Source organism: Silene latifolia, chromosome 6 (assembly GCF_048544455.1).
Source record: "Silene latifolia isolate original U9 population chromosome 6, ASM4854445v1, whole genome shotgun sequence".
In the NCBI taxonomy this organism is placed as follows: Eukaryota; Viridiplantae; Streptophyta; class Magnoliopsida; order Caryophyllales; family Caryophyllaceae; genus Silene; species Silene latifolia.
Window position 1 is genome coordinate 123,185,646 of NC_133531.1, and position 72,089 is coordinate 123,257,734.

At 36.5% G+C, this 72,089-nt stretch overlaps 5 protein-coding genes across 6 annotated transcripts; 3 read left to right on the top strand and 2 right to left on the bottom strand.

Moving 5' to 3' along the window:
• The first annotated feature begins 16,498 nt into the window (after window positions 1–16,498).
• On the top strand, window positions 16,499–23,386 carry LOC141587200 (uncharacterized). Of its 2 annotated transcripts, none has more exons than XM_074408647.1 (7): window positions 16,499–16,720; window positions 18,514–18,602; window positions 18,715–18,790; window positions 21,404–21,453; window positions 21,760–22,092; window positions 22,955–22,993; window positions 23,147–23,386. In XM_074408647.1, the coding sequence occupies exons 1-7, from the start codon at window positions 16,537–16,539 to the stop codon at window positions 23,321–23,323; spliced, it is 948 nt and encodes a 315-aa protein (XP_074264748.1). In that variant the 5' UTR covers window positions 16,499–16,536; the 3' UTR covers window positions 23,324–23,386. The 2 variants fall into 2 exon arrangements, with proteins under 2 accessions (XP_074264748.1, XP_074264749.1); XM_074408648.1 differs by lacking the exon at window positions 16,499–16,720 and adding an exon at window positions 16,780–16,882.
• Window positions 23,387–26,316: 2,930 nt separating this feature from the next.
• LOC141587202 (kinesin-like protein KIN-14S) lies at window positions 26,317–31,344 on the top strand. The gene is made up of 12 exons (XM_074408649.1): window positions 26,317–26,562; window positions 26,646–26,732; window positions 27,460–27,587; window positions 27,670–27,769; window positions 27,854–28,117; window positions 28,224–28,503; window positions 28,660–28,821; window positions 28,952–29,167; window positions 29,266–29,303; window positions 29,466–29,629; window positions 29,717–29,830; window positions 30,181–31,344. The coding sequence occupies exons 1-12, from the start codon at window positions 26,556–26,558 to the stop codon at window positions 31,120–31,122; spliced, it is 2,502 nt and encodes an 833-aa protein (XP_074264750.1). The 5' UTR covers window positions 26,317–26,555; the 3' UTR covers window positions 31,123–31,344.
• Window positions 31,345–32,916: 1,572 nt separating this feature from the next.
• On the top strand, window positions 32,917–35,518 carry LOC141587203 (monooxygenase 2-like). Its single transcript, XM_074408650.1, has 6 exons — window positions 32,917–33,232; window positions 33,327–33,473; window positions 33,623–33,688; window positions 33,900–34,065; window positions 34,433–34,661; window positions 34,866–35,518. Exons 1-6 carry the CDS (start codon window positions 33,030–33,032, stop codon window positions 35,366–35,368), a joined length of 1,314 nt encoding a protein of 437 aa, XP_074264751.1. The 5' UTR covers window positions 32,917–33,029; the 3' UTR covers window positions 35,369–35,518.
• Window positions 35,519–35,826: 308 nt separating this feature from the next.
• Window positions 35,827–38,182, bottom strand: LOC141587204 (uncharacterized). Its single transcript, XM_074408652.1, has 2 exons — window positions 37,696–38,182; window positions 35,827–36,280 (listed from the first exon to the last, which is right to left on the bottom strand). The coding sequence occupies exons 1-2, from the start codon at window positions 37,952–37,954 to the stop codon at window positions 36,099–36,101; spliced, it is 441 nt and encodes a 146-aa protein (XP_074264753.1). The 5' UTR covers window positions 37,955–38,182; the 3' UTR covers window positions 35,827–36,098.
• Window positions 38,183–39,091: 909 nt separating this feature from the next.
• On the bottom strand, window positions 39,092–42,764 carry LOC141587205 (RGG repeats nuclear RNA binding protein A-like). Its single transcript, XM_074408653.1, has 7 exons — window positions 42,420–42,764; window positions 41,422–41,680; window positions 41,248–41,313; window positions 41,027–41,156; window positions 40,045–40,212; window positions 39,902–39,958; window positions 39,092–39,488 (listed from the first exon to the last, which is right to left on the bottom strand). Exons 1-7 carry the CDS (start codon window positions 42,610–42,612, stop codon window positions 39,297–39,299), a joined length of 1,065 nt encoding a protein of 354 aa, XP_074264754.1. The 5' UTR covers window positions 42,613–42,764; the 3' UTR covers window positions 39,092–39,296.
• Between the last annotated feature and the right edge of the window lie 29,325 nt (window positions 42,765–72,089).

Sequence of the window (72,089 nt, forward strand, 5' to 3'; positions counted from 1 at the left end):
TGGGTGCCCAGATTCGCTGTGGCCTACCCAGGTCTTGTGATAGTCCTTCACCTTTACGGCTCGGTCGGCCATTTTTCTGTCGGTGTCTAGGTTGAGGTCCTCGCACTTGATCAGCTCGTTTTTGAACTCGCCTTTTGGGAGGCCTTTCATCAGTGCGAAGGCCGCCAGTTCGGTGTTCAGCTCACGGATCTGCTGAACTTTTGCGTCGAACCTCTTCACATAGCTTCGGAGGGACTCGTCCTCCCCTTGTCGGATAGTTAGGAGATCCGAGGTTTCCACGGCCCTTCTCTTGTTGCAAGCGTACTGGGCTATGAAATTGTCTCTCAGGTCGGCATAACAGTATACCGAGCCATTAGGTAGCCCCTTGTACCAACTTTGAGCCATCCATGCGGCGTCGTTGGGAAGACTCAAAGACCATACCTCATCAGGCTGCTCCCATACCGACATGTACGACTCGAAAGACTCGGCATAGTCGGTTGGGTCGCTATCCCCTTTGTATGATAGGGGCGGCAGCTTCAGTTTAGTCGGCACAGAGACTTCGAGGACATAGGCACTGAGGGGCTGTCTGACCACGTGTCGAATGACATGCGGCGATCGGCTCCTCGCGACCTTAGTCCGGCTTCTCTTCGTCTGGCGGGAATGGCTTCTTGTTGTCCGACTTTGGAGAGTCGGACTTCTTTCATTTCTTCGGGGCGGGCCTCGTTGTTGCCGCGGCGACGCTATCCTCCCGCGAGTGGGGGAAGGACTTTGGTCTGCCACTGGTACCACGGGCTCCGCCGGCGTCCTAGCATGCCCAGCTCCTTGTAATACTCCGGTCAAGTTGTTCGGAGTCACTTTATGGGCCCTGGTCACTGTGGAGGCGGCGCCGCCCGTCGTCGTGACGGGGGTAACAGCGTACCACCCATCGGGTCCAGGAATAGCTTCAATTTGGCCGCATCGACCACATGTCCCATGACGGTGACTTGGCCGGTCGGCGGCGGTGTTCGGCTCTCTTGGCATCCCGTACTTCACCAAGCTCAATGACTCGGCCGGTGGGGGACTGCCCGATCTCAGAATTAGGGAACGCGTCATCCTGGTAGAATGCAGTTTCGTCACTCACAATTATTTCTTGTTGTTTTGACATCTTCTTAGCTCTTTGAATGGCTTTGTTTTGTTTTGTTTTGTTTTTTTGTAAGGGAGGTGACTAGCTTTTAGTATCTATCCCCACAGACGGCGCCAATTGTTCCGGGTGTAATTCCGGAGCAGGATTTGTGACTACGTAAGCTCATAGAATGACGTCTTTTGCTTGTCTCTTCCTTTCGCTCTCTCCTGTAAAGATGAACAAACTGAGGGCTCGGCTTGGTACCGAGCGTACTCACTCCGACGCTCAAGTCAGTAAACTTAAAGAGGTTAAGTTGTGTGTTAACTTGGCAAAGTATATTGTAGAGAGATAAGGGAGTTTATACCAGATTTTCGGTTAGTTTTTGGGATCCTTTTCTCAATGAGAGAAGTGGAGTATTTATAGACTTTCACCTTTTGTCACGTAGTGGCCAAGTGGCTAGCAGGTGGAAAGACTGTTCTACCCTCGGCCGAGGGACCCATGGCGAGGTGGCCTGGTTGACTCCATGCCGAGGGACCGGATGTGAGTACGCGGATATGCCTCTCGGCCAGGCTAGTTCGAGACCGAGACCCAGTGACAGCCGGATGTGCTATGTCGGTTAGGCTGTCTAATACGTTGACTTGCTGTCTTTTGGCTTTGACCTTGCTCAATATGTTGACTCGGTCAGCGGGTGCAGAATATGCCCCATCAATACTATTTACGACTAAAGTTATACCCTTAAAACATTAAAGTTATACTATTTAAGACTAAAGTTATATCCTTCAAATATTAAAGTTACACTATTTACGACTAAAGTTATACCCTTCAAACATTAAAGTTATACTCTTTACGACAAAAGTTATATTCTTCAAAAATTAAAGATACAATTTATATTATTTTGTTGTGTGTTGTTATTTACTTATTATGTTGTTATTTACTTAGTTTATATTTTTTTAAAATTTTGATATTTAGATAATGGCTTTTTTTTTCAGATCTAGTATTGTTGGTTTAAAGTTAGTATTGGTGGTTTTTAGGAATTCGGTTATATATTGAACTAAAGTTATACGATTTTGGACTAAAGTTACACGCTTTTGGACTAAAGTTATACAAAAAATTGGACTAAAATTACATAAAATTATATAAATTCCAACTAATTTATCGAAAATGACTAAAAGTTATATAAAAATAGACTAAAGTTATACAAATAAGGACTAAAGTTGTACAAAAATGGACTAAAGTTGTACAAAAATTGACTAAAATTATACAAAAATTGACTAAAGTTATACAAAAATAGACTAAAGTTATACAAATATGGACTAAAGTTATACAAATAAGGACTAAAGTTATACAAAAATTGACTAAAATTATAACAAATAAGGACTAAAGTTATACAAAATTTGCCTAAAGTTATACAAAATTTTTTGTATAACTTTAGTCCATATTTGTATAACTTTAGTCCTTATTTGTATAACTTTAGTCCATATTTGTATAACTTTAGTCAGTTTTTGTATAACTTTAGTCCTTATTTGTATAACTTTAGTCCATATTTGTATAACTTTAGGTAAATTTTGTATAACTTTAGTCCATTTTTGTATAACTTTAGTCCATATTTGTATAATTTTAGTCCATATTTGTATAACTTTAGGCAAATTTTGTATAACTTTAGTCCTTATTTGTATAACTTTAGTCCATATTTGTATAACTTTAGGCAAATTTTGTATAACTTTAGTCCGTTTTTGTATAACTTTAGTCCATAACAGTATAACTTTTGCCCATAACTGTGTAACTTTAGTCATTTTATATCATTTTTATATAAAAATGTGAAATATAAGCTTAAAATCAACAAATTATAAGAATTTTTATGTAGCTAAGATTAAAATAACAAATTTTATGAAAAATATTTTAGTAAATCTTAGATGAAAAAAAAAGTATCTCACAAAAAAAAACGAGTTTTAAAACCCGAAATCTTAAAAAAAACGTATAACAAGAAGAGATTTAAGATTAATAAAAAACAAGCCGATTTTTGAATTGTCAAAGTATGAATTATAGTAACTTTAATATATTTAAGATTAATATTAACAAATAGAAATAAAACAACTCCAAACAACCAATTTAATACAAAATCGGGAAAAAAAAAACGATAAAAAAAAGACACACAATCTGGAAAAAAAAAAAAACGTTAACTTACTCGTTGTGCGGTGGTGGTGGTGAGTGGTGGTGTCGGGTGGGGTGGTGGAGTGGTGGTGTTGGGTGGGGTGGTGGTGTATGAGGAAGAAGGGTTTTGATTTTTTTTGGATTTTTGATTTTTTTGGGTTTTTTATTTATTTGGGTTTTTTTTATTTATTTGGATTTTTTGGGTTTTTTTTATTGAGGTTTTGAGAGAAGAGAAGAGTGAAATGTGTAAGATGAGAGAGAAATGGGTGGGTTGAAAACAAATATATAGTAAATTAGTGATTAATTAGGTGGATTAGTGAATAGTGTTTATTAGGCTTTTAATCACCTTTGGGTGAGTTCATCTCATCCCTCCATTTCCCTCAATCCAATGGCTCTCTCTATAAGACGTATGGACTTAATATATATATGGGACTTACATGATCCCTTCTCTCTCTCTCTCTCTCTCTCTCTCTCTCTCTCTCTCTCTCTCTCTCTCTCTCTCTCTCTCTCTCTATATATATATATATATATATATATATATATATATAACTGGGTTGAAGCACCGTGGATGCGACACGTATCCTATACAGCCTTAATGACAAGCATTAATTACAGCTAATCATTTAATATGAGCATAATAAATGTTGTATAAATCTCAGCAAAATATTAATTATAGTTTAATAAATTTATTATAAAATTACATAAAAAAATTACGGTAATTTGATTCTAAATTTAGTAAAAAAATATTTTGATAAAAATTATAAAATGTAAATAATTATGTTCACTGTGAAAAATGCTTTCAATTGAGTATAATTTTGATTATATTTATTGAAATATTTTGATATGCAGAGATGATTAAAGTGAGTGTCTCATAATATTTTACATTTATATACAAAAAATATTTTGAGAAAGTTATAAAACTTAAACCATTAAATCCGGTAAGAAAAATATATGTGGGAGAGTCATTGTATTTATTAAAAATAGAACTTAAAGAAAACTACTAAGAGATAAGTTTTTATAGTATGAGAATGAAAAAAATTAATTATATTGCGAGAAATTTAATACGTATAAGATTTTGATAGGTTTAAATAGTGTGATAAGGAGTATGTATTTACACAGTAACACATTGATCGCGAGTACATTTAAATAATCAAAACAAAAGTAATGATTATTAAGTAATATATATAGTATTATAAACGACATGAAAAAGTAGAAAACACGTTACAATTTTCTTTAATATCTTCAATTAAATCTGTATGCGTCAAGTATAAAATATTGATTATGACTAACTAAATATTACTTTAAGATAAATATTTTATATGTTATCTTTTAAATACTTTTAAGTTAAACCTCAAAAAAAAAAATTGAGAAAGTTCAACCTATTTTATTCACAGGTAGTTTATTAAACATCATTATAGAAAAATAATACAATTGATAGTTGTTTAAAAAAACAAAAGGTGAAAATTTCTTATAGATATGTTTGACACATAGCAATTGCAACACACAATCAAAAGAATTGAATAAGTTGAGTTTGGACGCTATATGTTTGATACATAATTATCATACCGTTATACATAAAAAATTATAAATTACATAAAATTATATTCACATCATTTTGAAAAAATATTAACTGATTCGGGACATAATGTATCGTTAAATAATATAATTTGAGAACTCAATGTTGAACGTTGCATTATTCAAATAAATTTTATTTTAATTAATATGGTATTAGAGAAGTCACGAATTTATTTATAAAACGTTGATCATGCATAATTAATTACCACATATTAGTTTAATAATTAAAATTGTATGTATTTTATTTTAAAACATTAAAGTTAAACCTAAAAAAATTTTATTTATTTTTATATATAAGTAAAAATATTAAAAATCATATATGAACTATATTATCTTTCTTCAATTATAATAATAAAATATTAAAACATGCTGTGCGAAGCGCGGGATACTACCTAGTTTTATACATATAACTATACAAAATTTAGAATTAAAGGGAATATTGAGGCTTACCATCACCAAATTTGGAAGATGATAGCCCCGAAATTAATGATTGAGGGTATGAGTTTGACTGAAGATGATTAAGTGGTTGTTTGGTTACTTTTGGAAAAATACAAGAAATGGATTTTTTTATGAATTAGAAAAAGTGAAGTTGTTTGGTTATCATTTTTTTTATAAAAATGGGGCAAATTAATGAATTATACGGAGTACTTCTTATGGAATTGACTTCCTACAAAAATGTAGGAAAATGCTTACGAACACCCTCTTGGTAAGTTGAAGTTCCGGTTGAAGTAAGTTTTTACATTGGCAACCAAACAATTTTGGGAAATTCTCATAAATTGGATGAGGGAGTTTATTTCCCGTAATATTGTATTTCACGTGATCTTGCAATTCCCGCATTAACCAAACGACCCCTAAATTTAACTTTTTTTAACCACCCTAACACTACAAAAAAAAACGCGGCTTAGTGACGGGCATACCGACGGAAAAAAGAGGCCGTCTGAAAACACGGGTTACTGACGGATTTTTGACGGAATTTCCGTCGGTACCCTTTCCTGACGGAAATTCCGTCAGTTGTAATTGGCATGTTGACAAAGTCAATGACGCTAAAAAACATGTGACGGAATATCCGTCAGTATTTCCAAAAAACTGACGGAATTTTCGTCATTGGCTTTCACACCCAACAGTGCATGACAGCTGTGAGGCATTTGGCAAAACTGACGGAATTTCCATCAGTAAAACACAAAAACTGACGGATTTTCGGCATATTTTTTATTTTTTTGAAATACAATGCATAACAGCCTGTCAAAATAATTGACACAGTGACGGAAAATCCGTCAGGAATTTGAAAAAACTGACGGAAATTCCGTCAGTTGTCCAAATTATTTGACGTGTACAAGTTATACATTATTGGTCTGATAAAGTTAACCAGTGACGGAATTTCCGTCAGTTTTTTTAGAAATAGTGACGGATTGTCCGTCAGGATTCCTATTTAACAGACGGGATTTCCGTCAGTCTTTCCTTTTATCTCAAACACGGGATCATTCCCTTCATCACTTTACCAATTTTCCCCCAAATTAAAAATCGCCAAACCCTAACACCACCATCTTAAAACCCGACACCACCACCACCCTCCTCCACTTCCGGCGCCACCACCAACAACAACAACACCACCACGCCGTTGCCGTCACTATAAGGTAATTTTATTTGTTTTTCTTCTTTTCTCCTTTCTCTTTTTCCTTTTCCTTTTATTGTTTTTAATTTATTTATTTTCTCCATAGCCTTCTGCCGCCGCCTCCTCCTACCGCCCCTGCCACCGCCGTCACCTTTCCTCTTTCTCATCCTTCCTTTTCATTTTTTTTCTTTGTAGAGCTAATTAGGTATTTCTCCTTTTAATTTTTTTTGTTTAATTATCTTAATTGAATTAGAATATTAGTTATTGTTTTAATTATTGTTGATGTTGATGCATGTTGACTTAGGATAGAAGCCAATTTGTTTAAATGTATGTTGTTATATTTTAATTTATGCATCTAATTTTTTTGTTAATTAGATTATTGTTAAATTTTGTGAAATGTTAATGTTTTTAAAATGATAATTAGACTAGATATGTAAAATGAAAAATTATTCATGTTAGTTTTTAAAATGATAATTAGACTAAATATGTAAAATGAAAAATTATTCATGTTAGTTTTTGTTAATTGAAAATAAAAGTAGTCATTGTTGTATGTTTTTTTTAATATTGTTAAAATTATTGTTCATATTGACCTAGTACCCGTTCAAAAATTACTCACAAGGAGTAATTTTTGAATAGTCCCCGTTTTGGGACTGTCTTTGTACGTTTTAAGTCACTTAGGTAGTAAACATGTGCTTGTGATTTGTTAATGGGAAAAGAGTTTGGTGACAAATCCTTTAATGTTCTCTAAATGCATATGTAGAGTAATTGTTTATTATACATTGTGTATTTGGAGAACGGATGGGAATTGCTGCCGAATTTTTTTCCTCATTAATAAATCACAAGTACATGTTTGCTAGTGACTTGAAACGTACATTGATGGGTTTAAGTTGGAGTGATAAGGACCCAATTCAAAGAAATACAATATTTATATTGGTTAAAATGTTAAATTATTGTGTAATATTCTTGATTTTGATTGTTGTTAGGTTATTATCTTTTTAATGACATATATAAATGTGTAGATACATAATAACATGAAAAGATTAGAACGGCAGTGGATGTATGAAAGATTAGACGAAAAAAAAGAAATCCAAGAAAGCATTTGCAGAGGGGGTGAAAGAGTTTATTAAATTCATGGAAGGAAGTAGTGAGTACAAGATCCTACTTTTGCCAAACATTCGAAAATCAACACGGCAAATAGGAAGTCGGGTGGTAAAGATGGGAAAGCATTGGGCACCCACACTCTTGGTCGGAAGAGTTGCTCCGATGCTTTTAAGGAATTGGTAAGTATTGTTTATATTGCTTTTAAAAAGTGGTTAATATATATGATTGACAAATATATACTTGATTTTACTTGTTTCCATACTAATTTCAGGGTCAAGAGGTCACTCTCTACAAGTTGTTTACGAAGACGAAGAAAAATAAGAAGGACGAGTGGGTTAATCCTCGAGTTGCTGAGATTGACGTAAGTTTTTGTATTCAATTTAATATTTATTTTATTACAAAGAACGGTAATATCTTTCTTAGAAACAACGACATATATATATATATATATATATATATATATATATATATATATATATATATATATATATATATATATATCATTTCTGACGATTTTGTCTCTTTTTTTAGCATGATTACCATGAGGAGATGAGTCAACCATTGCCACCTGGACAGTCTCCCGACGAGATACGGGCGTACTACAAGGCTGTAGGAGGCTTTGATGAGAAGAACAGGATGTTTGGGACCGGAGATAAAGGGGCCGAAATATGGTATGATCTTCCTACTAACAAAGCTCGCCGGCGGTCTTTCTCTTATACTCCTAGCATGATTTCACAGCTTTCCACTCAAATGAATGATGAGCGAGCCGCTCGAATTGCTCTTGAAAGAACCATTCGTGAACAGGCTGAACAAATGGCGGCAATGCAAAAGGCTTGGGCTGATATGCAAGCATCTCAACCCCCAAACACGTGTTCACAATTTACTCCACATAGGCGGGATGACTTTGCGGATGATGGACACGGGTTTGAAGGTGGTAGTTTTATTGAGCCTATAGCTTAGAGCCTTTAGTTAGGTTAGTATTGTCGTCTAGTATGGAGCATGAAAAGGCATTGGTGATTTGTGTTTAATTAGTAAGACAATGTATGAATTTGACCGACTTTTTATATAAAAAATTTGCGTTCAATTCTCTTTTGTTGTCTCTTGATTCCCGCAATAGCGGTCAACGTGAAAATGGATTCCCGCTTGGCGGTCGACGATTTTATGTGTTTTACAGGTTTTGGTTGTATTTGAAACGATGCAAATAGGCATCGTGGCTGTATTTGAAACGATGCAAAAAACGCATCGTGGCTGGGCAGCAGGCTGCTGTTTTCAGTCCTAATTTATAATAGAACTGACGGAAATTCCGCCAGTAATTCCAAAAAACTGACGGAATTTCCGTCACGACTTTCCCTCCCTATATTTCCCAGAAATAACCAGAACATGCCACGTGGCCTAACAACTGACGGAAATTTCGTCAGTAATTCCAAAAAACTGACGGAATTTCCGTCACTTCCATCTTTTTTATGTGTTTCAAATGGGTGTGAAAAAAGTGCCACGTGTCTTTTTGTGACGGATATTCCGTCAGTAATTCCAAAAAACTGACGGAATTTCCGTCACTTCCATTTGTAACACATAAAAAAAGGGAAAATGGCTCAAAGGGCATTCAAAACCCAACACGTGGACATAACTCCTTCAAGCACTTAGGCAAAAAGGACAGCAAGTTTATTGAATTTGCTAAACAACAAGATGAATATGACTTGGTAGACAAAAAACTTAGGTGCCCTTGTGCCAAATGCAAAAACCTGAAATACCAGCTTGACATTGTAGTAGAAGAACATCTCATTATAAACGGGTTTAAGCCAAATTATTACAATTGGATTTCACATGGAGAAGCATATTCTCCAATTCATGAACAAACTCACACCCAACAAATACAAAATGATGAGAACCCATATAGAGAGATGGTTGTTGATGCTATGGATTCCACTATTTTTAATAGTGATGACCATACAACTATTTCTGAAGAACAACCGCCACACCCACAAGCAAAAGCCTTTCTTGACATGTTAAAAGCCTCAGAAAAACCCTTGTATGAAAGAAGCAGAATGACATTGTTACAAGCCGCTTCTAGGTTAATTACCTTGAAATGTGAGTTCAATATGCCATTTGTTTCTTTGTTGATGGCATTGCCTCGTTCCTTGAGGAATCTTTCCCGGATGATAATATCATGACCCGAAGTTTCTACACTACCAAAAAAGTAGTTAAAGGTCTTGATTACCGCATGAAAAGATTGATGCATGTCTGAAGGATGTATGCTATTTTGGAAAGATGATGCTTTGCTTGACAAATGTAAAGATTGTGGGGCGGATAGATATGAGACAAGTGAAGGAGATACAATTTTGGTGTTGAAAAAAGGCAACGGTAGTAAGAGGGCCAAAAAGAGTAAGAAACCAATAGCATGTAACCAATTGTTTTACTTTCCTCTCGCACCAAGACTTCAAAGAATCTATGCCACCAAAAACATTGCCGAACAAATGAGATGGCACAAAGAAAACCCACGTGCTCCGGGGAAGATGAGTCATCCTAGTGATGGGGAAGAATGGAAACGATTTGATCAGATGTATCCCGATTTTGCCAAGGAACCCCGCAATGTACGACTTGGCTTGTGTACGGATGGATTTGATCCTTTCGGTAATTTTGGGAGGAAGTATTCTTGTTGGCCCGTTATGGTCACACCATACAATTTACCACCTTGGTTATGTATGAAAAGACCATTTATCTTCTTGTCACTTATTGTTCCTGGACCAAAAAGCCCAAAACGTAATTTGGATGTTTATTTACAACCATTGGTGGAGGAGTTGAAATATTTGTGGGAAGTTGGGGTGGAAACTTATGATGTGTCTAAAAAACAAAATTTTCAACTTAAAGCTTCCCTTTTGTAGACAATAAATGATTTTCCCGCCTATGGTATGCTATCTGGGTGGTCTACACAAGGACAAAAAGCATGTCCTTGTTGCATGGAGGAAAGTAAAGCATTTTGGCTTCCCAATAGCAAGAAAATAAGCTGGTTTGATTGTCATAGATGCTTCTTACGAGAGGGAAATCCACATAGGAAGAACAAGAAAGCTTTCACAAAAGGTAAAGAGGTGCTTGATGCCCCTCCGAAACGAGTGCCCGGGGATGAGATATGGAAGACGGTATGTGATTTACCATCCCCTATTGATGGTACCGAGAAAGAATTTAAAGAATTGAAAAAGCAGAAAAACGGTTGGTTTAAAAGAAGCATTCTTTGGGACCTTCCTTATTGGAAGACAATGTTGATAAGACATAATTAGGATGTAATGCACATAGAAAAGAATTTCTTTGAGCAACTAATTGACATGATCATGGATGTAGAAGGTGAAAAATGTGATAGCATTGCTTCTAGAAAAGATTTGCAGAAATTTTGTCATCGTCCCAAATTACACATTCGCGGCGACGGGTCTAAGCCAACATCCATTTTCACTCTCGACAAAGCTAAGAGAAAAGTATTGTGTGAGTGGTTACAAAATTTGAAGTTTCCTGATGGGTATGCATCAGATTTTAGTCGATGTGTTGATCTTAAGAAGCTGAAGTTGCAAGGCTTGAAAAGTCATGATTGTCATGTATTCATGGAGCGATTATTACTCGTTGCTTTGAAACACCTCGTGCCGACAAACGTTTGGAATGCAGTTGTTGAGATTAGTCAATTCTTCCGAGATTTATGTGCCTCTTCAATATGTGTTGATGACATGATTCGTCTAGAAGAGCAAATACCACAGATATTGTGTAAGCTTGAAATGATCTTTTCTCCCGCATTTTTAACTCCATGGAGCATCTAGGTTCATTTGCCATATGAAGCCAAAGTTGGGGGACCGTCAATATAGGTGGATGTATCCATTTGAAAGGTAATTAAGATAATCTAGCTACTTTTAAATTAAAATTAATAATAATAACTAATCTATTTATTATATGTTAACTTTATTATTAATAAAACTCATCATTAACTTTTATAGGTTTCTTAATCATTTGAAGAAAAAATTGGTAATAAAGCTAGGGTGGAAGGTTCTATATGCAATGCTTATTTAACGGAAGAGATTGCAAACTTTTGTTCTCTTTACTTTGAAAAACATATAGAAACCAAAGCAAAAAACTTGAATGTTGAGAAACCGGATGAAGTAGACGGAAGTTTACCCGAATTTTTTCAAACTCAAGATGATGAAGGGTGTTCATCAAAGGGGCAAACAAGATATTTGGATGATAAGGAGTATAATCGTGCCCACCTTTACGTGCTATCTAATTGTGACCTCTTGGAGTCATACGAAACACAGTTTGTTAATGATTTCATTCAGAGGAATCCTAATATAAGTAAGGATGATGTTTGGGACAAACATGAGGACCAATTTCCATCATGGTTTCAGAAACATGTAATTGAGTTGAATATTCAAGATGATTTGATAAGAAGTTTGGCTTTTGGTCCTTCAAAAATGGTAAGAACGTGGAATCGATACTCGGTTAATGGGTTTAATTTTCAAACATTCAACCACGGTAAAGGTAAGGCTAGGTGCAATTGGGGGGTTACTATTTCTTCTCTTGATGACAACGAATACTATGGTATAGTTGAAGATATATTTGAAATTAGTTATAGTGGACGTGACCGAGCTTATAAAACTGTCTTATTCAAGGTTGGCTGGAAGGATAATTACGTGGGTGGAATGAGAGTACATGAACAATACAAGCTTGTAGAAGTGAATCGTACTAGAACATACTCTAAGTATGATCCATTTATACTTGCACATCAGGCTCATCAAGTGTATTTTACTACTTATCCAAGCACAACAAATGATAGAAATCAAAATGCGTGGTGTGCAATCTTTAAGACAAAGGCACGGTCACAAGTTGATACAACTTTTTTCCAAGAAGAAAACGTTTTAAATGAAACGCTTTTGTCTCCACCCGATGAAATCAACTATGAGCATGAGAATAAAGATGGTGAAGACATGGAAGAGGAAGAATATTATGATGTGGAAGAGAGCTCACGGGGAGGATGAGGCGGAGGAGGAGGAGGAGGAGAGAAGGGAAGAAGAGGAGGAGAGGAGGGGGGAAGATGAGGTGAGGAGGAGAAGGGAGGAGGAGAAAAGGAGGAAGGACGAGGGGTTTGGAGATGAAGATGAAGATGATTATGATGATGATGATGACGACGATGATGAGGATGAGGATGAGGATGAGGATGAGGATGAGGACGAGGGGTTTGAAGATGAAGATGATTAAATTGGTATAATTTTGTATTCCTCAAGAGTAAATTATTAAAATTTAGAAGTCTGTATAATTTTCATTTATCATTATTTGTGTTAATTTTTATTTGTATTACAGATGAGATGGTGGAGCAGTCGAGGTAGGAAGCGTGAAGGCGGCTCAAGTTCGGGACAGAGTACGCGTCCGGGAGCGAGGAGGAGGAGTTTGTGCGGGAGGATCCGATGCATGACAGGACGGTGACGGTGAGGAGACTAACGCTACCGACGAGCCAAAGACGGTGCCGATCGGTACACGCCGGATCATCGGATGATTCTTGAGCCGTCGGGATTATGGTAAGTTTTATTCTTTATTAGTCTACTATTTTTATTTCTTTTTTTTTTTAAAATAATAATTGTTTGTAATTTTACATGTTCAAAATAAATGCAGATTTATGGACGATTGCGTGATACGAGGTGTCACGAAAAGCACGAAGACTAATTTCGTGGGTCCAATTCCTACATCGTTGACACAAGCTTCTCATGCACAAAGAGAGGCGTGGTTCAATAACTTTCGGGTATATTTTTTCCGTAATTCTTTGTTTTAGAAACCAAATAATTAATTTTGATAAATTTTTTAAGAACCAAGGTTATACTTTTATTTTATACTAATATGAAATTTTGTCGCTTTTTTTTGTAGCTATCATTTGCTTGGTCACCGTCTCAAGAACAGAATGTCCGTAACAGGTACAATGACGTCGGTACTCGACGATATCGGGACGTGATTTGGAAGGTAGTTAGGCGCCCAAAAGAACCAGACCACATGAAAGGTATTTAATTAACTTGTTTTGTTATTTGTATTAATTAGCATATACTCTCTTATATTATAAATAATATCAGTAACTTATTAGTTATGATTTCATATGTGTAATTGCAGGTGACAAGTATGAAGGCTTAATAAAGCATACCAAAACTCAAGCTTTTCGGAAGAAGTCTAAGCAAGCATCCCTCAACAAAAGAGGAGGAAAGGAAGACGCCGTGAACGAGCCTACTCATTACGCGGGTTCACGATCGTTATGGAATCGTATGTTGGGTGTAAGTTTGTCTATTATTTCACACTTTTTTTGTTTTCAATGCAACATGTTTATTTTATGTTAGATTTTTTGTTGATTTTCTAACATGTATGTTTTTTTTTTCATTCGGAGAGGAAAGAAGAAGTCACGGCCGATTGCGCAGTACGGAACTGTTTCTGGACACGCATTCCAGGGTTGACCATAAAGGGGTTAGAACTTGGACTAAGCCAAAAGACAAGCAATTATATGTAAGTTTTCCGTAACACTTAATTTTTGTTAATTTATTCTCTTTTAAAATGTCGTATATAAGGTGGTTACCATATTAACTTACAACCATTTGTTTAATATTGTAGGAAGCATTTGAACGAGAAAAAGCCGCCAATCCAGAAAAACCGGATAATGACATATGGTATGAGTTGGTGGATGGCTTCAAGAAAGGGCACGTGTATGGTACCGGAAGTTCAACACCGGCTTTCTATGAGAAAACGCGTAGAAGATCGACTTCAACAATTCCCAGCAACACGTATCAACCGGGAATTATTAGTCAACTTCAAAGTCAAATAAGAGAGCGTGATGAACGTGATGCCAAACGTGATGAAGAACTTGCCAAACGTGATGAAGAATTCCGCCAAATGAAGGAAAGAATGGAAATGTTTGAGAATTGGTGGAAAGGTTGTAACCGGGACCTAGACACAACTACGATCCAAATGATCCGCATGGTCCACATGGGGGGAGTGGAGCCGGTGTTGGCTTCCAAGTAAGATGATTTTAGCATGTAAGCTTGTAAAACTTGAACTTTAGACTTGAACATTAGAATAGCTTAGCTTGTAAAACTTTCATTTTCAATATATGAAATGAAGTTTGAGAAAATGGAGGTGTTGGGTTGAAATGTATGGTGTTGTGTGTGTTGAAATTTGGGATGTATGGTGTTGTGGAACATCGGTTTGTATGCAAGTTGTAAATATTTGGCTAGCAATGAAAACGAAAAAAACCACCAAAACATACAAAGTGGCTTTAGCGATCGAATTGAGATTTGGCGATCGAAATTGATCGCCAATTTGGCGATCGAAATTGATCGCCAATTTGGCGATCGATTTATGGTAGTCGCCATTTTGGCGATCAATTGCGTCGCAAATCCCAATTCGCCGCTAAATTTCTCACCAAATCAAGCTCACGTCACCCAAATTTGGCGATCGAATTGGCATTTGGCGATCGCTATTCGATCGCCAATTTGGCGACTTTTGAATCGATCGCCAATTTGCGACTACCCTATCGATCGCCATTTTAGTCATTTGGCGATCGATTTTTCAATCGCTAAATTTGGCATCGACTTTAGTCGCCAAAGCTAGAAAAGGCGACTAAGGTCCGCGACTGACGTTTGGCGACTGATTTCAATCGCCAAATTGATTTTGGCGACTGATTTCAGTCGCCAAAATCAGTCGCCTATTTTAATTCTTTTTGTAGTGATGCTCTTAAATAATATTTTAATCTAATATTTCAGATTTATTTAAATATATAACTCTAATACAACTAGATAATCAACTAATATAATAGTAATCACCCATGTGAGTAGTAAAAGTAACAATAATAGCAACGGGAGTAGTGAAAGTCATACTAGCAACAATGAGAATATTGAAATTAACAATAATAAATGCAGGAGTAGTGAAAGAAAAAATAATTACGGGGGGAGAAGTGAAAGTAATAGTTCTTACAACACATGTAATGAAAGTAACAATAGAAACAAAGGTGTGAGTATGAAAAATTAACTAACAATTCGATTTTAGGAAAATATTAATTTATTTAAATATATGAGAGTGACAAAACTAACAGGTTAACCATAAAAATAGCAGGAGTAGTCAAAGAAACAACAGTAACCGAATAAGTAGTGAACGTAATAGTATTAACATGTGATGTATTGAAAGTATAATATTAACAGCGGGAGTGGTAAACGTGTCTCATAATTTGTTGATTAATTTTACATCTCATCATAATTTCAAGAAAATGTATGTGTTAACCCAAATTTAGCGAATCATATTTCATATAAAATAATATTTAAATGGTAAATAAAGGTAGCCCGGGCGTAGCCGGGTATCAAACCTAGTTATCTCTAAATAATAACACCAACGAACACGAATAACCTGTTCCAACTTCAGACCCAAATTCTTCCAAAACCGAAATAACACCCAAACTAACCTGACTCGATTAAGCTGTTTCCAAATTAGCAGGTTATACATGGAGTGGTGTATATTATGCGTAGACGTGCGCAAAATCCGGTCCGGACTGGAAAAATGAATTGGACCGGACTGGAATTGGAACTAAAAAAAATTCCTATCCGGTCCCTGGACTAAAATTTTTTAATTTTCCGATTTTCGGTTCGGTCAAGTCTTAGATCAGAAAAATCGGAATTATTGTTATTTGATTTTTTTTAAACATTGTCGGCCTACTTAATCCGGTCCGGATTTTTGGACCAGAAATTGAAAAAGTGGAATGTAAAAATAATTCCGGTCCAACCGGTGCGCTCCGGTCTTAGACCGGAATTTTGACGGTCTGGTTCCGCCCCGGTTCAGTTCCGGTCCGGTTTTAGACGGGTGCACAGCCCTTTAATGCGTGTGGCCAAGTTGTTGGACACAAAGGGTGAGCCCAATACTTGGTTGTGTATCAGCCCATCTAAAGAGAGACCATTACAGTACTAGTATATGGCAATTAAAAACCTTGCTCCACCTCTTTCTTTCTTTTGAGTTGACAACAACAAAGATGGAGACAACAACGACTTCTGCAACAAGTATCATAAAGAGCAATGGAGGAGGAGGAAGCATAATAATAAAGCAAAATAGAATGAAATTAGAGAATCCCTTTACTCTTAAAGTACTTCAAGTTTTCACTGGTTTTGGCTTTGGTTGTGGTCTTGGTATCGGTGTTGGCCGCCCTTTAAATCTAGGTACTAATTCTTTCTATTTTTTTTTTGTTTATTTCACTTGTGTATTTTTCCCCATTTTATATTATCAGCTCTTTTTTGTGGATTTTGTTAGTATGGACCTTGGAAATTTACTCAAGCACAAATTTAAGGGATGCCCACAAAAATTACACCCTCAAAAACCATGTAAAGATTTTTTTTTTTTTTTTTAAATATCTATTTGAAATTTGTTTGAGTTGGTATGTTTATTGCTTTGGGATTTTGATTTATATTGTTGTTGTGTGTGCGTGTGCTTTGAATTTGGCGAATTCATTTTTATCCAGCAATGGAGCTAGGATTTTAAATTAGTGGGGCGAAAAATTTCAGCGGTGGCAAACAAATAATGCCATAGGCAAAACTTGAATTTTTTTTTTAAAATTTTCATTTTCCAGCGGGGGGGTCTCCAGCCCTCTCCTCTCACGAGCATATCAAATACATTAGGATGTTATTTTATTGATTTGTGATCAGAGAAGACCCGAAAGAGACTGTCCATAGCATTGCTCTTTTCCTCTTTACTCGTGTTTATATCTAGTTTTGAGAGTGGCTAGGCTTGATTGTAATCTTGGGATGAATGTCACCTCCAATGCAGGTTAATGGTCGGTAGCATAGTTGTCAAGGGAAAGGGGAAGGATCCATAAAGTGATTCGATGGGCATTTTAGGAATTGTTATCCAGTATGATTGTGGTTTAGATCATGAGATATGATTAAGCTAGACTACTGTTATGGAATGTGTCAAATTTTAGGGTGGTTGAGGAGTTATACCATTGAGAATTTAGTATGTTTGGACCATGACAAAAGAGAAGGTGGCGGGGGCTGGGGGAGGTGAAGAACCCTACGTCTCAAAGACCGGTGTGTCTTTATATTTGACAGACATATTAGGCAGTCAAAAACTCACTATTCTAGCTTCGAAATATGTTGAAATAACTCGAAAGATCTTACTGAGTTCTTTGCGCTGCTTCTATTCTGAAGTAACAATTGTTTTATGCGATCCTCAATGCAATTTTCATTTCGAGTCATTGGGAACTTATCTTTGTGTAGTTTTAGAACATGGGTAAGGCTGACCTACATCAGAAATGGATCCTCTCTGTTTTGTCAAAGGAAATGGAGGTCCATTTCTCATTTAACAGACCACGTGTAATTACAGGAGTGATATGAGGGTCCTAGAATTACCTGCAAAAAGGAGTGGAATTGAAAAATGGAGAGTGGAGAACGATTACTTTATTTGTAAGTAATTTGACCATCCTTAGATCACTCCAATAATTACTTCTGGAACATGAAATGAGAAATGGATCGACGACTCTTTTGAGAAAAAGAAAATGATCCATTCCCACCTATATTTTGACATCTTACCCCACCCATAGGTTGGGAGGTTTTGATGCACTAGGTAATACTGTCGTTATTGTTCTTCACACATGGCAATTACTAATTGTATAAGATTGAAACATGCTCAGTCCAATCGTGGCGTTTTTAATTTAGTTGTAGCTTTTGACCAACTTCTTAAAAAGACTAAGCTTCTAAGCGCATTGATGGAAAAACTTTTACAAATTACCATTTAACCCGTGTTTTGACTACTCGGTCTTTTCTTTTATTGCTTTCATACTCAATACGGTGGGCAAAAGCTTTGGTGGAGGACCTACTTTGGCATAGGCTTTGTCGCAGACTTGAATTGGCGTGACCATTTGCTCATTGGTTACTTCGCTGCTGGTTATGGGTCATTAATTTATACATGATCTGCTTACTGTTTTAAACATCTTGATCGATTGGACAATTTGTGACAGGTGCAATTCCTGTACTGAGTGAAGTTACGAGGGCTGCAAGTGGTGCAACACAGGCTTTCTCGGGTGTTGGAAGACATGTGAATCAATCTGTACGTAGATTATGTCTGCTCTTTGTTTTCCTATATTTATTAAATCCCTGAGCATATTTCACTTAATTCGGGTATCTTTCTTCTACTCTGATATGGGATTTTCTTTCCCCAGCTGAAAAAGATAGGTGCAAAAAATATTGAAGCAGGCATTGGTTGTGGAGTTGGTTTTGGCCATGGTTTTGGAGTTGGTATGTGATTTGCAATAAAAAGAATTTTTCTAATCTTGTTGATTATTCACAGTCTTCAATCTCTGCACAGCAAATACCTGCTAATTATTACTAAAAATATTACTAGTTCTTGGAGTCCTACAATGAATAACAGATTGAGGCAAAGATAATCAAAACTTATTATCTCCATATAGAGTTTTTTATATTTATGACAGTGTCATACAAATCAATGTATAGGTTTAGGCTTGTTTGTGATGGAGAGAGGTATTCTGATATTCTCAGTAGGGGCCAGGTGAATCATTTACTAGGTAAATATATAGGATTCTATTCAGGACACCTGCATACTCTTTTTTCTGTCACAAACTACGCTACCATATCTTCCCTTTTTACTCTCCCTATTTAACAATTTGAGGCAACTCCATTATATCAGCCCATGCACAAAACTCTTAGTTGAAGGGTTGATCATTGAGTCTGTAGTATTACTAACGAATAAGTCAATAACATATGCTCATCTCTTAGACGCAAACTTTGGGGCCAGACGAACTCGGGACAGGGGACGTCCAAAGATCACAATGCACAATATCAAATGGTAACATAGTGCGAGAAGTAGAAAGCACAAAAGGCTGTTTAACAATCTTTCCAATAGAACAAGAAGAACAAACTGAGTTTAATTTATTCGTATTACATGGAATTAAATTTCTAATACGAAGAGAATTAAAAACTGGAAGACCCGGGTGTCCTAATCTGTCATGCCACAATGAAGGAGCAATCGTGGTAAGGGCGACTGGTCGTGGGGGCGAGGCTGACGCAGATGACCGGCAGAGCCGACCGTGGCTATTACACCTCATGAGACGCGTCCCGTCCTGGTAATCCTTCACGAGAAAAACCAAAAGGGTCAAATTGATTTAAACAGAAACGAGTTATCGTAGTAAATTTACTGATTTGAAACTAAGTTTTTGACAATTTGAGGACATGGATTACGTTTTTAAGAGCAAAATTCGGTGTTGTTTTGGCTAAATTAGCGTGTCCGTAACCTTTAATTGGAACAGATTGACCATTTCCAACGACAATTCCATTTAGAATGCTCGAATTAACATAAGATGAGAGCTTACCTGCATCCGACGTCATGTGAGATGTTGCACCGGTGTCCATGAACCAACGCGGGGCTGGTGGAGTCATACCCAATGTATACATCGCTGCCTCAATATCCGTTTGCGATGGAGGATTCTCAGGCCTGCTGTGGCCGCGGCGTGAAAGGTCGCGAGGAGGGGAGGTCGTGTCTCGCCAACCACCGTAGCGGGAGCGAGAGGATATGGGCACGGTGGATATGCCCAGGCCGATGGTCCCCAAGGCCACCCTCCGTAACCAGTCCAAGGAGCAGGACCACCACCAGAATTCGAACCCGCGTTTCCACCAGCACCCGATTCACCCTGTTTGTTACCCTTGTTTCCCTTGTTGCCACCCTTCTTCTTGTTGCCACCATTCTTTTTATTGAAATTTGTTGGAGGTTTCCCAAGAATCGAAGCAGATGAAGACCCGGAGCCGTCATCAGTTTGTTTGGCATAAAGAGCCGTAGTGGAGGCGGCTTTAGCAATACCAGCCTCTTCAAGAGTAATCATAGAACGAGCAGTGTAAAATTGGGGAAGAGGATTCATCTGACGAATAATCGTACCAACACCGTGGTACCCGGAGGACAAACCCGAGACCAACTGAAGCACGAGTCGGTTGTTAGAAACGGGCGACCCGACATTCTTCAATTGATCGGCTAAAGCTTTTAGCCTTTGACAGTATGCTGAAACAGAGGAGAAATCCGCCATAGATGTAGCGGAAAATTCTTGTTCGAGCGTAACTGCCCTACTATGTTGATTATCTTGAAAGATAGCTTGAATTCGATTCCAACATTCCATAGTGGTGGAGTCAGATTCAACAATAGTTTCAAGAAGATCCGTCGATACCGTTGCATAGATCCATTGAAGGACCGTGGCATCAATCGTCTCCCACAACTCTTTCTCCTCATCGGTGACTGGTGCTTTTGGCTTGCCGGTCGTGGGTGCGATGATGTGATGAAGCACACGAGTTGATTTCGCGTGATTCTTGAAAAGAGCGGCCCATAGAGGATATTGGTCATTATCCATACCTAGGGTTACAGTGACGTGATTCCTAATCTGCGTGACGGCAAGGGCCGGATGAAACGCATTCTTGCCTGTCATGACTGGTTGTTGTGACGTGAGGTCGGTTTTGGTGGACGAGAGGTCCGGGGAGGGAGGAGATTCAGTCGTGGTGGCAGGAAGGCTAGGTTGAGCGGAAGCGATTTCGAGGATCGATTTATTTTAACCTAGGAAGCTGATACCATGAAGGAAAGTAATGCTTGCCTTTCATTGATATGTAAAACGAGTATATATACAAACTACAAAAGATACGCTACGATATACTATCGAAATACTAGCCTAATTACATGGGCTATAACTAGCATACAATATTTACGAGATAATAAAATATTTGCATATTATATTCTAACAGATATTGTTGAGGATAGACATAACTGAAGTAAACTATCAGTATAATCTGTTTATAACATGCGTCGTGTACCAAGATGAAAATGATTATGTCATAATAACAACTTGCTCCTGGCAGGTATTGCTCTGAAGCCTGGAGTGATGCAAAAGATTCAGTTGTTTATGATGGTATATTTGATATTCTCCTATTAGTTTTGTTGCTAGTTAGTAGTTACTAGTTACTACCCTCTCAGAATTTCAGAGCATTGATACTTACATTCACTTGAGCTCGCTACATTCGCTTTTGGCTTAAGATCTTAGAAGATGAAAACATGTGAGAGGGAATTAGGACCCACACTAGCATGAGAGTTTTTTGCGGGTTATTTGTAACGCAAAATGTAAATGTGTTAAATTCAATTGGAACATTCCAAAGGTGAATTCAAGTGAATAGAGGGTATATTTTTTGTATAATAGTTTGATTTGTGAAATTATCAGGAAACAATGGCCAAAATGATGACAAAATTTGGGGCTGCGCCTGATTTTTCCATTGGCCAAGGTGTACTCCCTGCGTCAGTGCAAAGTGGCATGAACATTGCACATGGGTCCTCTCAAGATCCTTTAGGAAGTATTTTACAAATTGGGAAAAAGGCGCCAGACATGTTGAACCAAGACACATTAAGAAATAGCAAAATACATGGAGGGGGTGGAAACTTAACATCAGAGGATGCTCCTTTGAGTTTGTCAGTTGGTAGTCGGACTGAGAAACTTATCAATGGACTTCTGCAGGATCCAGTTTTAAGAGGAGAAGACACTGAAATACATGCTAGGGTATGCATATCCTGCTTACGTATATGTTTCTTGCTTCTTGATTAGTTTCATCCTTATTATTGTACTCCGGTGGTAGTTTCGGTTCAAGGTGTAGGCCAATCTCAGCCGGGGTTTAGGCATACCATAGATCTGTTTGAGGGTTTACAATGGAATTTCCTAATTGCCTACCAACTAGGGATGAATTTATAACTAGTGGGGACTCAAACCTCCTCTTATTCGTGACCATCTTTGGAGCCATTTGTGTTTTAGTTTGGCACTACCCTTCTTGGCTTCTATACTATTGGTGCCCAAGTCCTAAGTTTAGTTGGTAGGTTCTTAGGTTTGAACTTATTATTCTTTGGGTGAAGGAGGTGGGACGACTTGGTTTCTTGCTTGGAAAAATGGTGTTGTTCTAGGAAGTCTTTCTGCGCCTCTGCTAAAGATGACTTCACAAACAGAAAGTTAGGATTTGGTGGCCATATCCCCATGCCCTAACTAGGGCCAGTACTAGCAAGGAGTTTCTCATGCACCAACTATCTCCGGATGAACATTTTTACTTTGATATCTGGAGATCTATTGTAGCCTAGGCTTTGACGGGTTGTGCAATTGCTTCACAAATATGTTGGGTGTGAAGTTGAAAACTTTTTTTTGGACGATAGGAAAATTCTTCGCTGGTATATTCAGTTGAACTTGCATGTGAGGTGTAACGTATGATCGATTACAACAGCAGTAACCAGAAAGGCTAACATGCATCGTCATTTAACGTGTAAATAATGACAGAAAAGTAAACATGATAAAATATAGTCACTATATATATATGTTTCTATATCTTATGTCAAATGATAAAGTTCTCTGAAGTACAGTTGCTGGGTTATTTATGCAGGACGATGAATTGAAGTCAGAAAACAGAGTTCTTCGAATGGTAAATTTCTGTTAAGCTGTTTCTTTTACGTATATCGTGATCTGTAGAGAGTTGAGAACTAGTTTAGGAGTTGATCAAGAAATATGTGAAAAATTCAGTGTCATTAGCGGGGTTGATTAACAATATAACGAGTTTAACCTACTTTATGTTCAGGTAGTGAAACACCAGCAAATCATTGAGGATCTGATGGAGGAGAACGAGAGACTTCGTCAGATATTGGTTGAAGACCTTAAAGTTGCGCCTAGTAAGCTCGTAGCTCGACGTCCTAGTAAAAACATATCTCCATGTACTGATTGTTTTGAGTGCCGTAGAAAGCAAAGAAGAAAGTAAAATTTCAGAACGTTTTGCATGCTTTAATTTAGAAGTTCGTTCATAGCCACTCTAATCCATTCATCAGGGTTTTAATGTTTTTTAACCCGGTTACTTATTGTAGTGTATAATAGGCATTATACTGTTACTCATGTAGTGCACGCGTAAGCCAACCCAAGTGGTAAAGTCATTAATTAGTCAATTCACGACTTGGGTTAGTAATCCGCCACGTTAAATCTGCTATAGTGGCTATCGTGGGTGGCTTCCTTTACTTGAAAAAAGCAATACTTGTACTGTATAGCATGTGATGAAATGGCAACCCTGACCAAGAGACGGGAGTATGAGACGAGACGGGTCACATCCGCATAAGATATTGGTTGTGATTGTGGCAGACGTAGAATTTGTGGTTTTCTAATTCCGAGTATTTCGCAGAATCACTTTGTAAAGATAGATTGGTGTCACTATATCTTTTTTTGAGTTTTAGTTTTCTTGTAAGTTGGGAACCCCGATGAGATTTAGTACAATTTTGCTGAACAATCAAATAAAATTGCTCTGAAAGCCTAGGAAATAACAAAAGAATCACAAAATCTCGTTGAAGACGGACACTATCCGTCACAAGCTGGAGATGGATAGTGCCCCTCTCACAAAATGCAAGTGGCAATATGCATGAGTGCTCTATTTTTCCTCCCAATTGCCAACCCACTTGCTTTATTGTGAGAGGCCTTCAGCTTATGACGGATATTGTCCGTGATAAGCAAGACGCTTCGAGAATCACAAAATCTCAAAAAAGAGGATGTGTTAAAATCATTTTCAATAGACTCCATAGCTTCAACAAAACTATCAATGCAAATCATCCGTCTTATCTCATGTCTCATTAGATCTCCTTATGACACATAATTGTTTTGATATAGATTATGAGATTAAATTGGTGGAACAAAAGAAGTGATATAAAGTAAGACACATGATCTCATCTCTAAAACTTCGTATTGATCATTACTAAATTATGAGCATTACATCTAAAAAATACAATTCTAATTTAACGAAAGAATTGATATATTTAAGAATGCTTCTAATAAGTAATTTGCTCTTCTACATCCATTTTATTCACTTGTAATTCATTAACAAAGACGATTTTGATGCTAACGTGGCTTGAACTTAGGTCATGACTATCGCCTTCAATGACTTTACTAACTAAGCTATAGTTGAGATCTGCTCTATCTTAGTCTTTATGCCAAAATCAATCAATCAATCTATCAATACTATATATTAAATCCAGAAACCAAGGGACTTCAATGTAATTAAAGAAAGTTATACAAATTAATTATACTATATAGTTTTAAATCACTAGCACCGTGTGATGGACCTGATTAAGGGATCTCAATGCAAATATTATATAATTTGGGTTAAAATTAACTTATATAGAAGCTTGGTAATTTTTTTAAACATTTGTAAGAGACTAAAACATGGTTAATTTCCTTAAAATAAAATAATTAATTAAGATGGTCAATTTCCTTAAAATAAAATAATTAATTAAGATGGTCAATTTCAAGGAGACTAAAAGAAAGAAGATGTTTGATAATTTTCCTAAATATTTATAGAAGACTAGAAGATGGTCAATTTCCTTAAAATAAAACAATTAGTTAGTATAAACATGCACACTTATGGTATTAATTATTATCATCATAAAATTATATATTAAATTTAAAATCTATGCAATTTTATTATACTTTATAGTTTATTACATGTATAGAGATGCTAATTATTTAACATACAAAAATATAATATAAGTAGGTTATAAATAATTCAAGTTAGATTCCATAATATATAATATTGCATAATTCTTTCGATTTGATTTAATGCATATATGTAATATATTTATATAAATATATGATCCTCTTAAAATTGCATGCCTAAGTAGTAAAAGTAGTTTCGTCAGTAAAGAAAAGAATTATAGTAACGTTGGATATAGTTATATGATAGTAATCACTCATTTGAATAGTAAAAGTAACAATATTATCAGCGAGATTAGTGAAAGTGGTAGAACAACGGCGGGAGTAGTGAAATAATCAATATTAATGCGGCAATAGTGAAAGTAACAATAATTACGGCGGGAGTAGTGAAATTATCAATATTAATGCGGCAGTAGTGAAAGTAACAATGATTACGGGCAAATAGTGAAATGTTATTACTATTGTTTCATTAATAAGAGTAAAATATTAATAGCGGGAGTAGTGAATTTGTCTCAAAATTTATTTCATCGTAATTTTAGGATATGTCATTGAAAAATATATTAATGATGATAAATTTAAGGGTTATGCAAATTTTATTTAATGAAAAGAAAAATTAATGATAACTAGAGGTAGCCCGGGCAAAGCCGGGCACCAATACTAGTACTATATAGTAATTTCAGAAACCAAGGGACTTCAATGTAATTAAATAAATCTATACAAATTAATTATACTATATATTTTTTAATCATAGCACTGTGTGATGGACCTGGACAAGGGACTTCAATGTAAATATTATAATGTTTTGGTTGAAATATAAATTTAAAGAATACCAGTAAGTTTCTTTAAAATAAACAGGCCCCACTTATGGTATTAATTAATATAAAGATGTTAGTTATTTAACATACACAAATATAATATAAATATGTTATATTTTGGAAACAATTAAAAAGGTAAATAAATCAATCTAAATTTCCAAAAAAATATAATACTTCATAATTCATTAAATTTGTAATTTAATTAGTAAAAAATAATGATTGCTCTTTAATAATATTCTAATCCGTACATTGTTTGTTCTTCATCGTTTATGGTCTGTAAATCTTGCAACAGGCTAAACTCTCTTGTATCTTGCTTGTTTTCAATATGAAAGTTTATTGTTGTCAAAAAAAAAAAAAAAAAAAAACCGACTCAAATCCAACACAACACAACACAAGAAGCCATCTGAAACCGACCCGGCCAATCCGCCAATTCCAATGTGAGTATAATTTTTTGTTAGAAAAACCAATTAAATGTAGAATAGTTGCGCTCCTATAGGGCTGTAGGAAGAGTAATGAGATAAAGTTAGCCGTTGGAATCACAAAATTTAAAAACTCCCTTTCTCTCTTTTTCTCTCTACTCTCAACTTGTTCAAATCTACTACCGAGTATTTGACAGTTGACACACCTCTCAATCCACTTCCAAAATCCCTAATTTCATCTCTCAATTCATCAAAATCAACTGCTTAATTAACCCTAATTCCTTTCCAAATGGACGGTAACTCCACTCATTCAACTCTAATTTTTCTTCCTTTTTTTTCTCTTTTTGGTAGTGTTTTCGTTAATTTTGATTTTGAACAGATCGAAGAGTGGAAATTGTTCTTGGAAATGGCGATGTCGAACCTTGTTCTCAATCTAAAGATTTAGCCACGCCGTCCCAAGAATCCGGTAAATTCATCAATTTTCTTAGCCTCCATTTCTTTTCCTTTAATTAGTGTGTCCTGCTTATCTCGCAATTTGCGCCAGTCCTTGATGCATTGGGTTAATGATCTCGTTTAATTAGCGTATAGTTCTTGAATCTTTCTTCTGAATTTAGGGTTTATGATTCAATCATGTTCATTTCTTGAACTCCGATTAGGGTTTATGATTACATATTTGGGAATTTCATTTCATGCACGGCTTCAGACAATCGTAATTCGATTTTTATCTACTTTTGTTCCATAGGAATAATAAAAATCGTGGTTTTGTGGTTACTGAAAATGAAAAAATAAAACAGATGAATTACAATTTTGGGTAGTTTGACTTGTTTCTTTCATGAATCGTTGTTGCTGTAATTGTGGTTATTTGGTTTTAGAAGCTGAAAACAACAAATCAAATGGAGAGTTGTCATATTTTTCGTCATCATTTCGTCCTTGTTCTTAAGTGTATTGATTTTAAAAATCGTGGCTGTAATCGTGTTTGTTGGCAAAAAAAATTGACAGAGTAATGAGTTATTGTACCTCAACGAGGGGGACTAATGCATGCAAAATCTTACCTCTGTAAAGAGACTGTTTCTAGACAAATGGAGCAATGAAATTTGTGTTAGGAATCATATTGACCGACTGATTCTTCACTGTATACGAAGTACATATAGAATTGAAATGTATTTCTCTATTGTTGATTGTTTCTTTAAAAGGGATTGCAGAAAGTGTGAGCATTGCTGATGCAAGTCCGTTTTCAAACAATTCCGAAGCAGTTTCTACTGATGAGGAGCCAAAGCTTCCAATTTTAAAGAAAATTGGTAAACTTAGTGACAAAATTCAGGTGAACTTAAACGTGATTATTTTCTGTTTGATTTGGTTTGCTTACATGAGTATCTAATTGAGCTTTTTTTTTGGCATGATAGGTTTTAAGGAAGGAGCATTCAGCTTTATCTACTGAGGTAAAGGAGATGACGAGTAAACCATTTCCTGGCTCTGAAGTTCTGAATACGCTACAGGAACTCAGTAAGTTCATATCTTCCTACGCGTGTTTCTAAATGTCTGATGTTTACTTCTGCGCTCATATCTTTGTTTTACTTGGGGTTTTAGGTAAAAATCATGAGTTTTTGAAGAAAAGATATCTAGAAGAGTACGGAGAGAGGAAGAGGCTCTACAACGAAGTGATCGAACTCAAAGGCAATATTCGGGTCTTCTGTAGATGCAGACCTTTGAACAAAAATGAAGTAACGAACGGGTCCACTTCCGTTGTTGAGATTCCCCCATCACAAGATCATGAACTGAATGTAGCTTGTGCCGATTCTTCAAAGAAACAATTTAAGTTTGACCATGTTTTTGGGCCAGAAACCAAGCAAGGTAAATGTGTTTGTACTAATTTGTCAGTACTTGACAACTACAAATGTGGATACAGACTATTTAAGTACACCATAGGCGTCTTTTCTGATCTTTGTTGAATTTACAGAGGATGTCTTTGCTGAAACATTGCCAATCGTCACCTCCGTGCTGGATGGCTACAATGTCTGTATATTTGCATACGGACAGACTGGAACAGGGAAAACTTTTACGATGGAAGGGACACCTGAGAATAGGGGAGTTAACTACAGAACCTTGAAGGAGTTATTCAGAATTGCTGATCACAGAAGCTGTACAATGAAATATGAGCTGTGTGTCAGCATGTTGGAGGTGTACAATGAAAGAATAAGAGACCTCTTAGTGGAGAATACCAGTGAGCCACCAAAGAAGTAAGTGACTCAGTTTGTCATAATTACAGCAAATTAGCCTGTTAACTTGCTAAATATGTTGCAAAATCTTTATTCCTTTAATATTTTTTTTTTCCAAGTCTAAGAACACTATTTTCACTGGCTGAATAAATGTGTTGCCTTGTGTTGTGCATTCAGATTGGAGATAAAGCAATCCGCAGAAGGTACACAAGAAGTCCCTGGACTTGTTGAGGCCCGTGTATATGGTACAGAGGAAGTATGGGAATTACTTAAGACAGGGAGCCGAGTTAGATCTGTTGGATCAACCAACGCTAATGAACTCAGCAGCCGATCTCATTGGTAAGCAACAGTGTTTAAGTCTCTTTTAATGGTCAAAATGGTGGGCAAGCATCACTCTCTTATTTGGGGTCAATAGATGGAAACTTGCATTTCCGACAGGGTTGATTAGTCTTAATTTGCTTGTGTGTAGTTTGTTGCGCGTAATTGTGAAAGGGGAGAATTTAGTAAATGGGCAAAAGACAAAGAGCAACCTCTGGTTAGTGGACCTGGCTGGAAGTGAGCGTGTGGGAAGAATAGAAGTTGAAGGTGAAAGGCTTAAAGAATCACAGTTCATAAATAAATCTCTCTCCGCTCTAGGAGATGTCATCTCTGCTCTAGCATCAAAGACATCCCATGTGCCATACAGGTTTGTACAATTTACGACGTGGAGATCAGTTTAGGATTTAGACACTCAGTTTGCAGGATTTTAGACCATAGCTCACCTAATTTTTTTGCTTATTGCAGGAACTCAAAACTAACTCACATGCTACAGAGTTCCTTAGGTATGATGTTTCCTAAACTACATTGACATTGGTGAAGTCGACAAGAACTGTCATGTTGCTCGATGAAAGTTGCATTCTACTGATTACCTTGATTTTTTTTTTTTTTTTTTTTTTTTACAGCCTGATTACCTTGATTAATTGTTTATATTTCTTGCAAAACAGGTGGTGATTGCAAAACCTTAATGTTTGTCCAAATAAGCCCAGCTGATACTGACTTGGGGGAGACTCTTTGCTCCTTGAACTTTGCCAGTCGTGTAAAGGGAATTGATCATGGTCCAGCACGCAAACAGGCTGATGTCTCTGAGCTACTTAAGTATAAGTATATGGTGTGTTTCTATTTTCTGGAGTGTGATAATGCTTGATGTACATACTATTTTTTTCTGCAGCTTTCACACTTCAGTTCTACTTAACAGGCTGAAAAATTAAAGAATGATGAAAAGGAAACAAAGAGATTGCAGGATAATGTACAGTCATTGCAGCTAAGACTTGCTACCAGGGAACAAATTTGTAGAAGTCTTCAGGAAAAGGTACTATCAAAAAGCAGATGTGAATTACTACATGCTTTGCATCTTACGTCATTACGTTGACATGCATCACAAAACTAAACGTTATAATTCACTGTACAGACGTGTATAATGTGAACTTAGATTTTAACTATCTTCATTATGCTTAAACCGCTAGTAATATTACTTGATAAGATGTATACTATTTTAACTATGTTCTAGCTTAGGTCATGAATGTGACAGACTTTCCAAACCGTTCATAAGTCAGGTCACCAAAGTGAAACTAGTGAAAACTGGAAAATCCAAAGACGAATTAGCTCAAACCATAGGGCATCAAAATTTAAACATTCCTAAGGTTTATGATATTAAAACAGGTACGAGAGCTTGAGAATCAACTGGGTGAAGAAAGGAAGCTTAGACTGAAGCAGGAAAGCCGATCTGTTGCATCAGGTTCTACCAGACCTCCAAAACAGGCTCAAAGGACCACATCACTTGCTCCTACCAAACCTCCGTTGGGTCGTCCTCCAAATACAAGAATGCCACTTCGAAGAATATCCAATTTTATGCCTCCACAATCATCTCTCCAACCTAAGAAAGCTTTGAACTTGCCCTCTTTTCATCCAGGTTCATCAGATGGCAAAGAAAACAATCTGTGTCCCACAAATACAAGAGGAGCTCTTAGAGGACCACGACGTGTCTCAATTGCTGCGAGACCATCTGCACAAATGGTTGAACCAACGTTACAACCCAGGAGGAGGATTTCTATTGCAACTCTCCGACCTGAACCAAACTCACACTTGAGCACGCAATTGAATACTCAATCCAAACGCGAGAGTACATTACCAAGGCCGTCATTTGTTAGCGGGATAGGGAGGGTCAGGCGTTTTTCCAAGGTGTTTACTCCAATGCCAGAGTCGAGGACCATGGCTAGTTCATCGGTTGAAGCAACACCTATGAGCAGTAGGAGGTTCATGCCAAGCCCTCCTTCACAACAGGTGGGGTCATGGAAGCCAAAACACCCAACTGTTGTTGCTTTGCAGAAAAAGCCATTGGTTTGGAGCCCTTTGAGGCTGCGAGGACTGCAAAATTCCAAGGTGTTTACTCCGATGCCAGAGTCGAGGACCATGGCTAGTTCATCTGTTGAAGCAACACCTATGAGCAGTAGGAGGTTTGTGCCAAGCCCTTCTTCAGAACAGGTGGGGTCATGGAAACCAAAACACCCAACTGTTGTTGCTTTGCAGAAAAAGCAATTGGTTTGGAGCCCTTTGAAGTTGCGAGGCCTTCAAAATTTCAGGAGATCGTTAGCATTGCCATGAAGAACAGGATATGGCAACTTATAAAAGTGTCTGAATATATAACAAGTCTATATGCTATCTTCATGTCTTTCGTTTTCCGAGATTAGTAATCATCATATTATATCTTCATACCTTGCTAACAGAATCAAAGCATTCAGTATTTGTTGGTTGAAGCAGGTTGCATTTCAGATTAGTCAAATGCTTTACCCTGTAAATCACAATATTAACAATCTTCTTCTTGTACATTTAATGCTTCATTATTTCGTTCTCCCCCTTTTGACATCTCTCTTTTTCTCAGATTATTACACGTTTGGACCTCCTCGGAGATACACGCGAGGTTGTTACGAGTTGCTAATTAGAAGTTCGTTAGGTTGTCGGTCCATACCTTGTCTCATAATGTTACTACCATCTCATAATTGTTCGTTGAAAATTGTAAAAAAAAAAATCATTTGTTTGCACTCTCTTTTTCTCAGTAGTCTCATGTTTGTTTTTGTTAAACAAAAGTTGATCTGCACATTGCTTGGAGTCCTTGTAATGATAATGATTGAATATAGCAATGATGATAAATAAGATTTAGATAGGATTCGGTTCAGATTTAGATCCGACCTAAATCCAAATGTTATAAATTTATGAGTAGAGATGAAAGTGGGGCGGATAAAAGTGGATATCGCACTGCACTATAAGGCTTTGTTTGGTACGACATTTCATGTCACTTTAAGGCTCTGTTTGATACGACATTTCAGTACCTGTTTTGACTGAAGTAGCTTTTTTTGACAAAAATTTCAGGTAACTTATTTTTGAGGAAGTGTTTGGCAAGTAGCTTATTTGTTTGCCTTTGCTTGCCCAAATAAGCTGCCTCAAATGAAAGTAGCATTTGAGATTTCAGTACCCGATCTTAATTTATATTCTATTTTTACCTCTTCAATCTATAATATTAAATAATTATTATACCCTTTTACATCATTTTACTAAAATAATCAGTTACCTTATCAGCTCCTAATTTTCGCCACGTTTTGATTTTTAGCTTTTTAGGTTTTTGGTAACTTTTCAGTTTGTTACCTTTTCAAACTAGTTTTAGTTTGGTAAAACTAATCAAAAGGTAGTAAAACTAAAAAAGCTAATTGAAACTCAAAATGAATCGATTAGAAATAAAATTAGAATCGTTAAGGTAAAAAAGTGTTTGACAAACTAACTGTAAATGTAACTGATTTTGATGAAATGACGTAAAAGGATATGATAATTATTTAATAGTATAAATTTAAAGGGTAAAACGGAAAATCAAATCCAAATCAGGTACCTGAAAGACTGAAATCTCAAATGCTACTCTAGGTAGCATTTCATTTGAAATAGCTTATTTGGTTAAATAAGCTACTTGTCAAACGCTTACAAAAAAAATAAGCTACCTAAAATTTTGGTCAAATAAGCTACTTTGACCAAATCAGTACCTAAAATGCATTGATGACATCACTATGTACTAGACCTACATCCTAGTATCCGACCTACAATTTTGATCGTTTTTATGGATGTGGATCCCAAAGATAAAATCCAGAACCGGATATGCCCTCGAAAGCCGAAACATAACTTCTAAATTTCACTATTCAAATCCATAGACTACAGCTAAATGCGACCATTTTTGCAAACCAATTTACCATAAGCTGTAGAATTAGCGGGGCCATTGTGGCTACATTTGACCATAAAATAGTCACAAAATCAAAAAGATGAAAATGGTTCGTCTGAAATAAGAATTTGTGCTGTGCTTATAGTTGACTTGTAATACAAACATTTATCCAAAGTTGTGAGCCACAAGTATCCAATGGCTGCCAACACCACCACTTTGCATAATTTCAACTCCTCATTTTCCAACTTAGCATACTTCTCCACTCTTTCTCTCAAAATACTTCCTTTGCTGCATACCTTGATCATTTTCTATGGCGTTGAAAACTCTATCATCTCCATTACTTTCAACCTCTTTTCACCCTTCATTGTCTCCTCAAAGATTCACTCATAATGCACGTAAATTTACGTGTTTCGCAAATTCTAGTTTAACTTCAAATTCAGGGCAACGAAAAGAAGAAATCGTGATTGTTGGTGCTGGTATTGCTGGCCTCGCCACTGCTCTCGCCCTTCACAGGTCTCCCCGGCTTAATTACCATTTTCGCGGATACCTTTTATGCTAATTTGTTATTCTCTTTTTGTTGATACGAAATGTTTGTGATTCTGTCAAGGCTTGGAATTCAGTCACTAGTGTTGGAGCAGACAGATGGATTAAGAACAGGGGGAACTTCACTAACTCTGTTTAAGAATGGTTGGAGTGTTTTGGATGTTCTTGGTGTTGGTGATCAACTTCGATCGCAATTTCTTCAAATTCAAGGGTATTACTTTCTTATACTCCCTTCGTTCATTTCAATTCCATGCGTTTGTTAAGAATCTCCCTCACCAGTCACCTATTGTAGCAGAGAGTACGTTTGTTTTAGCGGGTATTTTGCTGCTAAATCTCTTCATGATATCAGTGGCCGCACAGGTTGACATTAAAAACAGACCAAGGGAAGGAGCTTCGATCTTTTGATTTCAAAGACGTCGACCAAAGGTTAGTTCTCTCATTTATTGTCCACTAAGGTCTATGAGAACTGTACTTACACAGCCTTGGACTCTGAGCTAAAAGTACATGAAAATTGAATCGAGAATTGCATGAAACGACATGCCTTAGACTTTATTACAAGTTTACAACAAATGTGTCAAGACACCTTAATCTTTTCTTAATCAACTGATTATATGAAACTTGGACAAATACATAATAGTCAGGAGGTTCGAGCAGTTGAAAGGCGAGTTCTCCTACAGACGCTGGCCTCTGAGCTACCGTCAGGATCTGTGCAATTCTCATCAAAGCTTGCTAAGATCGAGGAGGATAATAAGACAGGGGAAACTAAACTAGAGTTAACCAATGGAGCCATTTTATCAGCCGAGGTGCAAAACTCTACTTTGCTCATTTTTTGGATATAGTTTTGTCCTGCCTACCACAACCTGGGTTCAAAACCCATCGACAGGGTAAAACAAAAGGAAACCCATCAACAGGGTAAAACAAAAGAACCAAGATGGTCAGTAAATATATACTAATGCAGCCGGAACATACCCGGCCCAAGATGATCAGTCCCGATTCAGATGCAGTATACCCAAACTGAGATGTCCCAAATTACCAGTTGTCGAGTCTCATGAATATCACCAGTCAGTGACTTATCATCTAGCAGCATTGGTCTCTCACATTAGCTTTCTAGATCAGTGAGATCATGAAACTCAACTTCAACTTTCTCACCTTTGCCACTATTCTATTCAGATTGTGATTGCCTGTGACGGGATCAGGTCTCCAATAGCGCGATGGATGGGATTTCCTGAGCCTAAGTATGCGGGGCACTGTGCATTCCGAGGGCTCGCGTACTATCCCGAGGGTCAGCCTTACAAGCCAAGAGTAAACTATATTTATGGAAGAGGGTTAAGAGCTGGATTTGTACCTGTTTCTCCTACAAAAGTCTACTGGTTCATCTGCTATAACAGCGATTCACCAGGTCTTCTGCAAATTATGAATGCATTTACCTTGCTTGTGTTAAATTTCTTTCCGAGTTCATCTGCCACCCTCTTGCTCCGCCATTGGCCCGCCAACTAAGATAGATGGCGCATATTTTACCATGTGACAGTTTAAACTAAAATATGCCAAGTTTCGTATGAAATTTGTTCTCCGTCTTTCTAACGATGGTATTCTAAAATATCAGGTCCAAAAATTACCGATCCAAAGGAACTAAAGAGACAAGCACTTGACTTGGTCAAGAACTGGCCTTCAGAGCTGCCTGACACCATAAACATCACCCCAGAAGAGACAATCTCTCGGGCCGCACTTGAGGACAGGTGGTTATGGCCTGGCCTTACCCCACCAGTCTCAAAAGGGGGAGTTGTCCTTGTTGGCGATGCTTGGCACCCGATGACTCCTAACCTCGGACAAGGCGGATGTTGTGCACTAGAGGACTCGGTCGTCTTGGCTAAGAATCTCTCTAACGCGATAAGAACACAAGGATCAATCCAAGATGCATTGAGATCTTATGAGGGCGAGAGGTGGCCTCGGATATTTCCCTTAACCATCCGGGCTAACCTTGTTGGAGGGCTTCTCCAATGGGAGAACCCGGTGATTTGTTCCTTGAGAAATGGCTTTGTCATACCCAAGATAGTACAGCTCAAGCCACTTCTTGAACATACAAATTTCGCTTGTGAGCCTCTCTAGAGGACCTTCCCCAATATTTGTACCAGTATTCAATTATTCTGTTTTTATATAAGAAAGTCAGATCATAAGACTGATTCATATGAAAATTTATTGATAGTTAAGTTTCGCAGCCATTAACGAACATATGCTAAAAAAACTTATTTTGGCCGTTGTCATACCACCTTGTCTAGGGGCACATTTCAACAAAGCCTACACGAGTTAATATAACTTAGTTTTCAGACTTCTGATGCCTCCATTCATTTCGGTCCATTCTCATTCTTCAATTCAACGTTTCTCGTTCAACAATCACATCTCTCAAACCTGGGTTAGTTTAAATTAATCTGATCTTAACCTTCTTTCAAAGCTCCTGTTAAATCGAGTTTCATTATATCGTAGTAGACGTAAGTTCCTACAAGTCGAATCAAGCAAGACTAGGCATCACCTAGAGAAATTGTCGAAAGAAATAGCTCACAAATCACTAACTAGAACGTGTAAAATCCAAATAAATTCATCAAAAGATCCAGGCAAAAGCTCTTAAAATACTTTTTCATACTTTAGTTGCAATTGTTTTTCAAGTAGAGCCACTATATTGGGCCGCAATACTACAGCAATCGATTCTACTTAATGTAGGCATAGTCACAAACTTATAGAGCCTAGAAAATTGAATAAGAACCCAGGTACTTGCCTATAGAAAAACTAGGAACGAGCTAGTAGTATACTTATCTTCACCTCTATGAGTAGGGTGCTTCAATCATATCAATCGCTTTCTATTGTTTGTTTGCTGAATATTATGACGGCGTAATAAATCGGAGTCATCTAACTCGAGGTGTGCCAGCAAACTGTTCTGAGTGCCATCAATGTCAACACCCCCTGCAGCTTTCAGTCCTTCATGTCTGGCAACAATTGTATCCGGCATTTTACTCACGACATCAACTGCAAAATCAAAAATGGAACAATTATTATTTGATGATTCACCCGACTAAACATTGGTAACAATCATGAATTTCAGAGTTGTTGATGCCAAGGAAGAATGTCCAAAAAAAAGAAAATTTAAAAATGGCCTGAGCATCGGAAAACCAGGTGAAGGCAGAAATGAAAAGGTAGTTATATAGTCATCAGCTTCAAGTATATAAATCAAGATACGACGACAGTAACGTATTGACAGAAAAGCTACATGCAGATTAGGGAGAAGTAAATCTTAATTCGGCAAGTCAGAACAGACGCCTATAACAATGCCTCATCCCTATCTGAAATTGAGCAGTTACATGTTTCATTTGTAAGACACATTTCTACATAGAGAAATCAGAAATGACTTGTAAAAATAATCAGCTAAAATCAACTCCTCTAACTGAGGGAGCGCATGAACATCCCATATAAATTATAATCATGTCAGGCAAACAGCCAAATAGACGAAGGCTATTAATAAAGGAACCGGGAATTCAACAGGAGTTTGAACGCCCACATTGTAAAGAGCTTTCCGTCCTTGCACAAAGGCAATTGCCAATGCAATGGTGCTTGGCGTCATAGTTAAGAACTTAAGACTAACAACCAAAATAAAGGGGACATATTTGATGGGAGCTTCAATTAGGGCACATAACCCATCCATGTAACCCAATTAGCTTCATTAAACTTTGCTTTGATCAAAACTACACATTACCCATTGATCTACCAACACTGGTACCCTTTGTTACAATACATATTGAAGAGGGAAAGAAGAAAGGGGCCAATTTACTGCACATTTTCTTTCTAAATCTTTCCTATAATCCCATGTCGGATCAATTTTAATTTGGTAAGAGAAATTAAGAATACCGCTCATCATTTCATCCTAACTTTCGATAAGAGAATACCGCCTATAATCCCACCCGTCCCTCCATTTTCCCTACCCCTCTATTTCTTTCCTATAATCCCATGTCGGATCAATTTTAATCCCACCCGTCCCTCCATTTTCCGTACCCACTATTTCATTCCAAGCCAATTTACAAACCAAAGTGTGCAAATCGCTCCTTCCTTTTCCTTTCGACACACGGAATACCGCCATCATTTCCCAACACCCCAATGTGAATACACAGGAATAAATTTGGATCAAGATCAAAATATAATCACAAATTCATTATCATTCAAGATCAAGATCAGAATACATGAACCACTAATATATAATTGGCTTAAACCAATCTGTAACGCAATCATGCAAAACACCGAAAACGGTTTCCCTAACGCATAAATAAAATAAAATAAAAAACAATGATTGCAATTAATTAACACAGTTCAAATTGTGTGTACTTTTTTAATAAAAACAAGTTAGCGTAAACACAAGAATTAGCGATGATTAAAAAGGGTAAAAAGAATACCAGGGTTAGAAAAGAACCAAAGGATGACAGCGCAAAGAAGAAGAACAAGAGGAATAAGATGAACGGCGTTTTCAGCAGATCTGATGTGGGACCTCTCTTTCTTAGCCACGTGTGAAGTTGGGTTATACATTGGTAAATTCCCGACAACTTCTCCGTCAACGTTAGCCGGAGATGATGATGAAGATGAAGATGAATAATAAGCGGACGAATTCTTGTAAAAATCGTCTGCAACTCGAGTGTTGCTTGATGATCTATGCATTTTTTTTGTAAATGCCTGGGGATTTTGATTTTGTTTTTTTTGGTTTGATTTTGTTTTGGTTTTATGTTTTGGTAGAAGAATAGAGTGTTTCAAGGAAGAATGATGGAGAGATTATGTAGGAGATTTATTTGGGACAGACTTGTTTGCTTTATTTGATCATCTTGATTGCTGAAGAAAATACACGTTAATGATGGTAGATTTACGTAACCATTATAATCATTTGTCATTACTCATTATCAATTAACATTTTTTTATCAAAATTGCAACTAAAAGTTGGTTGGTGCGTTACCATCACTTAAACGAGTGGTCAGAGATTTATCATAATCCTTTTAGTGGGTTTTATAGTCATGGAAGATAACAGCTTGCATTTTACAAATGAAAAAAAATCAAATTAGGGAAGAATCTACCAATTTAAGTTGCTTTCAGTTCCGGAGTGAGATTGCCCTAACATGGGTAGATTTTATCTAAGCGATATAAAAAGGTGGTGTTTCCTCAATTTGATCTTCTTGATTAGCGAAAATACATGCTAATAAAGGTGGTGTAATTAGGTTTTTAGCCCGCAAGGGTGGAGTCTAGTGGTTAAAACTTGGGTGAAATTCTTAGAAGAGCCAAGTTCAAGCCTCACGTACACCCAAGGGGGGTTTACCCAGTGCGCACCGAAGATAGTGGCTGCGAGTTTCCTCGTCACCAAAAAAAAAAAATAGCTTTCTATCAAAATTGTCTATCATGTGTTTTTTTTATGAAACTCATCATGAGTTTAATCATCACTACAAACTTGGGAGAGACGTATGAGAGTGAGACTAATCCGTATAAATCAAGATAGACTAAACAAAACTACCCTGACCGAATCCTATCCAACTCGAGCCAAATATTTAGCATCACATCTTGACCGTTATCTCCAAATAACTTATTTGGATAACGAACCGCACGAAAATAACTTGATTCAACTCAATCCTTTCAGCAAAACCTAACTTGCTGAAGGTATGTTATTGAACATTTTTTTTGTTTTGGTGAAATGTAAATGTTGGAACATTAGCTCAATAACGGGTTGATTATTACTCCGTCACCACCTCTTTAGGTAGCCCTCAGGATCAAAATAAACTCAAGTTTGTCACCTGATGCAAGACAAACAGCACCTGTATCCAATTTTGAGATTCATAACGGCCAAAACTAGATCTAAACTTGTCAAGTCAAACCATCTAAAATTTACACTCTTAATCAAGGAAAACACAGTAAATAAAGAGTTTATCTAGAAGCTCCTGGACATCATCGAATTGCAAGAGATCTAAAAACAATTAGATAACTAGTAGTGTAGCTAGATGACATCCTCATTTCTCATTTCTCAGTTCCCGCCCAAGGCTGGGAATTGACTGTTGTCTTCAATTTTCGGAGCAGACCCATTGTTCCTAGCATAGCCGCCACCTCCACCATGTCTCCCACCCCTATCACCACGGCCCCTTCCCCTTCCGCGTCCACCTGATCTGTAGTGTGTCTCTCCCTCAGCTGGCTTTAGGAATTCATTAATGCTCACAGACTGCATAACAAGCACCCATAGAAAATGACATGTCAGCGTGTAGGGATAACAATTCATGCTAAAAACATTCTACAGCCTCCCAACATATATCATAATGCAGATGTCAAATGCCTTGGAGTCTCGTAACAATAATAATATGGCTCGAGCCCAGTAGCATATTCCAAAAGAATGATCCTATCATAGTAGCAAATGAACTTACAGCAAGGGATTTGGATGGAAAGGAGAGGAATGATAAATGATTTCCCTTGTTTGGTTAGTACATTTAGTTGGAGGGAAATGCTCGAGGCATACCTCTATTTATTTCCCTTCTACAAGCTTACTTGTTCATCCTTCTAAACTAGGAAAAATATGAAAGCACCGCCAGAACAGATGCCTAATCTGTTCAAGATGCAAAATTCATAAACTAGGATTACCTTCTTGGATTTCTCCTCTCTCTCAGCAGCCTCTCTTTTTTTGTCCTTTTCAGAATCCTGACAGATAATGAACGTATTGTTTTTTATCACGAAAAAGACTTTATAATGTTAAATTCAGAGTGACATTATCCAGTGATTATTACCAGTTTAATGAAAACTTCATCATCATTCTTCTTCTTTGACACCAGTTGCATCGACTGAAATTCCTTGACATCAATCTTCCTCTCTTCACCCTTCTTCTGCTCGCTCAGAGACAGTAAACCCTTCCTTTTTTCCTCTAGTATCTTCTCATACTCCTCGAGTGTGTATTGCTGAAAACCAATAGAACAATCAGAATAATGATTTTAAACAAATGAGGTGAGCCACAAAGCTCTTCCATTTCAATAGAGTCAAATACTCCCTATTGTTGGATGTAAAACCAACCGTCCTTGACTCTAGTGGCATTGAGTGTCTCAGTCATTTCTTATACACTGAAGTAGAGTCAATGGTAGTGGTGAGGCGACCACTTTACCGAACCATATACACACATGACACACCCTAGAGTGATAGTGGTGAGGCGACCCACATAATAGTAAACAAGCATTTACTTAAAACACCGCAAACTTTCACCAAAACAAAAACAAAATACAGCAAATCAATAGTCCACGGCATCTAAAACCATAATAGAGCTAACCTTCACCAAAGCCCAAAAAACTCCCCCATAGGCAAACAGACATTACCCTAAAGTAACATAAACCTACTAAGCTCACAGATCATCGTATTTTCCCACAGTATGCTTCTCAGCCGACAAAAAGTGCATCTTACTTGTCATTAAACAACCCTGTTATACATATAATTTCCGTCCAACATCACCATGAATAACCGAACTTCTCTATTAGTTGACCTTGATTATCCGCCCCGCCCACCAAAGAAAATAATTGTAACAAATAAACAGGAGAGTCATCGCCTCATTGGATAAGATGAAATTGTTTACAAACACAAATCCCTCTTTGCAATTAAGACAAACTCAAACTTTACTAAATATAATTAAACACTCAAAAAAGAGATGCAAATTATCAAAATACAGCAACCACACAATAGGACTCAGGCACTCAGCTACACATGTAGAGAGAAAAAAAACCCCACCTTCTCTTCAGGGTCCTCGTCAGCCTTCTTCACAGTAGTTTCCTTCTCAGCATCAACATTTTCTTCCTCTCCTGCTGGCTTCTCAGCTGCAACATTCACCTCATTTTCTGCAATAGGCTCCTCAACCTCCCTGAAGAAGGAAGATTGCCAATTAGTAGATAAGCGCAAAATAACAATACATACAACTTATCAGTAAAACCCAAGAAGACTTAAACACTCACTGGGCAATATCATCATTTGTCGTTCCCCAGTTTCCACGGCCAGCACCATCACGCTTGATCTCACTTCTGAACGGAACAACATTACCAAAATAAAAATGAATAACCCATTTAGCTGATACATCCTAAGAAAATATACCATTAAAATCTGTTGTTCATAGATAAACAGTCACTAACCCACGTCCAGTGCCACTGCGGCGCTCATAGTTCCTTCTACGGTCTCCATCAGCATCTCCATTGCTGAAACCTCCACGCCTTCCTCCACGACCATTATCAAATCCAATACGACCTTCATATGGCTTCTGCACGGCGGGATCCAAAGTAAATCCATTTTCATTAGGGGCAAGATTCTCCCTATTCGAGATGGCTCCATTTGCTCCACGCCCACGGCCATACCCACGAGCACCACGGCCTCTTTCATTCCTTGCCTCTCTTACTGTATAACAAGTTAAGCTTAGACTTATCAGACAAGTCATACAATATATCTAAAATCGGCCAACTAAGAGTCCCCCATATTCATTACTTAGCTCAATATATCTAAAATCGGCCACAATTATGATGCAACATCTGAAACATTAATGTTATTATCCTAACATATCATAGTGACAGTATTTGGAAAATGCAATTCTTTGCGCAATATTCTCTCAAATTTATAAAAACAAAAACAAAAAAAACGTGTTTGCTAATTCATCATTCTCGAACATTTTCGAAAAGCACAAAGACCTTCATCGGAACTTCAGAAAAGCGTTGACAACATCCTAATTACAACGTTACCAGTATTACATATAATACTTCATACATAAACAATCATTCCTACCGCAAAAACACAACCTTTCAACTTCAGCCACCGATTCTTGAAACACGAAAATCAACTATATTCCCTCCCTAACTTAGGGTTCTTCCCATTTCTTTTCACAATCTTCAAGACGACACGACACTTTAACCCTAATATTTTCCATTTATGTTTTTATTTTTGTTGCAGTACAACAGCATATCTGCGACCAAACTCTCAAACCTCGCGTTCAAACAATCAAGTCAAAATTAAAGAAAATCAAATTTCAAGTATTTACTCGTTCCGTTTATAAGTTTACTATTTCCGAGACTTATTTTAATCAAAGATAAACAAATGATCGGGAAAAAAAAAAGTAATAGAAAAAGAGAGAGATAGAAAGGACCAGCTTGAGCGGGAGGAAGCGGCTTGGAAGGGAGCTTAGCAGACTTGGTTGTTGCAACGGCGGCGGCTAGTTTCTCAGCGGCAGCAGCAGCAGCGGCGGCGGCGGCGGCTTTCTGTTCGTAGACGGCGATGAGAACGGAGGGATCACCGGCGTCGTCGTCAATCAACAAATCGAAAGGGTTTGCGGTTGCCATTTTTGTTGGTTTGATATTAAAAATGGAAAATTGGAAAGATTTATTAATATTAAAAAAGTAAAATGGGATTTAATCAGTGAATAAAATCCATGAAAATGGAGAGAAATATTTGTTGACTACAGCAGTGGTTAAGTGACAAGTGACAGAGTGTGAGAGTGCGAATTGGTATGAGAAATAGATAAACCCTAGCCAATTGGGCCGTGGATATTTCAATGTTGGGCTGGCCTTGTTCTTTCTTGATAGTTAAGTCCTTTTGGATTATGAGCAATGTTATCGATTTTCTCCTCTCTTTTTTTTTCTCGGTTTTTTTTTCGCAAATAAATTTTTTATGTACTACATTTACGAAATTGGTACACCTTTAATTACGATGGAATTTTTTATTACCATTTTATATAGCTTTCACAATTACGAAATAATTGTATTTGTAATAGTCTTGTTCCGGGTATGAATTCCGAAGCAGGTTTGTTTACCACGCTAGCTTTGTCGAATAATGCCTCTTCTAGCCTTGACTGCTCTCCTCGGCCTCTCCTGCAACAATGGGCAAACTGAGGGCTTGGCTTTGTGCCAAGCGTACTCACTCCGACGCTCAAGTCAGTGAACCTATTGTGGTTAAGTAGTATGTAGCTTGATTATGTGTATTGTAGAGAGATGAGAGAGATAATACCAATTCAAGTGGTTCTTAGGTTAGATTCTGGATCCCTTCCTCAATGAGGATTGAGGAGTATTTATAGACTTTCACCTTTTGTCACGTAGTGGCCAAGTGGGCCAAGTGGCGTAGTAGGTGGAAAGACTGATCTACCCTCGGCTGAGGGACCTATGGAAGGCCGGCGAGCCTGGTTGACCCCATGCCGAGGGTTCTTGGATATGAGTACGCGGGTATGTGCCCCGGCTGGTAGGTTGCCATGCCGAGACCCCACTCAATATGTTGACTTGGTCAGCGGGTTGACTTGACGTGGATCGGCTAGGCTGCATCGGCTAGGCTGTCTAGGTCGTTGACTTGACGTGGATATCTTTGACCCCACTCAATATGTTGACTTGGTCAGCGGGTGCAGAATATGCCCCATCAAGTCTATATCTATAAAATATAACTAAAAGGTTACCCTAAAATGACAAATAAACGTCACCTTGACAAAGCCACATAGGATCCAAAAAGCCACCTAGATTAAAATTTAATGTGACATGACATATTTAAATGTGATGTTGCATATTTTTAATGTGACATGGCGAATTAATGTGACATGGATTATCAATTTATTATTACATATCATTAATTTAAATCATTTATCTATAAATTAACTTAATTCACTTATATCTATAATATGAAAGGATATTATCATTATTCTTAAATTAATTTTGTATATTAAATATATTGTCTTCCAAAATTTATATAACTCTTACAAATTTACATCAAATTTCATAATTTATAATTAATATTGACATTTTAATTGAAATTTTTGTAATAAAACATGTTAATAAATTTCATAATTTGTAATTAAAATTGAAATTTTAATTGAAATTTTTGTAATAAAACATATTAAGGAATTAATTATACCTCTTCATATTACTAAACACTCACCATTATTAACATTTTCCTATTTAATTCATCGGTTTTTAAAAAACTTGTAATAAAACTTGTTAATAAATTAATTAAACCTCTTCATATTACTGAACACCCACCATTATTAACATTTTCCTATTTAATTTTTTTTAATTAAACATGGTAATAAATTGATTAAAACTCTTCATAATACTTAACACACACCAAATTAATTAAATTTTTTTCCTATTTAATTATTTTTTGTAATATAATATGTTAATAATTTTATTAAAACTCCTTATATTACTCAACACCCATAATTTTCATTAACATTTTGTCCTATTAAATTCATCTATTGGGGTCTTCGGCAATCAATTATCTAATTTAATAATACCACAAAATAAATTAAAAATTAAATTAAAATATGGAAATTTATGGTTGTGTAATGACTATAAAACCTACAATACCTATAATAGTTTTTATCCACTTTATTTATTTAAAATATGCCCATTTGTCATGAGTTTCTAAGTTGTGGATTGTATTTTATGGTTTAATTTATTTATTTTCATTATATTGATTATATTGAGTATTATTATCGAGTATTATTGTTGTTGTTGTTGTTGTTGTTGTCATTGTTGTTGTTGTTGTTGTTGTTGTTGTTGTTGTTGTTGTTGTTGTTGTTGTTGTTGTTGTTGTTGTTGTTGTTGTTGTTGTTGTTGTTGTTGTTGTTGTTGTTGTTGTTGTTGTTGTTGCTGTGTCCAATAAAGTATAATTTAATTTGTTATGTTGTTGGTTTTATTAATTGTTTGCTTTATATTTGAATTCAGGTTTTCCAGTTGGTTTAATTTAAGTGACTTACGTGTGACAATGTTTTGATTCGTTTATCAAGTTTTTGCCAGGTTGATGTTTTATCTTTTGGTCAATGTGTTTTTTATATATCTTTAAAGCACCATGAAACGTATGCGAATGCAGATAAGACAAATCATCACGTGGGTAATCTGAAGAGGGAAGAAATAAAAAAGGCACGAAACTGAGGAAAAATTAAAGGTAAAAAAACGTAAGGTAGAAACTGATAAGTAATGGATGATTGTTGATCTCAAAATAGAAGTCTTATCATATTTCTTTTAATTTGTTATTAAACGTATATTGTGGTATAATTTTACTATTATACTTTCCTGATCAACCTATTTGAATTTGTAATTTTGTATTCACGAATATAATCATCTCAAACATATATTTTTCTTTTTCATTTCATATGAACTATTATCAAGGTATGTACTAAAAGGAAGCGTACTAAACGGAAACGAAAGTGAACCTTCAGATAAATATTAAATGGTATGGTTTCTAAATTCTAATCCGTATATTTTTAAGTTTATGTGTTTTTTTTTTCAAAAACCGGAATAGATTATTTTATAGTCTTTAATAATATTTTTATTTTTATATAGGATCGTGGACATAAGTATAACAAGAGATGGATCAAATTCTTGAAATAGTAATAAGGAACTTAAAAAATTTTATGAACCTTTTGGAATTCGGATTTAGGGAATATAGTTTTTAGATTATTGAGCAACTGAAATGAAAATTTAATTTGTAATACATGGAGTAGATACCGACCATACCATTGAATGAAATCTAATATTTTTCTAACGATATAATAAATGTTTTTCTGATATAAATAATATTTGAAGCATGCACGTGGTGATAAGACTTCAAAGATATTTCTATAGGAGGGTTGATAAAGAGGTCCGGAAATAATTTGGAGATGACTATAATGAGGTATTGAGTTTACAACCTTATATACGGATGATTTCAACTTTTAATATTTAAAAAACTCACTTTATTATATTGCGGAGTAAAACACACGCATATATAATGAGTCGTCTTTGTCATTGCTCCGTTGTCAAGTTTCTCAAAATTAGTAGCTACCACATTGTCACTTGCAGGATTCGATTTAAAAAAAAAAACTCAAAGTTGTTAAAGAAATAAGGTATCAACTAACTAATTTCTATGTATTTCAAGACTGTATATTTTTAAATGGATCAACAACTTATTGCTCGAACAAATATTAACAATACGATAAAAATATCAAAACTAAAACAGATAAACCCGTGGATTTCACGGGTCACAAACTAGTAATATGTTAATAATTTTATTAAAACTACTTATATTACTCAACACCCATAATTTTTATTAACATTTTGTCCTATTAAATTCATCTCTTGAGGTCCTCGACAATCAATTATTTAATAATACCACAAAATAAATTAAAAACTAAATTAAAATATGGGAATTTATGGTTGTGTAATGACTATAAAACCCACAATACCTATAATAATTTCTATTCACTTTATTTATTTAAAATATGTCCATTTGTCATGTGTTTCTAAGTTGTGGATTGTATTTTATGGTTTAATTTATTTATTTGATTATATTGAGTATATTGAGTATTATTGTCGAATCACTAAAACTTGGGAGAGACGGTCTCTCACTAAGTTATTGAGAGACCAATCTTTCGTACCCTTTTATTTGTATTTTGTACCCTTTTTATTGTTGATCGTGATATAGTAATTCCGTACCTATTTACATAATAAACGTACCCATTTTATCATTAATCATGATTTGTACCTATTTTATTGCCTTTAGTACCACATTTTCTTAAAATTGTACAATAGTCTCTCAATAAAGCTTATTAAGAGACCGTCTCTCAGGAGACCTACTCTTGTCGAATATTATTGTTGTTGTTGTTGTTGTTGTTGTTGTTATTGTTGTTGTTGCTGCTGTGTCCAATAAAGTATATTTTAATTTGTTATGTTGTTGGTTTTATGAATCGTTTCCTTTATATTTGAATTCATGTTTTCCAGTTGGTTTAATTTAAGTGATTTACATGTGACAATGTTTTAATTCGTTTGTCAAGTTTTTGCCAGGTTGATGTTTTATCTTTTGGTTAATGTATTTTTTATATAACTTTAAGGCACAATGAAACGTATGTGAATGCAGATAAGGCAAACCATCACGTGGGTAATCTGAAGATGGAAGAAATAAAAAATGCACGAAACTGAGGTAAAATTAAAGGTAAAAAAACATAAGGTAGAAACTGATAAGTAATGGACGATTGTTGATCTCAAAATAGAAGTCTTATAATATATTTTTTAATTTGTTATTAAACGTATTGTGGTGTAATTTTACTATTATACTTTGCTGATCAACCTATTTGAATTTGTATTTTTGTATTCACGAGTATAATCATCTCTAACATATATTTTTCTTTTTCATTTTATATGAACTATTATCAATGCATGTAATAAGAGGAAGCGAAAGTTAACCTTCGGATAAATATCAAATAGTATGATGTCTAAATTCTACTTCGTATCGTATGTTTTTAAGTTTTTGTGTTTTTTTTTTCAAAACAGGAATAATACATAAAACTTACTCTCATAATTTCTTAAAAAAAAAAACTACTCTCATAATTAATGGTAAAAAATAAGTACAAAAATTGAATGAAAAATCTTTAAAATTTCACAATTTACTTTTTGAACCATCATGACAATAATTAATTATTTTAATTATGTCATTTCCTCTTCCAATTTAAGTTTTCTCCAACTCTCACATTTTGATTGTTTTTTCTATTAAATTTAGTTTACTTTTTTTTAGTGGTTCATGCTTTTTTTAACCATTATAAGTTGATCACTGATCTCAAAATGGAGATCTTATAATATTTATTTAAATTTGTTATTAAGCATATATTATTGTGTAATTTTACTATTATGCTTTCTCGATCAACCTATTTGAATTTGTATTTTTGTATTCTTGAGTATAATCATCTCTAACATATATTTTTCTTTTTCATTTCATATGAACTATTATCAAGGCATGTACTAAAAGGAAACGAAAGTGAACCTCTAGATAAATATTAAATAGTATGGTTTCTAAATTCTAATCTTTATATTTTTAAGTTTGTGTGTTTTTTTTTTCAAAATCGGAATAGATTATTTTATAGTCTTTAATACTATTTTTTTTATATAGGATCGTGGACATAATTATAACAAGAGATGGATCAAATTCTTGAAACAGTAATAAGGAACTTAAAAAAATTTATGAACCTTTTGGAATTCGAATTTAGGGAATATAGTTTTTTAGATTTTTGAGCAATTGAAATGAAAATTTAATTCGTAATACATGGAGTAGATACCAACCATACCGTTGAATCGTATCTAATATTTTTCTATCGATATAATAAATGTTTTTCGGATGTAAATAAAATTTGAAGCATGCACGTGGTGATAAGACTTTAATGATATTTCTATGGGAAGGTTGATGGAGAGGTCTGGAAATAATTTGGAGATGACAATACTGAGGTATTGAGTTTACAACCTTATAAGGCGTCATTGAAGATTTTTCCATACGGAATTTATTATATACGGATGTTTTCAACTTTTAATATTTAAAAAACTCACTTTATTATATTGCGGAGTAAAACACACGTATATATAATGAGTCGTCTTTGTCATTGCTCCGTTGTCAAGTTTCTCAAAATTAGTAGCTACTACATTGTCACTTGCAGGATTTGATTTAAAAAAATAAACCAAAGTTGTCAAAAAAATAAGGTATTAACTAACTATTTTCTATGTATTTCAAGACTGTATATTTTTAAATGGATCAACAACTAATTGCTCGAACAAATATTAACAATACGATAAAAATATCAGAACTAAAACAGATAAACCCGTGAATTTCACGGGTCACAAACCTAGTTTTATAATTATATAAAGGGTTAATTGATGTCAATAATCTCAACTATGTTTGTTCTGCTCAAAGTAATCTAAACTATACAATAACCCAAAAAAAATCCCAACTATACCATCATTTAACTCCTATTGCCTTAAGTGAAGAGGAAACCCGATAAACATGTCACTCCTTCCACTTAAGTTACCCTTCGCCTTATTTTCGCATTTTACCTCACTTTAATTACCTAAAAATTTCGCAGAAAATAAGCCCTAAAAATCACCATCAACATCGCCATTTCTGTCATTCATCTCTAATCCACCCATTTTAATCATCCCCACTTTTGTTATTCATCTTCATCATCATCGTGACTGCTCTGGTTCATCTTAATCTTCACCTTGTTTGGCCATCATTGTCGCAGAAGCAATGGATAAGGTAACATTAATTTTTGCTCTATTTACCCTTTTCTTTATTGAATCTTTTCAATTGTGTGTTAATTAGCTTCATTTGAAGATAATTGTTTACATTAATTTCTTAACTCACTCAGAAAATAAACCCTAAAAATTCGACATCGCCACTTTATTTTCTTATGCAGCGCTTATTCATTTTGTCTTGTATGTGTTGATTTTATCTCACATTATTGAATCATTATCCATTTGATTTTGGTTAGGTAATTGATAATGGTCATGTAATAGTGAAATTTTTGTTTGGTGGGTCATTTACGAAGAATGAATTAGGGTTTATTTATATGGGTGGGGTATTTAGGAATTAGGACTTCAGTTGTTGATATTAATGAATTCTATTGGTTTACCCTATTAGAGGAGTGTGAGAAATGTGTAACATTCAAGAGGGATGTAGATGTCATTTTCTACACGAAACCTGAAGTTGGGTTGGAAAAGGTGGTAGATGATATTGGTTCTTAGTTAATGTGTGTGATTACTCCTAAAGAGAGGTTAGTTGAATGCTATATTGTGCTTGCTAGTGATGTACCATATTTAATGCATTTGCTGAAGTTGGGTGAGGGAGAAGTAAATCCTTCATCAATTGTAAAGTATTCTAGAAAGTTGAAACCTAGGAGGAAGATGGAAATTAAAGTAAAAGAAAGATTTCAAATGTGGGTGAAAACCAAGAACCACCACTGACAAAGACACGCATTGAATATTCAGGAAAAATATCTCTAAAAGATGAAGAACACTCTCAGAAAAAGACAAAAATTTACAAAAAAGCTCAAACACACTCTCTCAAAAAGACTCACCATCCAAAAGCTCAAACTTCTCAACTAGCTGAAGCACAGTCTCTAAAAAAGACTCACCATTCAAAAGTTCAAACTTCACAAATAGTTCAAAATACCAACGAAACCCTAAAAGAATCCTACCCAAAAAAACAGTGAACAAAACAGCCAAATTAGTACAGTTATTCTTTCAAAAAATACACCAAACATTTCCTCGGAAAAATCAAATATTGATCTTGTTAAACAAACTTATGATTTTAATGATATAAGGATATCAGATCTATTTAATTCACATGAGGAGGAGTCAGATCTAGCTTGCCTTAATGTCAATGCTGATTATGAGTGGGAAGATTTAAGTGAGAGAGAAGACCCTGGTTATAACCCTGATGAAGACAGTGGATCTGATAGCGTTGATGGCAGTGATGTGGAGTTAGTAGATGGGGATGAAAATGAAGACTTATTTGAAGTTCAAGAGAACTTAACTGAGGAGGTGAGTGAGTCAGATGGTAACTCAGAGGATGAGGAGGCAAAGGAAGCAAGGAATAAGGTGAAATAGTGGAATGCAAAAGCTCTTGCAATTGCTAAGGAGCTTCAACTAGAAGCCTCTGCTAAACATTTAGATGGTCAGGAAAATGAGTTGAATGAGGATGCTGAAAATGAAGGTACTGGTGAGAAAGAAGGAAATCTAAGTGATTATGACAAGAGTGGTGATGAATGCGATACCCCTTGTTGAGAGTGAGGAGGACCTTATACCTGGTAAGAGGAGAAGAAATCTTGTCCCAATAATGAATGAGAGGACAAATTTTGCAAAGCTAGTGGAAAGTGGGGATCAGATTCCCTACTAGAGAAGTGTTTAGGGACTGTTTAACCAGGTATGCCATTGCACAGGGTAGAAATATCACATTTGTGGTCAGTGATAAGAGTATGGGTAAAAGACTTGGGGTAAAGTGTAAACCAGGGTGTCCATTCAAATTATATGGTAGCTAGGACAACAGGTTAGCTTGTTTTCTGGTGAAAACTGTTAAGTCTGCTCATAACTGTCAAAGAACCATGGAAAGCAATAAACAGTTGAAGTCTAGCTAGGTTGCAAAGTAGTTTCTTGATGTTTTTAAAGCAAGATCACACTGGTCAGCACAAGATATAATAGAGACTGTTAGAAGGGCATACAAAGTTATAATTAAGAAAGATTTTGCATATAAAGTGACTTACACTGCCCATAAGCTTCTACATGGTTTTATGAGGGAGCATTACAGTAAAGTAGGCAGTTACATGAAAGCTCTTGAACAAGAGTACCCTGGATTTGTGTTTACTTTGACCACAAACCCTAATGTTGTGAGTTCAGTTCCTGTTTTTCAAAGGTTTTTTATCTGTTTTGATACACTAAAATAAGGATGACTTCAGGGTTGTAGAAAGCTTCTATGTGTGGATGCATGTTTCCTGAAAACTTTTCTAGGGGGACAGTTGATCAGTGCAATTGGTAGAGATGGTAATGATCAGATGTACCCTTTGGCTTGGGGAGTTGTTGAAGGAGAAAACAATGACAATTATCAATGATTTTTTAAAGAGCTTAAAAAGGCAACATGTAAGGAAGATGGTGAGGGTTGGACAATTATATCATATATGAACATCATGTATAACCTATAACTTTCTTGTAATATATTTGATTTCAATTGTTTGTTGTTGTCTGGTACAAGTTGTCCGGTACAAGTGCCTGGTCTGTGCTAATAAGACTTATATTTTCTTGTTTATTGTAGAGCATCATCACAATGGTTGCAAAAGAGTTATCTAAGGCAGAGCATACAAGATGTACCAAGCATATATTTGTCAATTGGCATAAGTCTTATAAGGGAGAGGAAATAAAGATGCTCTTTTGGAACTGTGTCGAAGCTTATAATAAACCTGATTAAAAATGAAGCAGTAGCTGCTTTAAGAGAGGTAGACCCAAGGGCAGCAGATGCTTTCCTAGCTTGTAACCCGTCTGTTCTGTAGGGCCTTCATAAACACACATACAACAAACAATGTGATTGTTAACAACATGGCAGAAACCTTCAATGCTCAACAATACGCATCTGACAGTAAGCTTTGCTGATAATTTCTTCCTCACCAATGTGAAGAGAATTAGTAGGGTCTTTTTAAATCTGTATTTGACAAAGATGAAGCCACTGCTAAAGATTCCTAACTCTATCAGATATCCCAGAGTAGGAATACCTGTGTAACTGTCTAAGAGGGACCTTGAGCCTATGAAGATGTTTCATCAGTTTATACATAGCACAATCATGCACAGGGGAGCCCCATTCCTTTTGCACCAGAGGCAGGAAAAGTTTATTTTGACTCCAATAGTTAAGGAATTTGAAAGATTAGTGTGTTGTTGGCTGTAGAAGGTAAAGAAACAACCAGTGGTGAGTGGTCTAAAATCCCAGCAGTGAGAGCCTCAACAAAACTATCAGGAAAGTTCGTTAACCAGACAAAGTTGACTAGAGCTCTATCAAGTCACATCCATTTCCTGTCCCCCAGCTCCTACTTATTAGTCCAAGTGAATAAACACCCATAGGTTTTCAGATCATAGAGGCCTGAGTTAGGAATAACTTCATTGAAATCCTCCAGAGCATGAAGATTAGGAGGGTAGGAACTAATTTTATCTTCAGTGATCTTAACACAATTTATGTCCCCCAGAACAATCCAAGGAAGGGAGCAGCTTTGTTTACTAACCAAGAAGTTCCATAAAGGGATTCTTGGAGTAGGATGGTTAAAACCATACACATAGATAATTTCAAAAGTAATGGGGCCACTGGTAACCAGGAGATGAACCCATTGACTATAACTACTCGAAAAAGAAACTTTAAGAGCATAATTCTTCCACAAGACCCATAGTCGGCCATTATTATGAGAGGAGTAATTATCCAGAACATAGAAATGCTTGAACTATTTCCTCCTAATGGAAGCAGCTTTATTTGATCTAATCCTAGTTTCAATAACACAGAGAATATCCAACCTACCTTTACTGAAAAAAGAAATAACCTCGAATTGCTTAATGCTTATTCATACCTCGAATGTTCCAAGCTCCAATTCTCATGGGGAGTGGATGGGAGGGGGATCTTCTGCTTTGCTAACCTCCTGCTCAGCCCATGACGCACCAAAGGTGGAACTCATTTTCTGAACCACTATCATCAATTTCTTTGTGTCAATGTCTGTGTTATTAGGCACTTCCTCAATTTCCAGGGGACCAAACTGGCTTAATGAAATAGGGATTGGAGGCTGAGACTGCTGCTCCAGCTCCCCCTGAACATTAAGGTCCAGCTCGTGACTAGGGGTCCAGGAGCTATTGGGCAGAGCATGAGCTAGTCCCACACCAGTCTCATGTTGATCCAAGGAAGCCCTCTCCAAAGTCACCAAGACAAGATGATTATTGACCACTGGAATTGGCTGACAACCCCCACTAGCACCAGCATCAACGACCTCCTCATCTAGGGCCACCACAACCATATCTCCATTAGATTCAGAAGTTGGTGGGTGAGCAAAAATATACAAAACGGTTTTAATATACGGATACGATATGGTATACGGTTTCAATTAAACGAATTTCCGTATATACAATACGGATTTCCGTATACACGATACGGTTTTCAAAAAACCGTATCGTATCCGGGTCGGGCAAAAACAAAACCGGGTATACGGTTTCTGATACGGTTTTTGAAAATAAATAAAAAAAACCAAAAATATCTTACAAAAACTAAATAATTTAACCAAAATCACTTTAACTTGTCCACTTTCTTTTTCCCTAATGCATTTGTATAATGAATATTGAAATTTTGATTATTTTAATATGTAACCTATTATTAAATTTAAGTTAGGGCGTACCGATTTTATCGCGTATGCAATAAATTGAACAACAAACAAGTGAAATCCGTATCCGGGTATATGAAAACCGGATATACGGAAAAACCGGGTATACGGTTAAACCGGGTCGGATCCGTATCGACAAAATTGTGAATTTAAAAACCGTATACCCGATACGGTTTTCAAAACCGTATCGGGTAAACGGTTTTGCTCAGCCCTATGCACAGGTATGCACACTAACAATGGCCTGCTCAGGTGAACCAGCCCCACTAGTCTGAGTCTTAGCCTCTTTAACATCCTCTTTTTTCTTCAAAAGCTTGCAGGCTTTTTGTTCCTGCCCTAATTTTTTACAATGCGTACAGTAATAGGGAAGCCATTCATAGCTGACTTGATGCACAACCTGTCCGATGAAAGGAGTCTAAATACTCACAAAGTCAGGTAAATATTGTGAAAGATCAACCTCTTATCATAATGCGAACAAAAGTGAGTCTCTCTTTGTTAGTTGTCACTCGGTCAGTGTGGACATGGGCCACGGGGGCGCTTGGGAACAAGCGTTTGCATTTGTGGAGTCGCCACCAATTTTTATGGGAAATTGGAACCGTTTGAATACCTCGTGTCATGTCAAGACACAAAGTAGTGATATGAACACTAAGAACTCGTTACCCTTAGCATTCTATGTCTAGAATGACTCTCGTGGATGCCAATGAACACGGATGTTCACAGAGATCTGGAGTAAGGGGTGAGGGACTGAGGGTACGTATTAGGAAGTCCTTTTACTAAACACCTAATCCTGCCCGCCTCGATAGCTGCCTCTACTAATGATTATGGAAGTTATTCATACTTGATATGTTGTCGATTATATGCATGCAATACAACATCCAACGTTTTAATCCTAGCATGTAAATTAAACTAAGTGGGTGAACAATTAATTAACACTCATTAATGTCGAAGTAGGGTTTAGATTAATTACATGTGAAAACAAGTAAACATCCATGATAAAATACAACAAGAAAATAAAGAAATAAATTACAATGATTTAACTGATTTACGTCATAAACATGCTCAAAAGAGTTTTAGAAATAAAAGAAAAGAATAAATGAAATAAGAAAAAATAGAAAATTGGAAAAATAAGGAAATGGGAAAATAAGGAAATTTGGAAAATAAGGAAATTTGGAAAACAAGGAAATTTGGAAAACAAGTAATTTTGGAAAATAAGGAAAATTGGAAAATAAAAATAATGAAATAAAATAGAAAATAGAAAATATGGAAAATATGAATTATATGGAAAATATGTCGAATTATGGTGATAATAAGAATAATAGTTAATTAAAATCCTAATTAGAAACCCTACGTCAAAACGAGAAGAGTTCAGAGGCAGGAGCCAACTCGGAACAGGCGCAACATCTGCTGCATCCTCTGGAAGAGGCGCATCACTTTCTGCGTCTGTTCACCAGTTGGATTCTGACTGTGAAAGTCATACTCGTGGGTTGTTAATGTTCGTTAGTAATTTAAGGCCGATTATTGATATTAGAATTCGAGTTGAAGTGATTAACAGATTACATACATGCTAATATTGTTATAAAACGAATTAAAAGTGAGAATACAGCGGTTTAATACAGTTATATATTATTTACGATGCCAGAATTGATTTATATACAAAACTTGAATTAAAGACGGTTGAAAACAAAAGAAAACAAAATATGAAAAATAAAGAGAAATATGTACAAAGACGAATTCAAGAGACTTGATACGGATAAATCGAGTCTCTAAAATCCGGGTTTGAATTTGTGATGAAAACCGGCAAATATTAATTATAAGGGATTTAAGTCAAAAATTATTGAAAAGGATTCATAAAAACTAATTTGAAAATTATTAGGTGAAATAAGGGAAAGAACGAAGAAAGAAAAATAAAAGACAAAAAGAACAAAAACCCGAAGAAGAAGAAGAAGTGCAACAACTGAAAGCAACCCCTGGAAGAGGCGCAACAGATGTTGTGCCCTTTCCAGAAGGCGCATCAGTTGATGCGATTCTTCCCCACGTCAGATCTGTGTTATTTCCGTTAAAAGGTTTTAAAAGGTGATTTTAAAAGGCGGTTTTGAGCATTCTTATGATATAAATTCGTACATAAATTAAATACGGAAAATAAATAAATAAAGTTGGGATTTTACACCCTCAGACTTACATGTTAGCGTCGCGAGATTTAACTAAATCGGTTTTTAGTGGTAACTCGACTCGATCTATGAAAATATGAAAGTGCCCTTCAAAAAGGAATTAAAATAAATTAAATTATTGATTATGGTGTAGTGGTCAAATTGATCGGTCATGCAACGTGGCAACGTGACTGTTACTCAGAATGATCTGAGCTTACGTGGTCGATTGATCAAGCACATAGACGTCAAAAGCTTAGAGCGCGGTCTTAGAATGCAAAGGGATAAGAGAAGGGCGGATACTCGCGTGAAAAATATGAGGAACGAAGCTCCCTATTTATACTAATCACAGAATAAGGGTTTAGGAAAAGAAAAAAGGAAAGAAAGATCTGGAATCAACCGACTTAGTTGAAACACGGAAACTTGGACAAAAAAAAAGCCTGAAGAAAAGGCGCAGCAGGTGCTGCGTCCCTTAGAAGAGGCGCAGCACTTACTGCGTCCTTTCCCCAGCGGTTTCCTCCTGCGCAAGAAAGCGCGTTTGGCAGTCTATCGTATTTTAGGTATAACTTTCCTTACAAGACTCGTAATAAGGTGATTTTAGTGGCGTTGGAAAGCTAAAAGAAAGATCTAGAACTTTCTGCGAAATAGGCCTGACCCAAAAATGTCGTTATGACCTCGTAAAATAGGCCTAAATGTCGGGTTGTCATTTTAGCTAAATGAAATGCACATTTTGTAATGTAAACTTTACGTTTAGCCCAAAGAAGTGACACGGGACTCAAAATGAGATGTACTCATAACATTTTATGACATCCTAACCTTAGGTAGACAAGCACATTGTTTTGACTCGGGATTTGACGGTTTTAGGAAATGAAGACGGTTTTTGACCCGGACTCAAAATGTACTCTAATTACTGCCAAAATGACCGTAATGACACCTAGATGACGACCATGGGGTAGACACAAGTGTATGAGTTACCTTTTATTAACCGATTTATAAAACGTCATAAAATCGCGACATATGCTAAACATGCGGCCCAATCATCACTGGGTGTTTGGCGGGAGGTGCAGAAACGAGGTATCTACAGAGCCCCCACTTTGATTGAGGCTTGGGTAAGGCGAAAGTCAAAGAGCTAGTATAGCCATCAGGTCTATTGAAAATTACAACCCGAAGACTATGGTGACGCGAGGCGGCTCAAGGGGTCTGAGCCAAGGACCTGTCGTCGGGAACATTTTAGAGTCTATCAACTATCGGGGAGGGTCGTTTAAAGTGCATTAGACTACGTAAGGAAGCTTGCCAGCCATAAGAAGAAACCATACCTGTGACTTCTTTCTCGAGATGTTTCCGGAGTTGCGTAGGAGCTAAGGTTAAGACCTAATAGATATATAAGGATTGTGCTAGGGTGTGGGGCCCTAAAGGAAAACATCGACGGGAAGGAGGTCTAAGGGTAACCAAGGTTTGGGTGTAGGAACCCTAAGAAAAGGTGATCCTAAAGGTAGAGGCGTATGAACTCTAGGGAGTTTGGGAACCTAAAGAGCTAGGTGTATGAACCTGGGTATACGAACCTAAAAGGACGGCTGGTATGGGAACTTAAAGGCTTATGAACCTAAGATGAATTGGGATCCTAGGGTTAAGTTTAGGAACTACTGTGTTACTAATTCTTGTTTTAAACGCGTGCACTTAAGCTTTCTGAGATATGAGAACTCCAAAAGGATTTATGGGTTTATGAACCTAAGGACGTTGGTGTGGGAGCTTAAAGGCTTATGAACCTAAAGTAAGCCATTTTAGGATCTAAGAATCTAGGGGGTAAGAATCCTAACTTTGGGTTTACGAACCTAAGGAAGGAGGCGCTGGTTTGGGAACTTCTGGAGAACGACACCTTTGCCGAACTCTGTGAGGAAACAATAATATTGAGGGTAGCAGGACGTCGGTAGAAACTGCTGGGGAATCTGCTTGCGTCGGTCTCAAGCGAACTCTGGTTGGGGAATATATTGACGATTAGGAACATCTTGATCGTCATGGGAGAAACCTTGGGTGAGCAATACTACAAAATACTTTTGCGCTGGACGAAGACTTGGGCGAAGCCCCCAGTTGGAATGAGAACTGCTTCTGATACTTACCTGCAAGGTTAGTAGCCACACAAGAATGCAGTCTAATAGGCAAATAGCACATAAACACATAAGGAAACGCAATTAGTACATGGACCTCAAATGAAGAAGCACATAGGTTTTGCAAAATTTGTTTCTTTATAAAAGTTATTTAAAACTTGCTTAAAGAAATTTGTCGTTTTTAATGCGTTATGCACATTCAATGGGCTTTAGTCATAGGACTTGACGCGGACACATACCTTATACAGACGCAAAATGTAGACTTAGGTTTGACGGACGCGACACTAACTTAGATTTGACGCGACACAGAGATGACCTTGACAAACTTTGCTTAAGTATGCGCAACTCCCCTAGCCAAGTATGGGTGACAACGCGTATCATTTCCAAAGGTAGAATAATTGCAAGAAATATAGGGGCATATAAAAGCAAGGCATGAGCCATAGATTAGCTGTTTACTTGGACGTCTTTTGACACCGTTTGCTGTAAAAGAGACCCCTCTTGAGGCACGATAACTTGGAGAATCGATCTAAAACCTTTGTCATTGTCCGGACCAAGCACTAGCTCGACTCAAATGAGAGAGGAATAAAGGGAGGGTGGCATCTCGGAAGAGAAGTCCCCAGGATGAGAAGATGACTCTGGAATTTGGTAAAAAAAAAGACTGGGCGACAAGAAGGAGCCCCCAATAAAGAGGTAGAAATGGAAATTTGGAAGGTTGAAATGGAAAGGGATGGTTGTGAAATGGGTGTCGATAATTGAGGTTAAAGGTTTATGGTTAGCATGGTAATTGAGGTTGGAAGTTGATGGTTGGGATGGTAATTGAGGTTGGAAGTTGATGGTTGGAACGGTTGTGTCCATGAGGACTGCCTACGTATTCACGTGAATAGGTGAAATCAAACCGTGCTCGTAGTTCAGATGTGTGCCTAAGCTATGTTGTCAGGACCTTAAAGTGCATGGGTCAGGAGAGTATATTCCTTTGGTAACTCGAAGAATTGATTTGAGACAACTCCCTCTGATCATTGACCAAAGAGGTATAACTAAAAATTTCCTTGTCATGTGAGCACACTCGAAAGTGAACCCTAAGGATGGATAAGAGTTCGTTCCGTCCTGGGTAGAAAAGTATTCGAAGACTCCGTGTTTGGGTCAAGGTGAAATTGGATTGGATATTTGGAATGTGGAGCTCGGTAATAAGAGACTTTGATGAAAAAATCTCTGAAACTTGATTTTGTGGAGTTAAGGCTCGATGGGATTATGACTTGTAGTATGGGTTGGAAATTGAGTCTCTTGACTTGATGTAGCCTGAGCACATAAAGGTAGGTTAATTGATGCGGGATCAAGTTTCCATGTCTTGGCCCTAAAGGATGGGTATACTTGACGAGCTTGAGAGGATTCTCAAAATTCCTAACTATCTCCCTATAATGGTCTTGAGAAGGACTTAGGGTGTGTGATGGGCTAAGTGAGGGTGCTATCTAACCATATTCATTGATGTCTTGATTCTATATAGACTTAAGCATTATCCTTTATTTGATTTCAGGGTTGTTCTTGATTCAGACTCAGATTCTTGGTGTAGAATATATTTCGGCTTTTTGCTTAGATTCTTGATTCAGGTTTTTTGAAGATAACTTTGACTTTGGATATTGACATTGACTTGCTTGATTGAGCCTTGTTCTTTTGACTCTTTTGTCTTGGATCACGGGTACAACTGCGGCCTTGGATATTGATTTTGGTCATTTCTCTTGATTGAGCCTTTGTCTTTGAACATGGCTTGTATTGTCTTGGATTTGCTTGCTACCATGAATTTGGGTCAGACTAGCACCTTTGGTGTGAAACGGGTTGGTCTTTAGTAAACAAGGGGTTGTTTATTGTGGGGAATGGGCTTGCCTTCCGTCATGGATCGTTAACAAGGGAGATGGTCTGGATTCGTCCTAGAATCTCTTGAGATAGGCTTGTCCTAAACTGGGGTATAGTGAGGTTTCTATTGCCAGACATGGAATAGGTAAGAAAAGAACACGGAGTTTTAGGTCCTCTACAACTTAGAATGAAACATCGTTTAAGCGTACTCACATCGACTGTCATGTGTTGTTCATTTTAAAATGTCTCAAATCAATTCTTGTTGTCACAGGAAAAGGATAAAGGAAGAGATAGGATATAATATATGGATTGAAAAGTGTACTTTTCATGAAATGAATAATGAATGTATAATTAACACACTCAAAAAGATATGACTTGTGGGACAGCCCTCAGGTTGTCACTAGAAATGGACACGAAGAAAGATACTAGAACAATTATAGGATAGAAAGCCTAAGACTCGGGCTCGGGCACGGACTCTGATTTGATCTTAGATCCAGACTCGTAATCATTGGCCCACGCTTGAACATTTTCTTTTCCAGCAATTGGTTTTGGCATCTGACTTTGAGCATTCACCCATTTGAGCACCTCATCCTCATCATTGGGAACACAGGAAGGATAACAATCAAGAAGAGTTTCTTGATAAGTGATATATCCATAAGGATTGCCTAAGTTGCCTTATGGGCTAAAGGTTGAGAGGGACAACTTCCCACTTTCAATCATATCTTGGATCATATGCTTCAAACAAAAGCATGCTTCTGTATCATGTCCCCTACCACGATGATATTGGCAATATGCATTACTGTTTCATCTAGGTAGTATGTTTTCACGGTCTGGAATTGGACCGAGTAGGTGTAATTTGCCCTGTGATACTAACATTTGTAGCGCTGCCGCATAGGTGATGCCAAGGTTAGCGAATGCTCTAGGAGCCCGTCCTGGTCTTCTGGGTGGGGGCTTCCATGAGTTTAGCCCTATCACACTAAATGTCAGCTTGAGCAAAGGTCGATACATGGTACTTGTCGTTCTTGATATTATCCTGGATGATATTCTTTAATTTGTAGCAATTCTCGGTGTCATTTCCCCTTCCTCTATGGTATTGACAATACGAATTGCCACCCCAAAACTTAGACTTCTTTTCCGGATCTGGGGTAGGCCCTATTGGTTGAAGAAGACCTAGAGAGGATAATTTGTTTAATGCTAGGGCATACGGTATGCCTAGACTTGTGAATGACCTAGGAGAGTTCTTTGACAAAGGCTCCATGAGGTTGACTTTGTTGATTTTGATGCTTGGATTAGAAGAACTAAAGATAAGTGGCTCGTTTGTTGCTTTAGGACTGTCAGGTTGAGGGTTTGTCTGGAGACTTTTCATCTTGAGGGGTTGGGCCTCAAGTTTCTTACCCATTTCAGCAAGCTGGTTCTCCATGTTGGAAACTCGAGAGTTTAGGCTATCAATGGCTCCTTCTAATTTGGAAAATTTATTGTTGAAGGCAATGGAAAGTATGAGCATTCCACTTTGGATATCGTCATCTTCGAGCACGTTGATCTCTTCGTCATCACGAGGATTGAGGAGATGAGAATAGTCTAGAGATGATTCTTCGTCATGTTTAATGATATTAGGCCCAAGAGGGTCGATTTTCTTGGATTGCCCGACAGAAGGTGGCTTAGGAAGCTTGCCCTCTTCGATCATATCTTGGATGGTGTGTTTCAAGAGAAAACACTCTTCAATATCATGACCTATACCTTGGTGATATAAGCAGTATTTGTTTCCCTTCCAGAGGTTCACCTGTTTCTCTAGAGGTGGATCTGGAGTCGGCCCTATTGGATGTAGCTTGCCTTGGGCAGAGAGTCTCTTCAAAGCATGTGCATAGACATGCCTAAATCGATAAGCACCCTTTGATGCCTCCCAGGTTTCCTTTCAGCTGTTTTTGGCTTTCTATGACGATGGTTATTGCAAGAGGTAAGCTTTGGACGACTTAGACTAGAGGTTTCTCTAGGTGGCGTGTTCTTTTCCACCATCCCATTTTCAAGGGTGAGGACGCGAATGCTCAAATTTTCCACTGTAACTTGAACTCGTAGGATCATGGCATAAACGTCTTGGAGAGATATGGTGATTGTGGCTTGAACTGCTTCGTAACTTTCCTGACTGACAAAACTTGCTGGATTCCTACTCGACAGAAATGATGCGCATTACAACTCGATTCGACATGGGATCACGCATACTAAGGCAACAAACAAGGAGCATAGGAAGGGACAAGTCACCACGAGGGTAAGACGACAAATCTAGACCTGACTTGTGAATTCGTGAAACGTCGTGAGCGACTTCTCGTGTTTGAATTCACGGTGCTTGACTTTAATTTTAGACTCGAGTGTTAACTTTGACAGAATGACATTTATATGGTTGACTGGATTGACGGGATTGATGACACATGTTGATTCTAGACTCGAGGTTTGCTTATAGGTGTTAAGAAGACTGCTTGTAGTTTAGACTCAAATATGAGGCCCATTAAGACTCGTGTGTTGAGCCTCGGAACGTGTGACTCGAGGTGTCAAAAATGTTTAGATCCTAACTGAATCGGGGCTATGGGGTCCAAAATGACGGCGTGACGCCTTAGGACTTGACTTGAATTTGAAAAGACCCAAAATGTAAAGGAAGACGGGTTCATGACTCGACAGAGTTCCGACTAGGACATAGTCGGTTTGAATTTTGACTCTAACTTAGCCCAATTGAATTTACATGGTTTGAAAATATTTTGGTTAAAACGTTTTTGATTTTTTTTTTAGATTTTTTTTATTCTTTTTTTTTGCACGGGTTTTGAAATGGGTTTGAGGCCTGAAGTTTGACTCGACATTGGACAGAGTTTCGGCTTATTTTGCACTGTTTTAGGCCTTTTTTGAAAAATGTTTACATTTTGAAAAGGGTTTTATTTTACAAAATTTCGTCATGGTTTTGTTTACAAAATGGTGATCACGTATATGATACAAACATTCATACGGGCGTTATAACGGTATGCTGAGTGCATTTATAGGGTTTTGGATTAAAAGGTGGGTTTCCATACCAAGCAATGAAACCCTGGTCCGTGGAGAGGTCCGTGCCAAACAAGAGTAAGGTCGGTTCCTAATCCATTCCCCCGAGTAGTGAAAGCCCTTGATACAAACAAGAGTATGTACCACGGTATGGTTGACGTCAATCGCTATCTATCCTTAGGCCCAGATAAGAATTTGGACCATCGAGACCGGACGATTGGTCGAATGGGTTGGGTTGGGTCTAGGAAGGCCGAATAAAACGACCTAGGAAGGTCGAGTAATGAAAACCGACAACTGTCACATATAAAATATTCCTTAACCTTGTTCAAGTTTCACCATGGGTAACACGTAAGTGTATGTTCCCCAACGGAGTCGCCAAACTGTGGACATGGCCACGGGGGCGCTTGGGAACAAGCGTTTGCATTTGTGGAGTCGCCACCAATTTTTATGGGAAATTAGAACCGTTCGAATACCTCGTGTCATGTCAAGACACAAAGTAGTAACATGAACACTAAGAACTCGTTACCCTTAGCATTCTATGTCTAGAATGACTCTCGTGGATGCCAATGAACACAGATGTTCACAGAGATCTGGAGTAAGGGGTGAGGGTACGTATTAGGAAGTCCTTTTACTGAACACCTAATCCCGCCCGCCTCGATAGCGGCCTCTACTAATGATTAGGGAAGTTATTCATACTTGATATGTTGTCGATTATATGCATGCAATGCAACATCCAACGTTTTAGTCCTAGCATGTGAATTAAACTAAGTCGGTGAACAATTAATTAGCACTCATTAATGTCGAAGTAGAGTTTAGATTAATTACATGTGAAAACAAGTAAACATCCACGATAAAATACAACAAGTAAATAAAGAAATAAATTACAATGATTTAACTGATTTACATCATAAACATGCTCAAAAGAGTTTTAGAAATAAAAGAAAGGAATAAATGAAATAAGGAAAATTAGAAAATTGGAAAAATAAGGAAATTGGAAAATAAGGAAATTTAGAAAATAAGGAAATTTGGAAAATAAGGAAATTTGGAAAACAAGGAAATTTGGAAAATAAGGAAAATAAAAATAAAGAAATAAAATAGAAAATAGAAAATATGGAAAATATGAATTATATGGAAAATATGTCGAATTATGGTGATAATAAGAATAATAGTTAATTAAAATCCTAACTAGAAACCCTACGTCAAAACGAGAAGAGTTCAGAGGCGGTTAACTCGGAGCAGGCAAAGATTCCGCTGCGTCCTCTGGAAGAGGCGCAGCACTTCCTGCGTCTGTTCACCAGTTGGATTCTGACTGTGAAAGTCATACTCGTGGGTTGTTAATGTTCGTTAGTAATTTAAGGTCGATTATTGATATTAGAACTCGAGTTGAAGTGATTAACAGATTACATACATGCTAATATTGTTATAAAACGAATTAAAAGTGAGAATACAGCGGTTTAATACGGTTAGATATTATTTACGATGCTGGAATTAATTTATATACAAAACTTAAATTAAAGACGGTTGAAAACAAAATAGGAAAAATAAAGAGAAATATGTACAAAGACGAATTCAAGAGACTTGATACGGATAAAATCGAGTCTCTAAAATCCGGGTTTGAATTTGTGACGAAAACCGGCAAATATTAATTATAAGGGATTTAAGTCAAAAATTATTGAAAAGGATTCATAAAAACTAATTTGAAAATTATTAGGTAAAATAAGGGAAAGAACGAAGAAAGAAAAATAAAAGACGAAAAGAACAAAAACCCGAGGAAGAAGAAGAAGTGCAGCAACTGAAAGCAGCCCCTGGAAGAGGTGCAACAGATGTTGCGCCCTTTCCAGAAGGCGCATCCGTTGATGCGATTCTTCCCCACGTCAGATCTGTGTTATTTCCGTTAAAAGGTTTTAAAAGGTGATTTTAAAAGACGGTTTTGAGCATTCTTATGATATAAATTCGTACATAAATTAAATACGGAAAATAAATAAATAAAGTTGGGATTTTACACCCTCAGACTTACATGTTAGCGTCGCGAGATTTAACTAAATCGGTTTTTAGTGGTAACTCGACTCGATCTATGAAAATATGAAACTGCCCTTCAAAAAGGAATTAAAATAAATTGAATTATTGATTATGGTGTAGTGTTCAAATTGATCAGTCATGCAACGTGACTGGTACTCAGAATGATCTGAGCTTACGTGGTCGATTTATCAGGCACATAGACGTCAAAAGCTTAGAGCGCGGTCTTAGAATGCAAAGGGAGAAGAGAAGGGCGGACACTCGCGTGAAAAATATGAGGAACGAAGCTCCCTATTTATACTAATCACAGAATAAGGGTTTAGGAAAAGAAAAAAGGAAAGAAAGATCCGGAATCAACCGACTTAGTTGAAACACGGAAACTTGGACAAAAAGAAAGCCTGAAGAAAAGGCGCATCAGGTGTTGTGTCCCTTAGAAGAGGCGCAACACTTATTGCGTCCTTTCCCCAGCGGTTTCCTCCTGTGCAAGAAAGCGCGTTTGACAGTCTATCGTATTTTAGGCATAACTTTCCCTACAAGACTCCTAATAAGGTGATTTCAGTGGCGTTGGAAATCTAAAAGAAAGATCTAGAACTTTCTGTGAAATAGGCCTGACCCAAAAATGTCGTTATGACCTCGTAAAATAGGCCTAAATGTCGGGTTGTCATTTTAGCTAAATGAAATGCATATTTTGTAATGTAAACTTTAAGTTTAGCCAAAAGACGTGACATGGGACTCAAAATGAGATATACTCATAACATTTTATGACATCCTAACCTTAGGTAGACAAGCACATTGCTTTGACTCGGGATTTGATGGTTTTAGGAAATGAAGACGGTTTTTGACCCGGACTCCAAATGTACTCTAATTACTGCCAAAACGACCGTAATGACACCTAGATGAAGACCATGGGGTAGACACAAGTGTATGAGTTTCCTTTTATTAAACGATTTATGAAACGTCATAAAATCGCGAGATATGCTAAACATGCGGCCCAATCATCATTGGGTGTTTGACGGGAGGTGCAGAAACGAGGTACCTCTTATTAGACTCTTCTTATAATGAACTAATTAACTTCTTAATTATATGTTCTTTAGATCTAGTGCATGCATAACAAAATAAGAGATTAATAAGAAAAATAATGCCCCTTACATTATTATTTTCGGATTTATGGGCACAAGTAAGATCTCCTACCTTCACTTGTTCTAGAGCTATAATGAGTATTAGGATGATCCTCCAAAACTCTATATTAAGAGATCTCCTCTTGATTGCACCCAAGATTTAACCCTTATCACTACTAAATAATATTTGCTAGATATTTATTTAGTAATCTACCTTAAAATTGATTACTAATACTCATTTATTACACTAATAATATTAGCAATTTCTTTGAACAATTTAGATTACCATTTCTCTAGTTTTTGGAGAAAGATGAACAATGTAAGAGAAGTATGCATGTGGAAAAAATGAATGAATGGTAAGAGTTAATTCTCATCATAAAAGGAGGAGGGGAGCCGTGTAAGATGAAGGCAATATGCCAAAATATGGCATCCCCTTTTAATTTTACTCTTTTCTAAATATGTAGGTGTGTAAGCTAGTTTTAGGTTAGGCATGATTATGTTACTTTATCTCATAAAATAATTCACCCACTAACAACTTCCACACCAATATTTCGGTCCATATACATAAAATGGACTACCATTTTATTTTGTCAATTTGTCATTTGTCACACAATATGTCACATGTAGTATGTTACATGTTATTAATTAATTTAATGCATATTTATCAAATAAATATCATTTTGTAAATTAATTAAATTACATATAACAAATTGACTAGTGATACTTAATCACATAAATAAAATGGGTCATATAATTATAATTCACAATATCTTGTAATTATAATTAACCATTCATTCTCATCTCTATTGTTTCATAAACAATAAACAATTTTAGTAATAAAATATTTCAATTACTAAAATAAGTCTTATTTAATCCCATTACAATAAGATATGAATATACTCTCTCACAATTGAATTGTTCAATTTTAAGGAATTGATCAACTTCTATCGTCATACAATTAATCAACTTTACAGATAAGGACATCATCCTTCTGGTGTGACCTTAAGGGATCAACATACCACCACCGTCCTACGACAGTAACATCAAACTCTAGCAAGCCATTCGTTACCGATTAATGTTGATCAGTTGACTATTTAATTTATCATCCCTTTCGTATTCTTATTATGAGATTTAATAATGATATTAAATCATGTGATCGCACTATTGTTGATGACACATACTCTAACAATCTCCCACTTGTCCGAAACAAGTGTGCGTCACCAATTCTCTTGTCCTATTACCAACTCCCACTCAATGCAAGGTGTCTCGCAGGTCGTACTTGCATTTGATCATATCTTGAGTGGTTTCCTCAATCTGGAGAGTAATTGTCAGACCGGAATTGTCTACCATAGATACCTTCCGAGCGTGGCCACGCATTTCCAGTTCACTACTCCTCGAGTGGCTTTGAGATTTCAAACAATCCTGACAAGGGGGTGGACAACTCCTATCGCACTATTCCCTTCGTTCAGCCACAGTTCATCATAACCCAAAATATACTCATTTGACCTCAGTTACGACAGCCGTAGAGCATAAATCAAAGCCAATCAGAAATTTGTGCCAACTTGGGCGAATAGTCTCTAGTCAAAAGAATTGACTCATAAGAATACTATAGTAGCTCTTGCCACGACCAGGCTTTATGATTTACCAGAACTCTATAAGCAGTCACATGCCCGACAGAGTGTCCCATACAGTCTGCCTATGTGATCGACTAGTCATCCTATATGACTCTATGGCACTTGAACTTACCATCAATTGCATCACACTCTAGTCACTTCGAGACGTCACCTCTTCTAAGCGACTAGGAGCGAGTACTATGTCAATCCAGTTTACTTTAATGGGGTTCAATTTGTCTCTACAACCCATTTGGATATAACAAAGTAAAAGGTGAGTTTAAAGAAACTCAAACGATAAATGCGATTATCATATATGAATAGTCAATACAATATTACTACTTCATTTCTTATAATCTTTAGTGTACCTTTTACACCAGTTGAAATGCAATAAAAGTTTGGCAAGTGGATATACCATATATCCGTATATTCCAACTTTATACATTTCAGTTTCCTTCTACTCAATGTTATTTCTAATAACATGAATTTATCTAAATATATGTCTAGTCTTCTTACTAGACTTGGGCTCTTTAACTTGAAAGATGCTCCCACTGTTATCACATAACTTGTGATAAAGTCATTTGTAGAGGAATTCACTCTTATTCCCTACGTTGACCATTTTATCACAATTTACTTAGATTCCTTTTGTAGAATTTGCAATGGTCAAGACTAAAACACTTTTCTAGTCTCTTACTCTTAAATCAATAAAAACAGCCTAGGATTTCAACAAATTCTTATCGGTTTGGAAACTAAAGTTTGTGCAACCCTTCAACACACAACTTAGTTTATCATCCAAACATAAGAACAAATCCTCAATTCTTCTCAATAATCTTAAGGATGTTCTTTAAGGCTTTCACAAGACCATCTTATGAATTAACTTGTTATTGATTTATTATGCTCTAAGCATATGATATATCATGGCATGTGCGTCTGTTGGCATACATGATCGTTCTAATGGCGGAAACATTAGCAAACGATTTCATGTGATCGACAACTTAATAGGTTCAGTGAACGACTATGAATCCATCATAGCAATTCCACTTTCATCAACATGAATAACCTACTCAACCTTGTTGATGTTAAAACAGATATGAAAGATTTTATCATCATACGACTCTCAACTCTATGCCAATATTCTCTCATATAGATTCAGAAATCTTGAATACATTGCACCTTTTCCTAGTCTCCCAATCACTCTTCACAGAGGAGAGCATTGATACGCTATTCTCAATAAGTAATATGTCTTCAACATATAAGACATGGGAAAATAATTCTAGCTCCCACTTAACTTCATGTATAAACACGATTCTTCAATCATGTAAATGAAACCATTCTCAATTATCACATGAACGAGAAGTATAATCCTTTGATGCTTGCTTAAGACCATTCTAGGATCACTTAAGAAAGCTTTGCATAATATGTTAGGATTCTTAGATCTTTATCCAAGATTTTGTGTTCCAAACACATTCCTTTTCTAAATTCCCATTTTAGAAAAGAGAATCTTTAATACCATTTGCCATTCTTCATCAAAGTGAAATGTGGCGATTCCTAACATGATTTATCTTGATTAACATCTTCATGTCAATTTATGCACTTAGGTACTCTAAAGCTCTATTTACTTTAAAGAGACTCTCGCCTTAAAGTAAATCTACTCTTGAGTAACAATCTTTGGATTGTAATGCTATGGCTCGTATGCAAAAAGGTCGATTTGGGACAAGGTCATAATACCATTACTTTCGAAAAGCAACATTTTAACAATAAGACATGTGTGCTATACTCCCACTCTATCTTTATAGATTATAGTTCTATTACTTTCACAAAGTAACACAATAACTATAAGACATGTTTGTGACGATCTAATCTACTCTCATTCTATCTCTTAGAAATACCTCTATCTTCTTAAGAGATAGCTTTGTGAGTTACAAACATATATGGTGGAGTAATTGAAGTTTGTCTAGACTGACGTATTAGCACATAAAAGACCAGCTCTATCATGGCAGCTTGATTCATGTCATATGCGAGTCTGATCCATGTAATTTTTTAAATAAACTCTCTATTTTAGGTATCTCCAGGTTGACCCTTCGTTTTTTAATAACGTGTCCGTTTTGGATCGCAAATTCCCAAAATTGAGTTCGATAACTCAAACTGACTCATATTAGTTTGATCTTATGGATAGTGACACGAGGTCATAATCCATATTTAATAAATCAAATTCATTACTTAGATCTTTGTCACTACGATCGGATAGTAATGTTTTAGTACTTTGTTCAATTGGTTCTCTACGTCATTTAGAAATTCTTTAAATTTCTCAAATGCTTCACTTTATTTTTGATTAAGTAAACATACTCATATCTACTTAAATCATTGGTAAAAGTGACGAAGTAGTCATAAATTCTCCTTGCGGTGATGCTCATTGGAACACATATATCGGCATGTATTAGCCATAACAAATCGCTTGCTTGTGTCCCTTTACCACTAAATGAAGTACCAATCATTTCGTAAAGGAGATAAGATTCGTATATTCCAAATGATTGAAAATCAAATGGTCCAATAAAACTAGTCGACACTAGCCCTTTAATGCGTTTCTCATTTATGTGACCTAATCGAAAAAGCCAAATGTACAAATCATTTGGATCACTAGTTATGAGTCTTTTGGTTTGTATGTTATAGATATCTTTGTTGAGTTGGAAGTGTCTAAAACATGAATACCATTAAGAGAAGTAACTTGGCTCCCAGCCATGTCAATTTTCAAACAAAATACAACGATTGTTTTTGATGGCGAAATATGAATCCTTCCATGTCTAACATGGAAATAATATTTTAGACAAAATGGGTACATAATCATCATTATGTATATTCAATTTAAAATCACTTAGCTAAGGCAATCATAAGGATTCCCTTTGAAATGGCGGCTACTCTAGTCCCATTTGCGAATTGGCGATCCATGCTACCCTTGCTAAGTGCTTCCACACTCCTTAACCCTAACTGGAATGATAAGTCCAGCTTTATATCTCCCAAATACTTGGGGCAATTTCGCTTCCAATGACCCATGACATTATAATAATGACATTCTTCGTAAGATTGGGCACCCTTCTTGGTTTTGGTTGTGGTAGTCTCACTATCCATTTCCAATTCATTATCAGGTTTGGGTTTTTTTACCCATCTTTGCCTTTCCTTTAATAATACCATTACTCCTTTCAGTTGCAAGAACATTCTTGCTAGAACTCCCACTGAATTTAATATTTCTCCTTGATTCTACAAACAGGGATGCCTTGGAATTAGTGAGATTTTCTTCACAAGGTTTTCTTACCAAAGAGATAGGCATAAATATTGGAGTGGAAGGTGTGGAAGTGGTAAAGTAGCAAAGATTTCCATCCTGACCAATGCCAAAGCGTAATTCTCTAATCATACAATTGTCATACTCAGAGCACTTTTCATCGAATGATTGAAGCCATGAATTAATGGTGATGGGTGTAAGAGTATTAGATGAATCCATTGCGTATAAATAACTACAAAAACGGAAATGAAGGAAATAATAAACATCTATCGTTTTAATAATACTTGTAAACATTTTAAACAAGTTTTAAGCATTTATATAGTGACCTCTACCCAACTATTATAAATGATCCCGAGATCCAAGTTCATATCAATTCGGGCACGGTGAGCCGATTCATCCCTTATCAATATAACTCGGTGGATTAACTCTTTAATCGATTATAATTCTAGAACTCTCGGTCGATAAAATTACTTTAATATTTATCTTTAGCCCGGAACACATGCGACTACGGTCACGAATACTTCCGTTGAGCTCAATCCAAATTTCGATGTAGTAACAATTTACCACCCACTTACCCAACGTAACAAGTTTAGCACCCCGGTTAGCCGAGCCTACTTCCTTATGAAATTGGGACTCCTGGTTTCTACTATTTGGTAAGGCTAATTCTCAATTATTATTTAGTGAGAGGTCTTGTCAGTTTATTATCTATCACATTTTAAGTGAACTAAAGCGGTGAACTACGATAATTATAATTGACACGGTCGATGACTCGATATGATATGCATGTGTTGTTATGGCGATTTGGCAATGCATGCAACATATTAAAATAAATGCTAAGCAATAATAAATTCCTAGTATGGCCTTCCTAAAATAGAAAATCAAATAATCTATTACATTTTCGGAAACCAACTCCTTTGGTCTCTTGAATCTTCAAGTGGCACCGTCTTGAAGAAACTCCATAATTACAAATAATAATAATAAAAATACAAAGCTATTCCTATTATACAT

Excerpts from the sequence above, each read along its gene's own strand:
- LOC141587205 (XM_074408653.1), bottom strand. The coding sequence starts at position 42,612 with ATGGCAACCGCAAACCCTTTCGATTTGTTGATTGACGACGACGCCGGT. Across the intron at positions 41,314-41,421 it reads CGCAGTGGCACTGGACGTGG|AAGTGAGATCAAGCGTGATG; the intron begins GTTAGTGACTGT and ends TGTTCCGTTCAG. Across the intron at positions 39,959-40,044 it reads ATGAAGTTTTCATTAAACTG|GATTCTGAAAAGGACAAAAA; the intron begins GTAATAATCACT and ends ATTATCTGTCAG.
- LOC141587203 (XM_074408650.1), top strand. The coding sequence starts at position 33,030 with ATGGCGTTGAAAACTCTATCATCTCCATTACTTTCAACCTCTTTTCAC. Across the intron at positions 33,689-33,899 it reads TTCAAAGACGTCGACCAAAG|TCAGGAGGTTCGAGCAGTTG; the intron begins GTTAGTTCTCTC and ends AATACATAATAG. Across the intron at positions 34,066-34,432 it reads GAGCCATTTTATCAGCCGAG|ATTGTGATTGCCTGTGACGG; the intron begins GTGCAAAACTCT and ends TATTCTATTCAG.
- LOC141587202 (XM_074408649.1), top strand. Across the intron at positions 28,118-28,223 it reads TGGGCCAGAAACCAAGCAAG|AGGATGTCTTTGCTGAAACA; the intron begins GTAAATGTGTTT and ends TTGAATTTACAG. Across the intron at positions 29,831-30,180 it reads GTAGAAGTCTTCAGGAAAAG|GTACGAGAGCTTGAGAATCA; the intron begins GTACTATCAAAA and ends ATATTAAAACAG.
- LOC141587200 (XM_074408647.1), top strand. The coding sequence starts at position 16,537 with ATGGAGACAACAACGACTTCTGCAACAAGTATCATAAAGAGCAATGGA. Across the intron at positions 18,791-21,403 it reads TGGCCATGGTTTTGGAGTTG|GTATTGCTCTGAAGCCTGGA; the intron begins GTATGTGATTTG and ends TGCTCCTGGCAG. Across the intron at positions 22,994-23,146 it reads AAAACAGAGTTCTTCGAATG|GTAGTGAAACACCAGCAAAT; the intron begins GTAAATTTCTGT and ends CTTTATGTTCAG.
- LOC141587204 (XM_074408652.1), bottom strand. The coding sequence starts at position 37,954 with ATGCATAGATCATCAAGCAACACTCGAGTTGCAGACGATTTTTACAAG. Across the intron at positions 36,281-37,695 it reads TTGGTTCTTTTCTAACCCTG|TTGATGTCGTGAGTAAAATG; the intron begins GTATTCTTTTTA and ends TTGATTTTGCAG.